This window comes from Hibiscus syriacus, unplaced genomic scaffold, assembly GCF_006381635.1.
Source record: "Hibiscus syriacus cultivar Baekdansim isolate YM2019G1 unplaced genomic scaffold, ASM638163v2 tig00110809_pilon, whole genome shotgun sequence".
Taxonomy (NCBI): Eukaryota; Viridiplantae; Streptophyta; class Magnoliopsida; order Malvales; family Malvaceae; genus Hibiscus; species Hibiscus syriacus.
Genome location: NW_024062869.1, coordinates 849,425 through 921,513, shown reverse-complemented (window position 1 = coordinate 921,513; position 72,089 = coordinate 849,425). Strand labels below are relative to the sequence as shown.

At 34.6% G+C, this 72,089-nt stretch overlaps 5 protein-coding genes across 6 annotated transcripts; 2 read left to right on the top strand and 3 right to left on the bottom strand.

Moving 5' to 3' along the window:
• Positions 1 to 3,966: 3,966 nt before the first annotated feature.
• LOC120141469 (UPF0481 protein At3g47200-like) lies at positions 3,967 to 5,878 on the top strand. Its single transcript, XM_039156326.1, has one exon. It carries the CDS (start codon positions 4,061 to 4,063, stop codon positions 5,330 to 5,332), a length of 1,272 nt encoding a protein of 423 aa, XP_039012257.1. The 5' UTR covers positions 3,967 to 4,060; the 3' UTR covers positions 5,333 to 5,878.
• Positions 5,879 to 14,034: 8,156 nt separating this feature from the next.
• Positions 14,035 to 16,149, bottom strand: LOC120141510 (CBS domain-containing protein CBSX3, mitochondrial-like). 2 transcript variants are annotated; one of them, XM_039156353.1, is made up of 6 exons: positions 16,060 to 16,149; positions 15,341 to 15,597; positions 15,174 to 15,255; positions 14,611 to 14,684; positions 14,414 to 14,474; positions 14,035 to 14,315 (listed from the first exon to the last, which is right to left on the bottom strand). In XM_039156353.1, the coding sequence occupies exons 2-6, from the start codon at positions 15,590 to 15,592 to the stop codon at positions 14,173 to 14,175; spliced, it is 612 nt and encodes a 203-aa protein (XP_039012284.1). In that variant the 5' UTR covers positions 15,593 to 15,597; positions 16,060 to 16,149; the 3' UTR covers positions 14,035 to 14,172. The 2 variants fall into 2 exon arrangements, with proteins under 2 accessions (XP_039012284.1, XP_039012285.1); XM_039156354.1 differs by having other exon boundaries at positions 15,341 to 15,593; positions 16,060 to 16,109.
• Positions 16,150 to 19,459: 3,310 nt separating this feature from the next.
• Positions 19,460 to 35,940, bottom strand: LOC120141511 (ATP-dependent zinc metalloprotease FTSH 12, chloroplastic-like). Its single transcript, XM_039156355.1, is given in 24 exon segments — positions 19,460 to 19,705; positions 20,048 to 20,128; positions 20,451 to 20,558; positions 21,159 to 21,233; positions 21,317 to 21,436; positions 21,740 to 21,808; positions 21,811 to 21,930; positions 22,044 to 22,093; positions 22,096 to 22,159; positions 22,646 to 22,765; positions 23,003 to 23,074; positions 24,460 to 24,676; positions 25,180 to 25,292; positions 26,329 to 26,496; positions 26,582 to 26,722; positions 26,798 to 26,831; positions 31,617 to 31,825; positions 31,917 to 31,994; positions 33,383 to 33,660; positions 33,995 to 34,221; positions 34,984 to 35,168; positions 35,453 to 35,563; positions 35,565 to 35,865; positions 35,897 to 35,940. Coding segments are annotated over 23 exon segments (3,006 nt in total). The 5' UTR covers positions 35,853 to 35,865; positions 35,897 to 35,940; the 3' UTR covers positions 19,460 to 19,627.
• A 2,928-nt stretch (positions 35,941 to 38,868) lies between these two features.
• Positions 38,869 to 39,963, top strand: LOC120141490. The gene is made up of 3 exons (XM_039156342.1): positions 38,869 to 39,097; positions 39,201 to 39,484; positions 39,568 to 39,963. Exons 1-3 carry the CDS (start codon positions 39,020 to 39,022, stop codon positions 39,581 to 39,583), a joined length of 378 nt encoding a protein of 125 aa, XP_039012273.1. The 5' UTR covers positions 38,869 to 39,019; the 3' UTR covers positions 39,584 to 39,963.
• Positions 39,964 to 42,299: 2,336 nt separating this feature from the next.
• LOC120141419 lies at positions 42,300 to 48,819 on the bottom strand. The gene is made up of 3 exons (XM_039156296.1): positions 48,568 to 48,819; positions 48,349 to 48,483; positions 42,300 to 42,366 (listed from the first exon to the last, which is right to left on the bottom strand). The coding sequence occupies exons 1-3, from the start codon at positions 48,693 to 48,695 to the stop codon at positions 42,300 to 42,302; spliced, it is 330 nt and encodes a 109-aa protein (XP_039012227.1). The 5' UTR covers positions 48,696 to 48,819.
• Between the last annotated feature and the right edge of the window lie 23,270 nt (positions 48,820 to 72,089).

The window sequence follows — 72,089 nt, the reverse complement described above, 5'->3', positions numbered from 1 at the left end:
AAATATATTTTCGCCTCCTAAATTTTATCCGCCCTTTAAAATTTTATAAGTTCAAATTTATCTCCTCTAACATAAAATCATGTGTACGTCCCTGATGTAATGTATAATAAGTAATAATTGTATGTTATTTATTATCATATTGTAGTACGAAGAAGTGGTTAGGAGGTTAGTGTGTTCTCAAGACCGTTGTGTACAATTGAAAGTTGTTAGGCAGTTACGTGGTTAACTAAGATAACTGCGTGGACTGTTGTATTTTAAATAGCTAGGTTAGTTGTCTTTGTATGTACGATTTTCTTGATATTTTTAATAATATACCTCAGTATTTCTTTGTATATTCAATATGGTATTAGTCGTTTTTAGATATCTGGCGTTTTCTTTGCTTTTTAAGTGTTGCACAGTCGTGATTAGCTAGGTTGGTTTTCGAGATGCCGCTGCAAGATTTAACCTTCGATGGAGCTGCGAAGACTGAGTTTTATGGCTTCAAGACTGAGAAGATTTTTACAAACAAACGAGTCTGCGTTATTCGAGATGATCGTGCAGTAGGAGAGGAGTTATTAGGGGACTTGGATTTCTTTCTTGGCCTTGAAGTAAAATGTGGTGAACGATCGTTTATTCTTAATAAGAAGAAGTATGCTTACGAGTTGCTTGAAAGGGTGAACATGATTGGTGTCCTTTAATGTCTTAGTCATAATCGTTCATATATTGCCTTTAGTGTTAACTGGATGGCTCAATACATGCATCAATCAAGCGAGCTTCACTTGGTTGCTGTAAAGCACATTATTCGCTATTTAATTGGCACACTGGCCTATGGCCTTGTGTTCGAAGTCTCGTCTGAATCACGTGTGCTGACTGCGTTTGCTGATGTTGATTGGGCTAGTAATATGGATGACAGATAATCTGGCTCAGGGTTTTGCGTTTACTTTGTGGAAACTTGGCTGCATAGAGCTCCAGGCAGCAACGATCAGTTTCTCAGTCCACAACCGAAGTCGAGTATCTGGGAACCGCAGATGTAACATCTGAGGTTGTTCGGTTACAAGCTCTGTTAGTTGACATGGTGGTTACTCTTAGGACTTCACATGTCATTTGGAGTGACAATACGAGTGTGGTATCTATGTGTGCGAACCCAGTTTTTCATTCTCAATCTAAACATATCAAACTAAACATACGTTTCATTTGGGAGAAGGTTGCAGAGGGCAACTTGGTGGTCAATTACATTCCAACGTCACATCAGATTGCAGACAGGTTTATAAAGCCTTTGGCCAAGTCATATTTTCATATGTTTAGGAAGAAGGTCAAAGTTGTGGAAGGAGAAGAGAGAATATTGAGGTACGGGGGAGTGGTTAGGAGTGGTCCGTAGACAATCTTACACAACTGGAAGTTATTAAGTAGTTACGTGGTTAGTTAGGGTAACTGTGTAAACATTTGTATGTTAAATAGCTATATTAGTTGTCTTTGTATGGACGATTTTCTTGATATTCTCTTTAATATTTTTTTTGTATATTCAACGTACCATAATAAATTTAGCCCATATTAAACTGATCTACTGTGATTAAAATTAATCGAAGTTCAATAATTATATAAAGTATGATAAACATTTGCATTTATCCCAAAAAAAATTATGATAAACATATATATATATATATATATATATATATATATATATATATATATATATATATATATATATATATATATATATATATATAGATACTTTAACAATTAATTATTGATGATGAGTTGATTATAAATTAATGTAAATGAGTTAAATTAATTATTAGATTTATGATCCTTAAATTACACATAAGTTAACCTTTTCTTTAACATCACATCTTTAATTTAGATGGTTAAAATCAGGGAGAATACTATGCTTTAACGAGGCATTACTCTCAACTTTGCTATGTATGAATAAATATTTATTTACACCTTTTAATTTCAGATTATTTTAATTTTATTCTCATTTTTGTTATTAATTATATTACATCGTTACTTGAACTCAAGATCTCTAGAGTTCTCATCGTTCTCATTTATCACTAAGCCTACTTAATGGATTCGAAATAGTCGTAACTTAATTAAACTGAATTTATAATATTAAGAGAGTAAGATTCATATTCCTCCTGATTTTTCAAAGATAACTTTTATATTACAAATTATTGAAGTACAAAAACTTCTATATTATAAATTATCGAAGTACAAATTTAGATAAGATCACATCTATTAAGGGATGTACGTAAAAGTTTATGATAGGAGCGGGATTTTAAAATTTTAAAAGGAAACGAACTTCTAAAATTATAAGATACAAAAATAAATTATCAATAAAAAATACAAAAAATTTTAAAACTACATGATAATGTAAAAATTTCAGGGAATGATTGTCCATCGGTATATTCATTGGACCATAAATGGGCTCATTAGAGTATATCCACCATGTCCTTGTCACCCATCATTGGATATGGTTCGGCTAAGCCCAGATTTGCGTCCTTTGAATCTTCACCTAAGCCACTTCCATAGTAAACTACTTGTCTCTAAGCAAAGTATTAAAAGTGCTTTTGGTTATGGAATATAAGATTATCAGTGGGAATAAAAGATTATCAGAGAATAGGATTACTGAGGATGATGTATTTTGTGTTTGGTTGGTTTAATAAGAATATAATATTACCGTGTTTGGTTAAAGGAATAAAATATTATTTGGAATGTATATTTGACCAAATTGTCCTTATTATATATTTATTTTTTAACAAGTTATAAAATATTTATATATATTTTCTTTAAAAAATTTAAATTCATAAAATTTATATAATTTTTTTTACAAAATTGAAAATATAAAAAGGTTTAATAAAAGGGTAAAATTTTATTTTAACCCCTGAACTTCATATAAAATTTTAATTATAGATTTTTTTGTAAATCTAAAATAATTTAAGGATAAATTTGTAATTTAACCTTTGTAAAATTTTTATTATTCAATGACAGAAGAATGATATTTTTGAAAAAAATTTAAGGACATTTTAGTCCAAAACGTCGGTAATCCAACAATACATAAGGGGTTGTTTGGTTCAAGGAATGTGAAATTCCCATGGGAATGGAATCCACATTCTCATGTTTGGTTGGCCGTGAATCTCATTCCCGATAATGTTTTATTACCAATAGTAGATTTTTTGGGGTATATTACTGGGAATGTCATTACTTTCATTTCCTTAGGTATTGTTGGATTACCGGTGTTTTGGACTAAAATTCCCTTAATTTTTTTTTCAAAAATATCATTCTTCTGTCATTGAATAATAAAAATTCTACGAAAGTTAAATTACAAATTTATCCTTAAACTATTTTAGATTTACAAAAAAATTTATAATTAAAATTTTATATGAAGTTCAGGAGTTAAAATAAAATTTTACCCTTTCATTAAACATTTTTATATTTTCAATTTTGTTAAAAAAATATATATAAATTTTATGAATTTAAATTTTTAAAAAAAATATATAAATATTTTTCAACTTGTTAAAAAACAAATATATATAAGGATAATTTGATTAAATATAGATTTCAATAATATTTTATTTATTTAACCAAACACGATAATCTTATATTACTGTTAAACCAACCAAATACAAAATACAACATTATCAGTAATCATATTCCCTGATAATCTTAAATTCTCACTGGTAATTTTATATTCCGTGAATCAAATACATCCTAAGGAAAGAGGATAATGATATTCCTGATAATATATCAAAAAAATTTATTATTAATAATAAAACATTACCAAAAATAAAATTTCCAACCAACTAAAAGAATGTAAATTCAACTCCCATCGAATCCCACGTTCCCGAACCAAACAACCTCTAAGAGAGCATACTTCAGTAAATAGTTTTAGGTGAACTGTTATTTCGCGGAAATAGCCGGTGTTTTTTTATTTTATTATTATTTAGTTGAAAGTGGGAAGACTTTTGAAGTCGTCGTATAACTGTGACAGATCTGTACCAGTTTTCCATTTGTGGACAAAGAGGGAGCTAAAAACACTGAACATCATTTCCATTACCATTAAGCAGCCACCGGCGATTCTACGATGGATCCGCAAAACCCCGATGATAGTCTAGAGCAGCGTGTTGTGGCTTCAATTGAGGAGAAAATGAGGCTCAGACAGCTCACAGTCACATCTGATGTCGGAACTCACACTATCTGTCCTTTTCCCGATTTCCTCGTCGGCATTGATGATGGGATCCGAACGCCGCAATTAGCATCGTTCGGCCCCATTCACTATAGAGAAGACAATCGGTTTGAAGATCACAAGGTAGATCTTCTTAACAAGTTTCTTTCTCGAACACAATATCTGCAAAGAGATTTGCCGTATTACGTTAACAAATTGAAGGATCTGAAAGATGAAATAAAAAGTCGTTACTCTCCAAAGATCGTTTTGCCTCCTGACGATAAGTTACTTAATATGATGTTGTACGATGGTTCTTTTATGGTGGAGCTCTTCCGTATGTACGATGAGGGTACGGATTTTATGATGCCTTCACGATGGCAGATCCCGACTCTGATTTCCGATCTGCTGAAACTTGAGAACCAGCTACCGTTTTGCGTTCTCAAGAAATTGTTCGAGGAGTCTAACGTCGGTCAACACAAGTCGATCCGCACTTTGCCTGATCTTGCCTGGCGATTCTTAAGTCAAACTTTCTGCAGATCCAGATCTTCAGAAATGGTGTACATTCATGTTCAAGAGCCCAAGCATTTACTGGACTTGTTTCGCCGGAGTCTCCTTCCGGCGACTAACTTCGATGCACAACGAAGCAAACGCTATGGTCTGACCCCGATCCAAAGCGTGAAATACCTGCGGAGCGTGGGAATAACGGTGAGACAAAAGACGGCGAAAAGCCTATTGGAGATAGATTTCAGGAAATTCCAAATCCCGCCTTTAGCTCTTAAAATCCCGCCCCTGGCCATTAACGATTTCACAAATGCCGTACTGGCCAACTGCGTTGCTTTGGAGCTATGCTTCCCGGATCAATCCAAACATTTCACTACATACGTGTGCTTCATGAGTTGCCTCGTGAAGCAACCCGAAGATGTGGGGTATCTTCGTTCTGCCGACATTATCGAAGGCAACGCAGAAGACGAGACAAGTTTCATGAACATGCTTAACAGTACCGGCAGAAATGTGAGGTTCACTTTGAGAGAATGCTACCTGTGGAAGCAGTTCCGGGAAATTCACAGCTATTATAATAGCTACTGGGCATCGATTAGGCGCAATTTGTTACAGTATAACCACTTCATGCTGTATTTTACTTTGCTGCAGGTTCTTGTTGGTATCCTCAGCTGGCTTCTCCCTGGAAAGTAAGCTTCTTCCACTGATTCCTAATTTATTTCTATGCTAAGAGTTGCTGGATTTATCCAAATAAATCAAATGTGTGAAACTATAGCATGTAACATGTTTCTGCTTTCCAACTTCCCTCTTTGTACCGAATCAATCCAACTCGAGTATTTATCCCAGCATTGCTTCTTAATCATTGGGGGTCCAGGGAAAGAAACTAAATCATCTTTTCCATAGAAATGAACACTCCCTAAAAACTGAGCTACCAAGTGACTATTTGTCCTTAATAAAAGAAAAATGGAAATCAGATTTTGGTTTAAAAAGCCTACTTTACAAGCAATTAATAAAGCCTGAAATCCGAGGATGCAATTAGACCTTGGCAAGAGGAGCAAGACAATTGGTAGTGCAACAGAAACTATTAGCCGATGAGCACGGTGGCCGGAGAGATATTGTATACATGCAGAAGATGGATGTAACATGGGATAAGACGGCAGAATTGTATTTATGGTTTAGACTAATATTTAAATGATTAATAAAAGTTACCTATGGTTAAGAGATTGTTCCACTATTTTAGATAATTCTAAAAGTTATTCGTAGGTTACTGTCTATCGTATAGTAAGTTCATATATATAGTGGCACTTAAATTTTGTTTGAAATATGATTAGTCAAATTATTGAATTTTTTTATAGCTAGTTTTATTAAAAATATAAAATATCCAAAATTATAATGAAGATTTACAAGTATAACGTAAACGTAAACAAAATTATAATTAGTATATTTTTTTATAATTATTGAAACAAAAACTAGTCATCTAGATCACACAAAGACCAAATAAGGAAAAGGTCTAATAGAAAAGTTCGAACAAAATAAAGACACGAATAAATCTGAACGCATCGGTAAATGAACCACAAAAGGGGATGAAGCTACTGAATGCCACCGATAAATCATAAATCAGCGTCAAGCGACGTGAAAAAACTATCCACGAATGCAAAACGCGTATCCAAATCAATCAAATGGTCCAAAACCAGGGAAGATCATCATGATAACAAATAAGCGTCATCTTGATCAGTCGTGGCGATGTCAAATCCAACCCTGAGAAAAAAGATAAATAAAAACAACGACAAAAAACGTAAACTATCAAAAGACAGAGAAAAACGTACCATAAAGACTGAGATAAACGTGTCATAAAGACAGAGAAACATGTCACAAAGACATAATTATTCTTTTTTCCAACAATCCCCCACATGAATGAAATTAATGATTTTATCAAAATACTTTGACTCGATGTTGTGATAAACCGTACGAACTATAGTTACATAAGATAGTTAGGTGTCATCCTTTGAATATTCTCTCGTGACAGTTATATTTAATTTATTGGCTAACTAGTAGACGTGATGTCCTTGAACTATTCTGTCGTTTGTGTAAATGATGATATATTTCACACAACTATATTTCTGACAAGCATATTAGTTCTCATGGGTATGCCCATATAGCCGTGGACATCGTCTGATTCTCATAAAAAAAGAAAAAAAAAAGATAACCGACGGTCAACAACTAGTATCCAAATCGGTGTCATCGTCGATTAAATTAAATTAAAGAAGAAAAAATAGGATTGATCAATAAAATTGACAAAAAATTTTGTAAAAAAGAGAAAAGATGATTTTTTAATAAATAATATTTTTAAAAATTAATAAGTCATCAAACTTTTTAAAAATATCAATTTAACTCTTAAACTAGACTAAAAAATTAATTTAATATTTCTCATATCATCATCGATTGTGTACCGTCACGTCAACAATATAAACCACAATATAATCGAAAATATTCGATTTCATTAATTAAAATATCAATTTTTTAAACTTAAAGATCAGATTAAGTATAATTTTTAAATTACATTTATATATTCTATTTCTTTTGAAATCCTTAAATACCATCAAATATTATTTTAATAACCTTATTCTAAAAAAACCCAATTATATGCGGCCAAAATATCTCAGTGACGTTAAAATAAGGCTTAATTATAAATTAAGTGCTCAAATTATAATACTTTTCTTAAATAGGTTTCAATTTTTTTTAATCATGCAGGTGTCTAATGTTATAAACGTTATCATTTTAGGTGTTCGGGATATAAAGACCGCTAAAAAACTCCGTTAAATGACACGTGTCATGTTCTGATAATTTTATTTTTTTTATTTAAAATAGGCTTAAATACACCATTACGCCCAAAAGTATGCTATTTGTAATAGGGGTGTATTCGGTTCGGTTCGGTTCGGTTTTTTACCAAAAATTGAACCGAACCGAAATAAACGGTTTTTCAAAATGTAAACCGAAACCGAATGGTTAAATAACCGAAAAAACCGAAACCGGTTTTTTCGGTTCGGTTTTTTTAACGGTTCGGGCTTTTCAATTCGGCTCTGTTTTTCAATAAAAAATCACTTGAAACTATAAATTTTTTTTTAAAAAAAGTGTCTATTCGGTTTAATATGAAACAAATGGGTTCCATATGGAAAACCCGAACCGAACCGAATCAAAATAATTAAGACTTTAAACCGAACCGAAAACCGAACTGTATAATACCAAACCGAACAGAACAGTTCGTGTCAGTTTTTTCGGTTTTCTCGATTTCGTTGCTCAGCGCTAATTTGTACCGAGTTGCCCCCTAAAGTTTAAATCGTTAAATCATTTGCCCCAAAATGTTAACTCCTTTAAAAAAAACAGGGTAAATTACAAATTTAGTAATTCAACTATTTATGCGGTTTCATTTTGGTCACCCAACTATTTTTTTTTCAAAATCATCACTAAACTTAAGTTTTTGTTTTGTTTACTCACCTAATTCCATACAATTTTTATATGAATTTATTTATATCAGAATAAAATTAATATATAAGATTTTAGTTTTATCTTTTTAACACGTAAAATATTATAATATTAAAATACACCAGTTCTTTGCTACCATTCCAATTCCACCAAATTCAATCGTTAATTTTACCTTTTTGAAGTTTAAAATAATCACAATAAAAGTAATAATAGCAAATTCTTGGCCAAGATCCATAACTCATAACATAATCATTATATATATATACCAGCATCATTTTTCTATTCCTGAAGCTGTGATTTCCTTTTACTAAGTTTATATTTTTATTGTTTCAATAAAATTTAAGTCCATTTCTGCAAGTTCTGCAACATTTTGATCTGTCAGTCAATTATGTAAGTTTATTTTGCAACAAGCTCTATTTGATTCATGCATATATATTTATGTATGTATATTCTGAGAATTATAACCTATTATCTTTACATTTACATGTATGTCACCTGAAATGGAGAACAAGAATTCTCATGAACTGTATTTTCATGCTCTTATTTGAATCTTGAAGTCATTTGCTGTCTAATTACAGGCTAATTTATTCCTTGTTTCAGTTTGAACATACAATATATATATGAATGTGGAATGATGATGAGAGGATGATTTCAAGTTCAAGAAAAAGGGGTTGTTTTCAAGCAAAGCAAGAAGGCGAAATCAGCAGTGATGGCAGCAAGGTCTCCAAGGATCCATCGAGTTTGAGGCGGTGGTCGGGGTTTCGTAATCCGAGGATCGTTCGAGTGCGCATTCTTTCAGCGGGAAGGATCGGCATATATATCAAAGTTTGTATGGTGGTAAGGGGATTAATAAGGGACTATCGGATTAGGCTTTCAGTGCCGACCGCAATTCAACTATATGATTGGCAAGATTGGCTAGGCCTTAACCAGCCTAGCAAAGGTGTTGATTGGTTTCTTGAAGCAACCAAAGATGATATTGATAAGTTCTCACCACTTCAGTTTCATCCGCCATTGATGGAAAACAATCCATCTCAATCAATTTTTTTTTGCACCTTTTTGGATCTAAATTTAATGTTCGTGAAAGATTGTGGAGGGGAAGATGATGAAGATCATCAGTGCATGGGATTTGAAGAGAAAAATCATGCAGTTTGAAAGGGAAAATATTACTTACACGAAGGGAAAATGGATCAAAGAGCAAGAAAAATCTAATTTTCCCAATAAACAATCATGCTCCAATTGTTTAACAACGGAACCGCATAAATCTCACCGCAATTTTCCCAACATTTCCATGACAAATAAATCCTGTTGTGACTAAAATGAAATAAAAACTCAAATTTAGTGATGATTTTGAAAAAAATAATTGGGTGACCAAAACGAAACCGCATAAATAGTTAAGTAACTAAATGTGCAATTTACCCCTGTGTCTTTTTATCGGAGTTAACGGTTTGAGACAGATTAAATAACGATTTAAACTTTAAGAGGAAAAAGGTCCCGAAACATATTTTAAGAAACAACTCGGTACAAATAATATACTTTACAGAGCAATGGTGCATTTAAGTCTTTAAAATAAAAAAAAAATTAAAATATAATTTTAGTTAAAAAATCTAAAACTTTTGAAAAACTTAGAAAAACCTTCAAAACATCGAAAATCTTTAATACAAATCTCTATACCTATGCCGGCCACCCCTTTTCATTGTTGTTTCCATCGACAAACCTTCACCCGATCGAATCGTCACTGATGATACAATCACTAGACTACTTGGCCACCTGAAGAACCCTAATCAATGGTTTAAACCCGACAAAAATAATATCAAAATTGCAAAAGTAAAGCTACCGACTACCCAGATGACAACCACAATAATATGGACAAGGATGACTGACAATGGAGAGGATAAGGACAACATCAATTGTGCCCGAAAAGGAAGGTTAGGGTTCGGATTAGAGTTAGGGATTATGATATTTTTAGGAGAGGGTTTTTTCATAATTTTATAAAAAAGGAGTTTTCTTTATAAATATAATAGTTTTTTTTTGTTTTTTTATATTACTAAAATGTGACAGGTGTCCCTTTATGAAATTTATTAATTATCGTTACATCATGGACATCTAAAATAATAATATCTTTAAATATTTAAATAATTGAAAAAAACGTTTGTACAGTTTAGATATAATTTAAATATTTATTTTATAATTAAGAAGGGTCTGACTGAAAGACTCATAGGATCTAAAGAAGAAATCATGAAGCTTTTACGGTAGCGGTATTCTGTCGGCTACTGCTCCAAAATCCTGTTTTGGTCTCAAAATTTTCATCCTTTGCCAGTTCTATTAATTCCCAGGTAAAACCCTCTCCACCTCTTTTCTATCCTTTCAATTATACCCAAAACCATATTTATTGTTTAATGGTTTTCATTCAACTCGCAATTCAGCTTTCTTTTATCTTATGAATGTGCAGTTTAGAACAACCTTTTCTTATTTGAGTTGACGGTAGTTGGGTATGGATTCTCTGCTTCTACCATTTAACCCACCCACCAGTCTTTCTTTTAAACCATTGGTCTCTCCCCATTTTCCTTCTTTCATTCGTCTGTCGTCATTTTCTTTTCCTTCAGCTACAGGTACTTCCTTTTTTCGTAATTTCTTATTTTGTATATGAAAATGATCGCTGTTTGATTTTCCAATCCTCTGGTTAGTTCATTGCATCCGAGCATTTGCCTCATTAGTTTCTATGACTCGAGCTGTGTTTGAATCTAATCTAACCATAAAATAGTTTTTGCTTTGTGCTCGATAAAAAGTGGCTACCTTTTTACTAGCGCATGGACCCAGTTTAGGAAACTTTGAGAAACATGCATCTTTTTCTATCTATCTCCATTACAGGATTGGCTTTAAGAGAATAAGGCGTGCAATGAAGTCTTATAAGTTATCAGAACTTAGTCGTGCTGAGGTAAAAAGCTTGAAGGCTCGTCCTCGGATAGATTTTTCTTCCATATTCGGTGTGGTGGGTCCGTCTCATCTGTTGTTCTTTTTTTATACATATCTCTATTCAACCTCTGCTGGCTTTAAATGTTTATATATGGTATGCTTCTCAGATCCAACCAATAGTTGATGATATCTGCAGTAGAGGCGATGCTGCAGTTAAAGTGTTGGTGCTGCTTACAATCTTTTTACATACTTCTATTTTTTTGTGTGACTATTTCTGTTGTATCATTTATATCATTGAATTTTTAATTTTATTAATTATAGCATTGAATTTTGATTTTTGTTTCAATTATATATCACTAAATTATTAAATCGTTAATGCACGATGACGTGATTGATGACTATTGATGTGACTAATTATCCTCGATATAAACATATAATCAAAACATGTCATTTTGATATGACTGTTAATAATTTAACGGTTCAACGATATAACTAAAACAAAAATTAAAATTTAATATTATAATTAATAAAATTGAAAATTCAATTATACAAACGTACAATACCTAAAATTAAGTGAATTTTGTGACGGTTTTTCTTTGTCGGAAAAAATTCTATATTTTAGGAAATTATCTTTTCCGATAGAAGCTTTCATGTTGGAAGGTAAAAAAATTATGTAAAAAATGAATTTTCACAATACAACAACAACAAAATCATATTCTCATATGCAATGGGGTAAGGGGGAGATAGGGTAGTAGGCTGCCCTCAATGTCAGGTTGAGAGCAGCTTCCGTGGAAGACATCCGACAGTCAGAAAATTAAAAATAAAAATAAAAATAAAATAAAATGCATTGTATAAATAAATATATAACATAATTTGAATAGTCTTCATATATAGTCTTCATATGCGCGTCTGTAATGGGAAGTAATCCCTGCAAATAAATCATTGTGTAAAAATCTCTGCATATAGATAGAAATGTAAGTCCCAGTTAAATTTTAAAAGAGGAAACATTAAGGGAATGATACACAGTAGTCTGCGATAGAGAGCTACTAGAAGGAATAAGTCAAATGGGTTACCACCTAAACTAAGTCAACATTACTTCGCTACCCTAGTTCTAAGCCTTCATAAATTCCAAAGACAGAAACGAATAAAAAGTAGAAGTAATGAAAATTACTACAAAGTCATTTAAAAGAAGACATATTCTACACCCTATGGCTGTGACCCACACTACTCGGCTACCCTGGTCTTAAGTCTCCATATTTTCTTGTTAGAGATCATGTCCTCGGTAAGGGCTAAATCCTTCAAATCATATCTCAAGCAGTCTACCCACTTTCTCCTTGGTCGTCATCTCCTTCTAGCACCGTCAACTGTAATCGACTCTACCCTCCTGACTGCATCCAACGGTTGTCGCCTAAGGGCATGCCCAAACCACCGTAGTCTGCCCTCCCTCAATTTTTCGAATACAGACACCACCCCCAAGGACATCCTAATAGTAGAGTTTGGTGTCATGTCCCACAGAGTCTTACCACATGCCCAACGAAACATTCTCATTTCGGCGGCCTCTATCTTCCTTACGTGATCCTTTTTGATTGCCCAACATTCTGATCTATACAGCAGCGCTGGTCTTATTGTCATTCTATAAAAAATTTTCCTTAAGTTTTAGAGGCACCTTATTGTCACACAAAACTCCAATAGCAGCCCTCCACTTTAGTCATCCCGCCTTTATACGGTGTGTAACATCATCATCTACACCCCCATCTTTATGTATCATAGACTCTAGGTATTTGAAACAATCCTTTGAGGGGAGAACGTGTCATTGAATGCATACTTCTACATCTTCATCTCTTTGGTTCTCACTGAAGTTTGAACATAAATACTCTGTTTCTTCAATATTGATCCTTAGACCTTTTTCTTCCAAAGCAGTCTTCCAGGTAGCCAGTCTACTATTCAACTCATTTTTTGTTTTAACAACTAGGACAATGTCGTTAGCGAAAAGCATACACCATGGAACACCGTCTGTTGTCGCACAATAGATGTCCATAATCAAGGCGAAGATGTAAGGGCTGAGAGCCGACCCCTGATGGAGTCCGATTTCCACCGGGAATGCCTCGGTGTCACCAACTGTAGTCCTGACGTATGTAGTAGATCTACAGTACATATCACGAATCGCCCGGATATAAGCAATTGAAATCCGTCTCGTTTTCAAGGTTTTCCAGATCGTATCACGGGGTACGCTATCATACGCCTTCTTAAGGTCAATGAACGCCATGTGAAGATCTCTATTTTTATCCCTATATTTCTCCATAAGCCGTCGAAGTAGATGAATCGCCTCCGTAGTAGACCTACCTAGCATAAAGCCAAATTGGTTTTCCGAAACCCTGGTAACATGTCTCAATCTAGTCTCTATCACCATTTCCCATAGCTTCATGGTATAACTGAGTAGTTTAATATCTTTGTAGTTACCACAACGTTGGAAATCTCCTTTATTCTTGTAGATTGGTATCACCGTAGACTCTCTCCACTCCTATGACATCTTGACAGTCTCTAAAATAATATTAAAGATGTTGGTCAACCACCTAACTCCCTCTTCTCCTAGGGTCAACCACACAGTGATAGGAATTTGATCTGGACCGACAACTTTGTCCTTCCCCATCTTTCTAAGAACCATTTTGACTTCCTCAATCCCAATCCTACTTGTTGGGCAATCATTGGCCATAGTATGATGGTCGGCTGACCTATCAACGTTACTATCTCTAACGTTAGAGACACCGTTATTAAATAAACCAAAGAAGTAACTACCCCAAACCTTCTTAATATATTATAAAATTAATTTTATTTATGTATATTTATTTATTTGTTAGTTGATACAGTAGCGAAGGGCTGAACTGTAAATACGTTCGCAAAACTGATGGAAAACAAATTAAACACAAATTTTGCCACTGCCACTTTCCTAAACAAATAGGAAGAAGCAACATGAGAGTTTATTCTTGAGAACTTAGTCCACACGTTAATTATTTCAACATCACTTGCATGTTCACAAAAGAACTCTGAAGAAGAGCAAAACAACAGCACATTTGCAAGCTCCCCGCTTGCTTGCTTAAGTCCAGGGGGTGAAACATACAAGATTTCATCATCATCATCTAGTATCCGCCCTGTATGAAAGCGTTCAAGCGGTCCAGCTCTGCACGGTGCTCGCTCACCACAGCACGGACAACATCTCCGATGGAAACCATGCCAATCATTTCCTTGTCATTGATCACCGGAATGTGTCTGATGCGGTTATCTGCCAAACTGCCGTAGGTAAGTACTAGGTAAAAAAAAAAGGAACGGTCTCAATGATCACCGAAAACAGATATAGTAGAAGGCCACAGATCATATTACCTGTCATCAGTTGCATTGCTTGCAGAACTTTGGTCTCAGGTGTGACCGTGATGAGCTTGTTCTACAACCATCATATAATACGATCTTAGAATTGTGAAAACGAGCAAAATGGAATATATGTACATCTAAACGATCAGACATATATGATTGAAGTAAACCTATGAATGTACTTGAATAAAAAGCCAAAAAACCAATACCTCTTCAGTCATGATGTCCCCAACTTTAGTTGACTTGGATGATCTTCCATGTACTATTATCTTCCTAAGATAATCTGCAAGTATAACATCAAACAGCAGAAATAAACTAAGAATCAAAACTGTACCACACCACAAAATCCTTCAAAATCTCTTCTTGATAGTTAAGAAACGCAAAATGAAGCAAATTATAATCTTAGCAGAGCAGAAAGAATTTGATGGGCGCCCTAAATTTGGTATATGCAATGCTCAAGAAAAGGGCAGTATGTGATTGTTTGACATGAAAGCGCTAGAAGAAAAATCCATACCAAAGTTAACAACTGCATTCAATGGCAAAGGTGAAGGGTGACATTGGGATGGGACAACCTAACTATCAAAATGCTTTAGCTTATAGGTTCTAAAATCTAATTCAATCTTACAGAACTTGGTTTTGCTTGATTAAGATCAACTAATACGCGACAAATAACACAAAATTCCTAGCACAAGTATATACTAAATCCATCATTCGTTCAAAATTTAAAATCTTGGTTCCAAATTGATTTTATCAAGGTGTACTAGTTAACTACCTCGCTCTGTGATGATACCGGCAATTGATTTCTGCTCTCCAGGTTTTACCACCACCAGGGCACCAACATTGTGTTGAGTCATCTGAAAAAGATTGAACTCAATAAGCATGAAAATCAAGTATTCTATGAAGAAGCTGAGAATCTACGAAAATTGTGAAGGCGCATACCGACTTCACGGCATCGTAAACAGTGTCATCTATAGTGCACCAAAGCCAGGAGCCATCTGCAGCTTTACCTTTGGCTTTCAAAACGTCTGAAATAGTTGTGCTTTCAAAGCCATGTTCTTCCATACCAGCAGATGAAACCGATCTGGAAAACATAACGGGTCGCATAACCGGATTGACAACCCGAATGCGATGCAAGACCGCATTTTTCACGGTGTTTCCATGCACCGAAAAAGCTTGAACCGCTCGCTGCATTCTACCTATTACAAGTGATCAGTTAAAAATCAAGCAGAGAAACAGTTCTAGACTTGTAGTTGCAGATGCTACATATAAAAAATAATTCAAATCTTCTCATCAACAGGTACAACACAAATGAAAGCACATAACTTGATACCACATCTTACATGCTAGGAAGTTAAAAAAAAATCCATTCCATTATTCTAAAAATAAGATTCATTGAATCTCAGTTCAAAGAGTCAAGTAGATTCAAGTAACTTGGATTCTTCTTCTAAGTTGTAAATGAAAAGCAAGGATATATCCCAGCTTAAACAAAGAAGATCCACCATGGAAACAATAGGAAACATATCTTAAGAGTATCAAAACTAAATCAAAAGGCAAAACCACCCCAAAAGAGAAGTCAAAATTTCAATGGATCAAACTGAAATCTAAAGCCAAAACATAAAGGGAAATGATAGAGTAGAAGAGAGGAGGGAAGAACAGACCTGGATTGAAGCGAAAACAAAGTAGGGTAAAGCAAGAAAGGAAGGAGAAAGATAAAGAACCCTAGAAAATCGGCTATTTAACTGCCACAATGAACGGATAAACCCAACTACACCAGATTCCGCAAGCACACTGACTTGTCATATTTTTCAGACACCTAGGATTGCGCTACGGACAATACAAATGATTCTAAAATGCATTAAACTAATGGTTAAAGTATACCATTGCTCACTTTCATTTTATTTATGATTTTGACCACTCAATTTTTTAAAATTAAATTTATCATAAAATGATAACCTATCTATCACAAAAAATAAATTATTGATTTATAATATAAATGGTTACTTAAATATCAAGTCTCGTTAAATTAATGACGTAATATATTACTAATTGGTATTATTTTTAATTTAATCTATAAACTTTTGTCATATAATTTTTATTTTTTCTTCTTCTTTCTTTTCCTCTCCTATTTTTTTTTTAAATATTAAAAACTTTTGTCATCCTCGCCTTTATGTTATCTCCCAAATGTCGTTCTACTTCTGTTTAAATAGTAAAATTGGACAGACGTCTCTTCTTCTTTTTTGGGTTCTTCGATTAACTTCTTTGAAAAACTTATCAAAAGTTCTATAAACTTTTGTAACATTTCAAGATTTGATTTTCAAGTTTGACTGTATATCATATCATATCAATTATTTATACCATTTGCATGAGTTGCCCCTGAAATATTTTTCGGGACGTTTTGCTCCCTAAAATTTAAATTGTTATCTCATTTGTTAACTCCGTTAAAAACTACATGTATAAATTACATATTTAGTCACTCAACTATTTATGCAGTTTTATTTTAGTCAGTCAACTATTTTTGTTTTCGAAATCATCACTTAAACTCAAGTTTTTAGTTCGTGTCGGTCACCCAATTTGATTAGATTTAATTTTTAAATTTACAATATAAAAATTCATTTATATCACGTATTTTTTTAAACCGCATTGACTCAAGAAGTGATGAAAACATCTCCCTGCTCTAACAACAAAATATTCACCCACCCATTCACACATCTCATCTTAAGTGAAAAACTATGCCATTGATTCACATCACACTAACACATATAATTGCATTGTAACCTGCGGGTCTTCCACTAGTACAGGTACACCTTAAAGTTTGCAGAGAAGATTCACAAAATAACATAAAAACCATGCCGTGCAACTGAGAGGTGCATCATCGTAGAAAACATCACTCTTATGAACATACACATGCTTTCATCACTTCTCGAGTTAATGCGGTTGTAAAAAATATGTGATATAAATGAATTCTTATATATTGTAAATTTAAAAAATAAAACTAATCAAATTGGGTGACCAAAACGAAACAAAAACTTAAGTTAAGTAATGATTTCAAAAACAGAAATAGTTGACTGACCAAAATAGAACTGCATGAATACTTGAGTGACTAAGTATGTAATTTACCCACATGTTTTTTAACTGACTTAACTATTGAGACAAATGAGGTGACGATTTAAAATTTAGGGAGTAAAATGTCCCGAAAAATATTTTAGAGGACATCTCGATACAAATAGTATAGTTTAGGGGGGTAATGGTACATTTAAGGCTATAAAAAAATACTATTTCATCTTTTGGACCCATCTTGTTTCATGAAATTCAAGGTTATTCTAGCTAGATTTTAATAGTGAGAAGAGAAGGAAGCTCGCTGCAAAGAACAAACTCCAATCGTAGCTAGGTCCAGCAACGACATATTGAGATCTGATAATTTGTTGGAAGTCTTTGATTATGTGATATATGAGGTCCTTACTGACAGAATAACAGATAAGAACAAAAATATTATTGTTTGATATGACTATATCAATAATGATTACGGAGAAAAAAGAGTCGTAGATTCTTTTTATTTTGTTTTTAATTTTATTAAGTTAATGAGTAAAAAATTAAAAATATATATTACATTCATATTTTAACTAAAGTTCATATGTTGAACTAAAAATTAATCTTCTTTTGTTATATAATTAATTTAATGAGAGTTAACATTTGAATGACCATAATAAAACAATAATATAGGTGATCATTTTGTGATTGGTTGACAATATAAATGATCAAAATATAACTTTTAGAAATTGAATAATCCAAATAAAATATGAAAGCACTAATGTAATTTACCCTAAAATAATTCCCCCCCTCACTTACTAAAAAAACAAAATAATACGTAAAACAACTGATTTTTCCACCGCCCATCTTATCCGAAATTGTGTCCACTTTTCAAGATTTTAGAAATTGGGGAAGACGTGGATTCATGTTAGGGCTCTCAATTGGATCGTTAAGGTTTCTAAATCTGTTACCGGCCCCATTATATACAAATAGCCACTCATATTTAAATAATTTTTATTTATATTTTTTAGTCTTTGAATTATGATGTTAATATTATTAATTTATTATATTACAACCACTCTACCATTCTAATTTCAGAATTTAAGTTAAAAATGTCAGTATTAATTTACAATACATTTATATTTTCAATAAATCTAAATAATTTAATTTATAATATGAACTTCTATCATCAAAATAATTGAGATATACAAAACAAAGAAACTGAAAAATTGAAACAACTCAAACCATGGCGTGTGAGGATCTATAATTTGCACGTTTGAAACCCATAATTACTCAAATCAAATTTTATTTAATTTAATTATAATTAACTTTTATTTTTATAATGTAAAAATAGGTATTTTATGTTTCAGACAATAAAAATCATATTTATGAAAATTTCACCAAACAGCATAAAAACAAAAAAAAAATATTTTTTGTACAAACTGGTCTTATCCCTCATTCCAACTGTATTTATTATTTTGAACAACGTAACTTTACGTAAGTTACATGACGTAGTAATATATTATTTAATAAACTAAAATATTTAATCACGTTGAATCTGGCATCAGAAATTTGGCAATATAATATGCTCACAAAATAATGGAATAAGGGATCAAACAACAAACAACTTTCCATATTTCCATTTTCTGCGTATAAATTGCATTAAAGAATAAGAATCACAAGTAAACCTGAATGGAAATAGACAAGAACTTCTCAGAAAAATAAAATAAAATACCATTACACTTCAGGAAGACAATTATGATGCTTTGCTACATTGAAGACCACACAGCTGAACTCTCATGGATTTCCTCCTTCCTTTGCTGAAACAAACTGCTTTATGAAAACTTCAACGCAGCCGAATTATGACGCCATTGCCGGCAAGCCGGTGAGTTTAGCAACACAGATTCTAATGTGTCAAAAAATTTAACTGCACCTCATCTTAGCAGTTATGAAAGCTCCAATGGAATCGAGGAAAATTATTGAATCATGACCATGAAAATCCTAATAAGCAGCTTTCACAAGGGGCAGAGGCCTTTATGCATGTGTAATAACTCAAGCGACCATCAAAATTCCAAGGTTAGGGAATATGACTATTGGAACTTGGGAGGTGGGCTGGATATCTACTAGCTTCTAGGTATCCCGACAACGAAAAACAACCATAAAAGTTGCATCCCGGGATTTTTCTAAATCTAGGAACCATTAGCATCTGTGAAGGGGAGCAGGATATATGTCCAGAGGTTGATATCGTAAGCGATCATTATGAGGCAAAGGTCCCTCCTGTGTATTTTAACAAGAAAGTACATCAAGCAAAAGGTAAAGAATAACTATTTCACTATACAACTTAGTTGTTAGACAAAGGGACCGAAAGCAGTTTCGACAAAATGAGGAAAAAAATGCATAAACAACTCGGACAGACTATATCCTAAATGATAAATCCAGCAAGGGTTGGACAGTTTTTTCCACCACATAAGTAGATGGGTTAAGGAATGGTGTCCGTATAAAGCCTTCATTAGATATGCTAAAAGAATTGAACAAAATTTCGGTTGCTAAAATTTTCTGTCCTTACATTCTCAAAGCTGTAATGAAATATAATAGTTGATAAAACGCAAATAAAAATACCTCATCCAAGTTGATCTGGAATGGTTTGACAAAGTCCTCGAACCTCACTGGAGAGAGCCCCTTAATTTTCTCCTCAACTTCCTACAAGAAAAAACAATTCAAGATTAGCAGGGAGTATGACACAAACCCCAAGCCAAGTTGTAGGAGCTCCATGGGTGATACAATAGGCAATAATGGATGCCAAAAACTAAAGAACTGCTAAGGGGTGGATGTATTTTCTCAACCTTAATTCTGTACTATTGAGATAAACGACATTTATAAAAATGATGATCCAAAACTTGAAAGGTTTCAACTGAATATGATCTATCCTAAGAGTTTATCTTAAACACTTATCATTGACAACACATTAGCAAAACTGATATTAATTAAACTAATATATGGAATAGGAGTATTTTTAGCATACCAATCCTGTTATCCTTGACTTTTCCAACAGTTCATTTGCAATCATATCCAGTATGTGCCTGTTGTCTTTCAAAGCATTTATTGTAAGCTCTTCAGTCTCTTCGATGTACTGCATGAACACCAAGCATCATAATTTCAGTTGAAGTTAAAATGCTGGGAAATTAAACAGTCTTTCATCTCTATACTTAAGAAAAGAGAAAAAGAAGGGGGGGGGGGGTTGGAATCAGCTTCTGCTTAACAAACAAAATCACAAACTCACAAACAACTTAAAGGCATGCACATCTTTTGTTGAGATTTATTGAAGGTGCTGAATATCTATTATGAAGTGAAACCAACTTGTTGGTAAAACTAGACTATGTCCATAGTATGGTAATAGAATGCAATTTTACGTGTTAAGAATTCCACAATAAGATATAAGAGTGAGATTTCCCCCCAAATGCCAAAATTCCTACTTCCAGATAAATTTCAGACAGTTCATCAGGTAATCAAATCATTAAGCTCCAACAGAGGTTCATATTTGGTCCTACGTGAATATCACAACAGGAAAAATATATTTGCAATTAAACCTCTCTTCTTTGTAACAGATAAAAAGATATTCACTATATTTTGTTACTACTATGCAGACTGTAGAACCATTACTAATAGACTAATGGTAGGTTATCACAGTAGCAAACAACAGTTATAAAAAGACAGAGCAAGCTAAAATTACCCTTGTCAACTCTCGAGTAAACAGTTCAGAGACTTCAGGCGTCATATTGGCAGGAATTACATGAGGATCATCCCACTAGCACAACAGAGGAATAGGTAAATATTAGTAGTTAAAAAGAAATAGGATGTTCGTAAAAATTTTAAACTTGAGAGTTATACCCTATATTTTATTAATTCACCATCTGAGCTATCCGCTCGATCTAACAGCCCCACTCTTTTGGTTAGTTGAGTTAGCCCTAACCTTGCATTTTGTGGACTGATCACCATTTCCCTTGCAATCTGAAGAGATACATTGAGTAAGAAAAACAAGATTTGAAGGTAAGGTGCTTCTAAAAATAAAATATACTCTCATTGAAAGCTCAGCTAGTATTTCAGACATGATTTCTTGGAGAAGAGAACTAAGTCAAAATTGCCTTCTTAATGCCTGAAAGGTGAGTTGTGAAAATGTAAAATGCCATGAGGCTAAACATGTTCAATAGCAAAAGTTAGAGACTAAAAGTAGAACAAGAATAATATTTGTTAAATGAGCAATGCATGTAAATAAACTGCGATATCAAAAAGCAAATGCATTAAGGTGATAACCTTTGTTATCTTTTCCAAATCATCCCTTCCACCATCAGTTATGTCATCACCAAACACAACAAGTTCAGAACAAGAAGTTCAGAACAACGTCCACCGTAAGCTACCACCATTTGCATTTTCATGTAGCCAAATGTTGTATAACCTTGGTCTACCATGTCCTCACGGGGGTAGAATACAGATATTGCAGTTTCCTACTCATGTTGGGAAAGGGTAAAAGAAGGATAAAACAACAAGAAAGGGAAATACAAATGAAAAAATCCATAACAAGCCATCAAATAGAAACCAATTGTTGAAACATTTGTACCTTGCCACCAGGCAGGAGCTGAGAAAATGCATGCCAATCAAATCGAGGAACAAGTGAGCTAAAACTATGTGACCAGCTTCATGAACAGCCAATAGTCTCTTCTTTTCAAAAGATACCTACATTACGTCAACTCAAAATCAGAAAAATAAACTACAACGTCCTTTTTTACATGATAATCAACTTCCTTTCATTGTCAAATTCCCAATAATCAATGGGATGTAACTTAAAAAGGCAATACTATTTCTTCCACGCTCTTCTACTACTCTCCACCAAATGGTTGCGCTAGGAGATTCTCATAAAACTTGAAAATCATTTTTTCTATTCTTTTGTTAAAGGCTTTTAGTACTAGCCAGTCTCAGGCTTCTAGGAAGAGATTTTTCCTGAAATTTTTTAACCACTGACCATATCTCTGCATGTAAAATATGTACGTTTGGAACCAAAAATATGAAAATCAATCTTCTTAAAGTTTGTGGCATATTTCAATTTATAGTACTATTTCAGTTGCAAATTTCAATTTATAGTACTATTTCAGTTACAAAACAAAAACAGTTGCAAATTTCAATTTATAGTACTATTTCAGAATAGAATATTTCAGCACTTACACTTGCTTCACATTTCTGTTGCTCTTCCTCTGTAAGGAGTACACCCATACCTTCAAGCAACTGTTTATCTAACACATCAATAATATCTTGCTGGAAGATATTGGAATGCCCTTTTCTCACCTGCAATAAGATTTAAAGGTAACAGAAACCCAAGGCCTAAGGAAACAACAAAAAAACTACTTTTGCTCAGATCGCCTTAGAGATCACCACAGTAGTCCAAAGATTTTCAGCCTAGCTTCAGTGCTAGGGAGCATGAACACAAACAGAGACATGGGGAAGTGGTACGTTGCAACAGAAATGTAGTTTGTAAATGTGTCAAAGCATTTTTTTTGGATTAATGATAAAATGAATACTTACTGACATTATTGCTGCTTCATTAACAAGATTTCGGATATCTGCTCCAGAAAAAACAACCGTGCGAAATACAAGCTGTGGCATGGGACAAGATGAGACACAATTAGCCCAAAACCAGATTAGTCCTTCATTTTCAAACTCAAAAAACTTAGTGTGTCTAATTGAAAACTGATTACCATATTGTACACATTACTGCACCAAAAATGCAACACTCTATTTCTCTAAGGAAGAACTCTAATCCTTCACATGAAACTAATTCTTCTCTCCTTTTTTTTCATTTTTCCTGAAATATTATTATCACTCTAACGACACATATTTTCTCTCCTCATTCTTATATTTATTTTAAAATTTTATTAATTCAAATTATTTGTCTATTTCCCTATAAGCAGAGTGTGGATTGTCCAACGGTCCAGCCATATACCAATGGGTCCTTTTAAAAACTACAAAAATATAAGTAGCAGAAAAAATTTTGCTCAATCAAATTATATGGCTAACTTTTATTTCTCAAGAACGATCACATAAACATATGCTTGTTTGCTTTCCCCTTTCACTAAAGTGAAGCAACACGGCCACCCAAATAAGTTTACCGATATAAATTGGTAAAAACAGCTGCCTAACTTATAAGAACTTAAAAAATATTTACATAATAGGCATTTTTCAAAGATCTTCTTAGTGGAGTAGATGCAGAATATAGAACTCTATAAAATACAGCAGAACCTTTCCAACTGAAAGAAAAAAATGGTGATTATGTATTAGTTATTGGCAGGTTCGGTAAAGGAAAAGGAGTAATTTCATAAAGTTGCCAACTACTAATGCTTGACCCATTGAAATTTTTAGAAGGCAGCTGTCATTGCCCTCTCAACTAATTTCACAAAGGAAAAAAAAAGCATGTTAGAGAATCTTGTAACCTAACCAAACATGAAGATTCTAGGTATAGGTTGACCAATCTCAGCAGCTTTTGAGCCCATTCATGAGCATGTCAAGAGTTGTGACTTGTTATGAAGATTGATCCATGTTTAAGGAAGGCAGAACTGGGTTTATTGGTGATGAACAAGGTTAAGAAAATGACATCAAGTGCATAATTGTTGGATAATAGAGCTTGTTGGTGGATTAATTTAAGAGGTATTATATTTAACATCGATTAGCTTTAGATATTGCCTTGTCATTGTATGGAATTGGATCTCTCTGGTTAATGCCAGCTGTTCTCAAGTTTGTGGGTTGGGTACTTTAACACAGAATGAGACTTTATAAAAACATCAGATAAGTCTTACATTACATGCAATGATGACGACGATAAGCAAATGGTATTTATTTGCCAACGACAGACATTTTATCTCTTTAATCTATAGATGCATGACATGAAAATAGAGTTAATATGAAAGTTTAAAATAAACACATGAATATGAACAGACCAATCACTATACCTAGACACACGCTTAAATTACATTGAATTAACTTACCTGTTCAAAGTTCACATCTTCAGCAAGCAGCTTTCCTGCACTATGCACACCAAATATTTGCACTCGTTGCTTTGCATCTGGCAAACCAATGTATAGACGGCGATCAATGCGTCCAGCGCGAACAAATTCGAGGTCCAGTTCATCTGGTCTATTGGTGGCACAGATAAATATAACTGCTTGTCTGAGTGAAAACCGATCAACACCAGTTTTCTCCTTCCTATATGATGTAGAGCTTAATAAGAAAACAAATTTGCAAGTATGAAAAGGTCTAAGAAGAGAAGTTTAGTCTGCAAAGTGAACATAACAACAAAATATGGATCTCCTTTCAATAACTAAAGATATCACCATTTTAGGATTCAACCTGAGTTAATCTCGGCCAGGTGCTACAGTAAAACATCAAAAGAGAGTAGCGAGCCTTGTTCATGGAGTAACAAGAAAAATGCTGGGAGAAGTTCAAATGAGAGAATTTTGAACTAGAAGGTAAAATAAGAACATCAGCTGAACAAACTCTACCAAGTCAGTCCACCAACCTAGAAGGCCCATAATAAATTGATCTTAGCTAAAATGGTTTGACTGTTTATTTGGAATGAACAAAGAATGAATATTACTAAATATTGTTTTAGAATTCTAGTTATTCTCCAATAAATCCAAAGGAAAACAAAACAAATAGCTACAGGAACAAATGCTGGCATATGCATTGAGGTAAACTAGTGCACTTACTCCCCATCAAGCTGTGCGATGAGTGCTTCAAATGTTGCCCTTCTGCGTGGATCCTTTCTTGCATGCCTTCCAGCAATGGCATCAATTTCATCAACAAACACAAATGCAGGTGCCTAGAACAAAAGAGATTTTTTTTTGATAGAAATGTGAGGTCTCATTAAAACGAGAATGCAGGTGTCTAGAACCAAAGAGATATATAAGAGATTCTAGTAAGTGGAAAACAAATAGACCCAGAGTACGAAAATCAATAGTTATTACAAGGAAATAGAACGAGAATGCCAGCATATTGCAACTGCTACTTGAAAGCTGGAACGACAACACGTAAAAACCCAGCAAGCAAAATTATGAATACAGAGGATAAATTTCTCTGCAGCATTTGGTTTCATTTATCCATAGAATTCAACTGAAGTCATAGGAAATTAGGAATGCCAACAATGGGAGAATTAGATTCTCCTAAAAGTTTTCCAACAGAACCTTTGGAATTGAAAGTGCTCATGGACCTTAAAATATCAGGAAACGACTGTCTGAAAATTTAAAGAGAAAAAGTAAGGTCAACTTTCTGACATTGCTAATTGCGCCAATAATTCAGGGAAAAGCAACCTTGTAACCTTTTAAGGAAGGATGGTCAGTTGACAATGATCGATGTCCCTACTTCCTACCATGAAAGCTGCTCTCATTGGTATTATAGCAGCCCTCTCCTTTTCATTAATGAAATACATTCTTCCATGGCCAAGGGGGAGATGAGTGTAGAAAGTCATATAGGCATTAAAAGAAGAAAAAAGTACATTCAATTTCCAACAACAAGCTTTCGAACTAATCTTAGGAGGTTTTACTGTCAAAATGCTCAATGAATTATTACCAAATTTAAGAAACCTTCTTATCTCTTATCCAAAGACTTATAAAGGGCAAAACACATTTTTTCATTATCAATCAACAATAATCGATTATATGCTGCAATTCCCTTTTTCTTTTAGTAACTGAGAATACTAAGTGCTTATTTTTTTGAAAAGTACTACTAAGTGATTATGATGCTACGAAATGTCAAAATGTAAACAAATAAACGAGGCACACCAAACTCTAAATCTACCACTGGAAAACAACAAATTTTCAAAAAAAAAATGAAAAGGGGGAGTAATGAAGAAGACTTACATTTCTCCTTGCTATAGAGAACATCTCATTGATCCTAGCTGCACCACTTTTTTCACTATCTGTAAACTCTGCACCAGAAGCAAAAACAAAAGGCAACCCACTTTCTTTTGCTAGCGTTCTAGCAAAAAGTGTTTTGCCAGTCCCAGGAGGTCCAGAGAGAAGAACACCCTGTCATGACATACCAATGACATGCTTACCTTATAGTCCAATCAATAGAAGACTGAGAAAACATCTATTGAGTATAAAAGTTTACCCTAACAAACTGAACGCCTTTTTCATAGTATTGCATAGGATTCCCCATATAAATCATCAGTTCATCAAGAAGATCCCAAACATCACCGCCCAATACCACTTCTTTATACATGGATTTTGTTTCACCAACATTGCCAACTGGCTGAATAAGTGCGGAAGGCAATCAGAATTTAAGAATGTGAAGGGGAGAAACAAAATAGAAATTTGAAAAATTTACCAGGATGAAGTTTTCCGCATAAGCCATATTTTTTTTTTGATAAGAATAGGAGGCCTCATTAAAAACCTCTCTCATAGTTGCCTCTTGAACAGAGGCAGCTACTGAAGGAGGAAAAGAGTACCCCAATTTATTAATAATCCAACTTACATAAGATTACAAAATACAGAACACCACCAGAAAAAACAACAAAGTAAAAAACTACTAAAACCTATCATCCAATCCCCTCCTTGGCTAATTTGTCAGCCTCCCAATTACAAGACCTAGGAATATGCCTAACCAAAATATCTCTAACAGAAACTAAAGCACCAATCTCCCCAACTAGAGACGAAAAGAACGAAGGGGCAGCGTCAATCCTCGAAATCCAATCCACCGCTTTTTTGCAATCAGTCTCTATAATTAGTCTTCCTTTCAGGACCCATTCAGAAGAAAGGAATAAATCAATGCCTTGTTTAATCGCTTTCAATTCAGCATACACAGGAGGGCCTGGTCCCGTAGCATTAGAAAAGGAAATTAGAGTAGAGCCATGAGAATCTTTCAACAATCCACCAATTCCTCCCTGCAGACCATCTCTTCTAACTGCCCCATCTACATTGAATTTAAAAAAGTCAGGAGGAGGTGGAACCCAACGCTGATCCATCTGCCTGTAAAGAGGCTTAACTGAAACCCTATCCGCCAACACATGATCCCCAATTAAAAGATCCACCTGAAACTTTGCCTTCGGAAATTTGGCTAAGAACCATTTGGCCAGCCTGAACCTGCAAATGAAGAACAACAAAGAACTATCCACAGTCCCATTATCAAACACCACTGAGTTTCTCACCTTCCATAACGACCATAACAACACTCCCGGGATAAAATTCCATATAGTAGAAGACGGTCGTAGAGAGGACCAAGAGGCTAGTAAAGACCTTGGATCATTAGGCAAAACTAAAGACAGCTCCCAAATCCTAACGAACCTATTCCACAAATCCCAAGCAACAGGACAAAGTAAAAAAAGATGTTGGATTGTTTCATCCTCTTTGAGACAAAGAGGGCATAGAACACCGTCCAATGAAATGCCTCTCTTCTTCAACTCCACTCTAACAACTAATTTTAGGTGAGATACCTGCCATAGGAATGTTTCGACTTTTGGAGGTGCCAAACCAGACCAAACCCACTTGTTCGATTGAAAGGTCCCCCCTGAACTACACGCTAAAGCTTCTCTACATGATTTAACCGAGAAAATGCCATCACCCTTCCCTGACCAAGACAGAAAATCATCAACAGAATCGTTCAGATCAATGCTATCAATCAGCGACATTAAGGAAATCCATTGGTCCAATTCCCAGTCACATAAATACCTCCTAAGATGAATATTCCAAACCCAACGACCGCTAACGTAACTGCCAAACTCCACGACTCTACCCCGTTTAATGGTCGATAAAGCAAAGATCCTAGGGAACTGATCTTTTAGGGTAGTATTATTTGCCCAGATATCATTCCAGAAGTCGATGGATCTTCCATTCCCCACTTGTATCTTAGAATTAGACCTCAAACCGACCCCTATATCATCATTTTTCTCATAATTCTTCACAATTCCTCTCCACATCCACGAATCTTGCGAATTAACAGCCTCATTAACCGATAAAGATAAACTGGAGGTGCTATGTTTAGCACAAATCATCTTCTTCCACTGTGAGTCTTTTTCATTCGCAAACTTCCAAACCCATTTCCCAAGTAACGCTCTATTTACCAAAGTCAAATCCAAAACTCCCAAACCGCCATTCTCATAAGGTTGACACACCGTTTTCCAATTAACCCAATGAATCCGTCTCTTAATGAAACTATCTCCCCAAAGGAAATTAGCCATCAAAGAGTTTAGTTTGTTACGAACCTTAATCGGAATTTTGAACAAAGATAAGTAAAAAGTCGACAATGAAGACAGAACTGCCTTAACTAGCACCAGCCTTCCTGCCATCGATAAAGTAGAAACTTTCCAGCCAGCTAATTTGGAGTTAAACTTCTGGATTACTGGTTCCCACAAAAGTTCAAAATTTTTGCTCGAGCCTATCAGTAAGCCGAGGTACGTCAATGGGAGAGACCCCACCCCACAACCTGCAGCAAAGGCCCAATCCTTGAGAATATTCTCCTCCAAATTGACACCAAACAGTTTGCTCTTGGATAAATTAAGATGCAACCCTGACATAAGATTAAAAACTCTCAAGACTCTTCTAATATTAAGGATCTGAGTAGGAGAGTCCCTGTAGAATAAAATTAAATCATCTGCAAACTGCAAGTGAGATAAACGAAAGGGATTTGCCTCCCTACCAACACTAAACCCTTCAAACAGTCCACAATCCACAACCTTAACAAGCATTAAATTCAGTAACTCCCCTACTAAATTAAACAGCAGAGGAGACAAACTACATCATTGTCTCAGCCCTTTGCCCAACTTAAATTCTGCTAAGGGAGAGCCATTCACAAGAACCGAGATAGAGGCAGAAGAGATGCACAAATTAATCCAAGAAATCCACTTATCTCCAAACCCCATCATTTTCAACAATCTCAATAGAATCGGCCATTCCACCGAGTCATAAGCTCTACGAAAGTCAACCTTGAAAACAACACCTTTCCTCTTCATTTTCCTCCAAAAATCTATGGCCTCATTAGCTAAAAAAACACTATCAATTAGCTGCCTTCCAGGAACAAAGGCAAACTGTGAAGGACTAACAATATCTTTAATAACTAAGCTCAACCTTCTAGAAAGCACCTTGGAAATTATTTTGTACAAACTGCCTACATGGCTAATAGGTCTATAATCTTCGATAACTTCCGGATTAACAACCTTGGGAATCAGCGTAATGAACGCGTGATTGACCCCATGTTCCCAATTCCTTCCCTTGTGAAAGTCGTCAACAAAATTCATAATATGCTCTTTCAAAATTGGCCAGAACTTTTTGAAAAAACCCATCGTAAATCCGTCTGGACCCGGAGCTTTGGCGCTGTCCGAATGAAAAATTGCCTCCCACACTTCCTGTTCTACAAAATTCCTTTCAAGAAACTTCCCTTGGTCATCAGTCAATTTAGCAAAATTGAGATTAATTTCGTCCACCTCTAACGTAGATAAAGAGTTGTAATTGACCTTGAAATATTCAAAAATAATGCGTTTCAACTGCTCTGGGTCTGTAACAACATCATCATCCACCTTCAGAGCTGAAATGGAGTTGAATCTATTTCTATTAAGCGCACACAAATGAAAAAACTTTGTATTCCTATCCCCATCATTAATCCACTTCACTCTTGACTTCTGAAACCAAACACTCTCCTCCTTCCTATGTAACTCCCACAGTTCCTTCCTCGACAAAACTAGAAGATCCCTATCTTGACTAGTGAGGCCCCCTCCTTGAGACTTTAACTCCAGGATATTTATTTTGGCTTCCAGATCAACAATAGCATCCGAAAACCCCCTCTGGTTGCTGCTTGGCCATGACCGAATAGCCTTCTTAGTTCCTTTAAGAATGGAGAACAAACCCCTACAACCACTACCATTCCTAATATCTAATAATGAATTCTCAACCACCCCAGAGAACCCTTCCTCCTCAAGCAAATAGTTAAAAAAACGAAACGGCTTAGGACCCCAGTTATTGCAATCTTCTATCAACATCACAGGATTGTGATCCGAGAGAGATTTGGGAAGCATATTTTGAAGCACCTTAGGGAATTTGCTAACAAAGGAACTACTTAACAAAAATCTGTCCAGCCTAACCCAAGTGGAAGCCTCTCTATTATTACACCAAGTGAATCTCCCCCCTACTAACGGCAAATCCATCAAATTAAGGGACTGTAAAAAAGACCAAAACAACTCCATGGAGTGCCAGTTTTGAGAAAAACTAATCTTCTCCTCGGTAACCAAATAAGCATTGAAATTCCCCCTATACATGCAGGAACATTCAGACTTTGCACAAAACTCAACAAATCCCTGAAAAAACTCCTCTTTCTCAGCCTCTACTGAAGGACCATACACATTAATCAGAACACAATCAAAATTGTTCCTCGTGAACCTCCCAGTTAAAGCCAAAAATCTCCTATTAACAAATTTTGTGGTAACCACAAACAAATCTTCATTCCACAAACACAACAGACCACCTGCAGAACCATCAGCTGGAGAAAAACTACCACAACGCATCAAATTGCCCCCGAGCTTCCTCCTTAAACCACTTCGACAAACAATCATTTTCGTTTCCTGTAGAAACAGTATGACCGGCTTTTCTCTGTTCACAAGTCTAGCCACAGCTCTACTCTTCTCTCGTTTCCCAAGCCCCCTAACATTCCAAGATATAATTTTTAAATTTGACATTAAAAAAAAAAGGACCCAAAAAAGCACCAGACCAGCCAAAGGGGACCGTCAAAAACCAACTCCAGACCCCTTCATCTGCATCCTGAAAATCTCTTCTTCAAAAGACTTATGCCCCTCTTTGAAGGAAATACCCAACATGTCACAAACCTCCCTCGTAGCGGCTGCTTCGATCCTAGCTTGAACTGACTCTTGTGACATCTGAGAGGCCACCCTTTCATGATCCAAAGAGTCCCTGACCAAGCTCTGAATCACCCTACTATAAACTCTATCAAAAAAGCTAATCTCCACTTCACCCTCCGAGCAGTCACTGCCCGAATTACAAGAGGCAATTCTGAGCCTTCTCCTATTAGAATTAATAATCGACCTGGAGCGAACCTGACCTGAAAACCCTGAAGACGCCATCATGCTCTCCTCTGCACCCTTAGAACACTTCCTAGAGGAACCGGAAAAAGAACCATCACCTACTGCCAAAACCTTCTTCATAGTTGGTTATACTTTTTGTAAAGAAAGCGCTTAGAGGTGACATGAAGAAGCATTGCAGACTCCCTAATAAGCCATAAAATTAATAACCCAGGAACTAGCGCAATCACAACTTTCATAAAATAATGGATCTGTCGCTTCTGAAGGAGGTCTACTTCAACTCCAAAATTTGAGATAACCTCAAATAAGTGAGGATCAAGGGGAATATCAACCTGCAAAATGGTGACAGCAACAAGATATTTTATGAAAAAGGATATATATGACCCTGGTTCCTAAGCAACATGAACGAAAAATTTTACTTACAATATATTCTAATGGAAAGCCTTCTTTCATTGTAACATACAATATTTTCAAGTCCTCTGTGAACACAACAGCAGCAACCTGTTTTTAAAAAGAATGCACTATCAAAACTTCCTCCATTGCTATTCTAGTACCCCACAAAACCATACAGAGAATTGTTTCAACAACAGAATATGTTAGTGCCATGTACTTAAACCCCTAAATTTCGCTTCACAGTGTATCTAATCCCTTTCTTTTATGTTGGATTTTCACCATTTCTAAAATTTAGAGGAATCCTATACAACCATCTAAATCCTCTGACCTAAAGAGTAAATAAGGTGCTTATAAAGTTTTGTGTGCAAAGTGCAGGCATATTTGTGATAGTCATGCCTATATGCATACATGACAGAGGCACACACGTGCCTGTATACAAATATATATGTGCACAGATACCACATATATAAAGGTTGCAAGTACCATACTGATAAGCATTCCATTTTTCTCAGAAAAGTGGTCCATACTAGTACACTGTATTTCAATATACCATTTTAGTTTTATTATAATGAAAATATTCCAAACACATTTGCTTATATGCATCAAAATGAAAACATGAAATTTAACTCAAGTTGCCTAATTCAAAAAAGTTTGAAACAATATTAATAACTGAGAGAATATAAACGATAATGTTCTTTGATTATAACAATATCAAAAAAGTACTTTCACACGAATCATAGTCCTCTAAACAATTCAAAAAGTACTTATAATTGTTCAAAAGTGAAAAATTATGCCACCAAATAATATCATAGCACCTAGAGGATAAAATTGGAAGTGAAATGCAGAAGCTGTTAATTTCTAGAAGAAGAAACCCATAAAATGCTCCTTTTTAAGACAGAACACCAAGCTCAGTTGGAAGTAAGCACAAAAGGTCTATGTTTTGTTATGTATAACCAGTTAATCAGTGGCATTTATTGACCCATTCTGACTATGTTTCTGCAGTATCAGTTTTAATGTTGGTACTCTTTCCTTCCTCGTGAGCTTTAATTTTGCAAATCTTTCAATAGTTCCTTAGCTTTCTGAGAAGAAAATTGAAATAATTTTACCGCTCTACAACACAAATCTCTAACCATATATTTCCTGGTGTTTGTGGCTTTTGGTACTGTAAAATAGCTGCTCTTAAGTGATTTTATGAGATTTATAGCAACAAATTTTGAAAAAGGAAAAACATTATAATAGAACACAAGAGATTTGTGCCCATTGAAACATGCAAATACAATGAAAAAAAATGAGACCGAGGGGTACCTAAAGCAAATGGAATGTACCAGAATATACTCTTATCTAGACAACTATGATATTTAGGTGTGTGCATGTATTTGAGGGAAACAATACCTAGTGCAGGAGGACAACAATAAAAAATATTCAAAGCAATGAAATACAAGAAGTATATTAGTTATTTCCCCAAAAGTGCAAGAATAGATGGTACACCAGCTTACCTCAGAGGAATCAAGTTTTTGAAGAAAATAAGTGTAAGGTAACTTGGGACGATATCGCCACCATCTCTTAGATATCCAAAGAGCTCTAGTTCCTTGTGTTTCTGTTACCTTTTCAACTACATCCTTGCGGAGGCTATTCTCCACCTCTTTCATGTCAAATTCAACTACATACTTGGCATTTATAGAATCTAATTGCTCAGATAACTTTTCCTTTTTGAGGATCTCTTTCCATGCTTGTAGCCTGTCACGCCATGTTCCCATACTATTCGGAACTTCACCTGCTGGGGCAAGCATGAATAAAACAGGGTGTCAATAAACACAAGGAGAGAATAGACAGGTAAAATTCAAGCCAAATCCCCCACAAACCCACGTGAACTAAAAAAAATCTGTTATAAATTAACCACAAAGTATACCTCACAAGCAGAAAATAAAGCAGGAAGCAAGTTATTGCTCATACAGGAGATGAACTAAAGTAATATACTAGAGTGCAAAATCTCCGGTGAAAAAATAGAAGACTCAAAATACAAGGTACGGAAACTTTCTTGTATAAAAGCAAATAAAAGCCTTGCTTTAATGATTGATGGCTATGTACATGCATACACTTTAACTGACCCGAAATGCCCAAGTCTTTTCTCAGCTCCTCCTTTTCTTCAGCATTCAATCTTGCATCACTGTCAATAATTTGTTTCACGTTCTCCTTAGAAGGCTCTGGATCATCGTCCCATGCATTTTCTCCTACATAAGAACTGTCGTGAATAAGCATTCCATTTGGTCCTTCGATAAATTTCTTCAATTTCAGGCCTTTGGGTGTTGTCTTCCACCATAATCCCTTCTTAAACCTGTAATTACATGAAAGCTAGAGAATATAAGAATTAAAGTTTGAAAGGCCCCTATGATGCCAAATCTGTGCGTTGGTTTACCATTTTCAATGTATGTATCACACGAAAGAACTCAAGTTAAAAAAGCTTGGTGGACAATAGAAACAGGAAATAAACATAGATTATAGGCACATGTGAGTATATAGGCCAAACAAATAATTGATAATAAACCAGCAGTAAACTAACCAAGAGATTCAGGGGCCAGGGCTACTTGTTACTCAAAAACATTAGCTATAAACAAAATAGTTGTGAATCATCTTATGAGCAGAATATATCACTTGCAAAACCTTCAAGAATTTAGAAGTTAAAGAACAACGCATTCCTTTTAACACAACGAATCACATTATTCCACAATTTCATACTGTGTATATAGACCTTTACTGAGAATGATACTGCGTTGTCTGAAATTCAATACATAGACAGACACTGAACAACATTTGTATAACACGAAGATTGATATTTATGAAAAGCCCGGCAAACACATGAAAGTAACCAACTTGCTCCAAAAACAAGAAAATAAATAAGCAATAAGCAGCAAAATCTAAATGGCCTACTATTATGAAAATTAAATAGGAGGCAATCAAATCTTCCATTAAAACATGAACTTAGAAGTTGGTTGATAAATCATGCAGCCAACCACAACTAGATAGTCATGCCTGGTATATCATTAGAATGAAGAAATTAATAAACTGCATTTGCAAGTAATAAAAGAAATGCATTTACTTTCTTATATTACTTGGAGAGGGCTCAGGAATCAATGCTTCCATATAAGCCTCTGTTAATTGTTTTCTTTCTCGATCTTGAAGAGGAGCTCGCACGACAGCATACAATTTTTGACAAGAAATTATTGCAACAAAAATATAGAGGAACAAGGCAGTAATCCGCTTGAGATCCCAATTTTTAAAATCCTGCAAAACAATTAACCAACTATCAGCTTTAAAACAATGAAATGGTTGATACAAAAATAGAAAAGCAGAAAGCTACAATGAACTGGTGCACGATGAGCTATATCCTGAAACTAAATTTCCATGAGCAGACAATAGGGTAGCAATTAAGCAGAAAGGCATTCTGGTGCAAATCCCAACCTCTATTAAAGATTCTTACACTATTTTTAATTTAATTCGTTATACATACATGCACACATTTAGAAAAATGCAATAGTCAAACGGTAAAAAGAAACAAAATAGTTAACCTTCCAACGCTCCCACTGATTCCAGCTAACAAACTCGGGAAGCAACTCGGTCCTGAACCGACTGAATTCACCCTCGCCCTTCCTGAAACCTTGGTTAACTCGTCCCACCAAACTCACCAATCCTCACATACGCCTCATCCAAATCGAACCCAGTTTCCTTCTTAACCGACTCCCCAAATTTGGACCAAAACTTCTCAGAGTCGAAGCGGAGCCAGGAGAAGCCATTGGAGCCAGGCCCACCAGGATTGACAGACGAAGAAGAAGCTCTGATTATGAGCCTGCGCCTTGTGGAGAGCTGAGAGAAAGTGAGGGCTTGAGGGGTTTTAGTGATTGATATGGGAGAAAAGAGAGGAGGGGTTTGGGCGCAGGGGATCGGAACCTCCATTTTTGTTGGTAGCATGACACGAGTGAGGAACTTAAAAATGAGGTTTATCGGATGGGATGGGGCTTTGAGGGGTTTATCTATACGTGAGAGAGAAAATGCCACTCTATGCCCATTTTGGATGGACCGTTGTCCGTTCCGATGACACGTGACTCGCAGGCCAGCATGTTAAATTTAGTTTCTCAAACAAAACATCAAAAATCTTTTAAAAACTCGAAAAACTATTTAGCTTTTTTTTCCTGAACTAAAATTACTTTTGTTTTGGGGGAGGATAGGTCTGTAAACAAACCGAACGCACACGAACAGAGGTATGTTCATGTTCGTTCATTTAATAAATAAACGAACACGAGCATAAACGAACAAATATTTTTTTGTTCATGTTCGTTTATTAAGGAATATAATTTGTTCATGTTCGTTCATTTAATAAATAAACGAACATAAACGAACACGAACATAAACGAACACGAACATAAATGAACACGAACATAAACGTTGGAGACCCTACCCTACCTTCCATTGTTCTTTCATGAAAAATAGTCGACAATGCAAATCAACCAAATCTACAGTGATAAATAACGTAAGAGCTGATTAGCAGTGATGAAATGTTTGAAGATATCAAATATTTCGATCGATCTTTTAAAGATATTAAATAATTCACACGACTTTAATTTAACGATATAACATTTATCTTAGTGGTCCATAATTACATATGAACAATCATTTTTCACTACGTTATTCTAACAAATTCGCCGGCTAAAAGTTTTGTGACATCAATGTCAGACTTTAGTGAGGTTTGTTAATAATGGTCATTTCTGTTGGCAGAGTAGAAAATTTAACAGCATGAAGATTTCGAACGGTACAAATTGGACTACAAGGCAATAACATAGATCTGAAATCTCTTCGATGCTACATATCGTAACTGATATTATTGCTAAACCCACCATTCAAAATTTTAACGTACCTAAAGTCTACTCCACAACTAAAGATCACACAAGAACTATGAAAATAAAAGTTCATTGTCAAAGTGTATTTTCTACTTATTAATGAGTTCTTCCTGGAAAACTCTTTACTTCCGCTATTACACTCTTTTGCAGAAATTGCATAGAAACTTTTGACTTATTTTTTGGCAAATTCTATATATTTTTTTCTTTACTGATGCTCATATACTTCCGATTGTTACATTTATCTTCTCATCTATTTCTAGAAAGAAATATGATGTTTTCTTGAGTTTTAGATGTGAAGATACCTGCAATAACTTTACATATCAACTATTAAGCCAAATAAAACAGAGAAAGAAATGAAAGCATACCTGTAAAACTTCAGATTGCACTATAATATAACTTGTTTTGAAGCTTTCAACGATCGTCTTCACTCTCTAGTGAACACTAGGGTTTGGGAAAAAAGGGAGAAAATGAATATAGGTGTGAGGTGCCTCACGGGTTAACATATTAGATTTAATCTCCAAATAAAATTGGGTTAATTATGGAATTGGTCATCAGAATATCAGATTAATTAATATTTTTAAGATACTTACAAATTGGTCACCAAAATTGATTTAAGAAGATTGAGTTAAACATAAATGAATGAACATAAACGAACATAACCGAACGAACATAAACGAACATAACCGAACGAACATAACCGAACGTAAATGAACGAACGAAACCTATGTTCATGTTCGTTCATTTAATTAAACGAGCACAAAATCTTGTTCATGTTCGTTCATTTAATAAATAAACGCACATAAGCGAACTTCCCGCCGTACTGTTCATGTACGGTTCGCTGAACGTTCAGTTCATTTACAGGCCTAGGGAGGGATATATATAAAGACCAAATTTGACATTTATGGTTAATTTTTTAAAATAAATATTTTAATTTATCAATTCGATTTGATTTAATTTTAAATATAATTAAAATTTATATAAATATTATACATTAAAAATTATAAATATTATCAATACTTAGTTGATTTAGTGAATGATGCATTAGATCTTTTATGCATCTAAACCATGACATATGTGAATAGAACAAACTGAATTAGAAGAATCTGACATAATAATAAATCTTTCAAAATTCAATTTAAAATAGTTAATTAATAAATCGAATACATACTACTAAAAAAATAGAATATATCTTATTATAATTTAAGATGCTTAAATTTAGTGTGTATATTAGTATATCATATTATAATTTATGATGCTTAAATTTAGTGTGTATATTAGTTTCATCTGAGAGAAAATGATTAAAAGAAATGCGGAAGTTTCAATTATATTGCGCTTTGTATTTCATTCGGTGTTTCCATTCTCCACTGGTCTATCACTCTCTTCCTATTGGCATCGCCTAACGGTCTGGTTTCTTTCTCAGATATATATATTCGCTTTACCGATCTTTTTGCCTTGTCTTTTTTCTTCTAAGTTGTTCCTCTGTTTCTTATTGGATGCCGTTTGCCTTATCTCTGTTTTTTTTTAATTGCCGTAGACACCAGATCATCGAGTAAGTTTTCGTCAAACCTACGTTCATGTTTCTATCAAAAACGGTCGGCGCTTATGGATGAATCCAGGTTTCCTCAATCCTTGTGATCTTTGTTTATTGTTATGACTTCTGCTAGATAGTTTAACTTTGCGGGAATTGTATGTAGATTTCATCTTTGCATTTATTCAGTCAAACTCCTGTAGGTTCTTTGGGGAAAAAGAAAAAGAATTCCAGGTAAACTAAACGAGAATAATCTGGAAGCGTACTTGTATTTTATTTTGAGAAAAATAATCATCAGCTTTTTCTCCCATCTCGTGTTCAAACTCAAAGAAAATTTTGGTTTTGTTACTGCGTATGTTTCGGCTTAAACGATTAAAGAATATACTATTCTTTTTCCTTTTGTTACTTTAGAAAAAGAATTATATATAATAGCAAAAATAATAATAGTAAATTATTTATCAAAATCTTGATTGGTCAGATGTGGTTGATTCATTGCATTAAATAACAAATTTTGTTTAATCGATAAGATTGGCGCGCGATTGTGAACAAGCCACGCCCGGCTTTAATCTGAAAGCGTCGGGTGATCGCGCGATTTCCTCCGCGGCTACGGAAGCCAATTTTGCCGCCTTAGTCCCCAAACAAATTGTTTCTATAAATAGGTAAGCTGGAGCATACATTATACCCTTGGCAGTCCTTTGCAAAGCTAGTACAAGATGCGCCCTTTCCTGTTGTCCCGTTTCCGGTATTCAAAGCAGCCGTCAAAACGACATTTAATTTTGCGTAAGAAGTCGGTACGTTGCTAAAACCATCCATTTCATATATTTCCTACATGCGAGTGTTTCCTTGTTGTAAGTATTTTACTAACGTGGGTATGTTTAATTACGAGGGAAACAGGGAGAGAGAAATTCAGCAAAATACATGAGGAGGAGGCTTGGAAGGTTGAAGGTGGAGATGGAAGACATCAGCAAAGAGCAGCAAAGCATCAAGGACGAGCAGAGTCAAGTTCGAGCAAAATTCAATGCGGTCGAAGAAGAATACGAACAGCTTCGTAGCGAAACTAATCAAATTATTCAACAAACGGCCAACACTCAAATCCGACTCGGTCTGATGTTTGGTATCCTCGAGGCAAGAGATCAAGGCGATCTTGGCAAGGCTGCTCAATTAACTGGACTACTCCGGTAATCCATCCTGTTTCCTTTCTCTTCCCAACTGATGACTTTTAATTACAATTTTGCTTATATTATTTTCATTTTTTTTTCAGTGAAATTGTTGGCTGAGATAATCACTGCAAAGGTGGAGCACCACTGCGGCAGTACTTCAAAACTTAAACATCAAATTCCAGGCTCTCTTTCAAGGCAGAGTGAATCCAGTGGTGGATCCATGTGACTCCCTAGAGGAACACTTGCACACCTATTATTTTGAGGAAAAAATTAAATTTAGTTTAATTTGTTAGTAGAAATAGAAAAAGGTTAAGGAAATTTACATACCCAATTTTTTTTAAAAATAGAATATTATAATTTTAGACCTCCTGGGTGAATCCATTTCATCCAAAAGGCAATTCAGTCCGTACTGATCTGAAGGGCAAACATGTCGTCTACAGCAATGTTTGTTATTTTGATCAGATCTTAAATCTATTCATTCATGTACTAAACGTGTGGCGGTGTTAATCGTATTTAAATGTTATGAGTTGTGATTGTAACTTTTGAAATTTCTTATATTCAAGGGTTGTTCCAGTGTATTCATATTGTGACACTGTATGATATATTAATAATCAAAATCACAAAATTTTATTGGTAATCTATCCGTATTCACCAATTATACAATATAATATATAAGATATGTGGTGCAAAAAGGGATGCTTAGTGTACAAACTTATAAAAGATTGGTGACGATGACTTCGAATAAAATTTGATTAGATATTATAATTTTGTCTTATGTTCTTGTGTTTTTGTCATCTGTGTAAGGATGAAGAGTATTTTCTAGAAAGGTAAATAAAACATGTTTATATGTTTAATTTAAATATCTTAGCTAAATTTAGTAGAATAAATTGTTATAACAACATACCTGTAGATTATTTTTAAATGAAAAATACAAGTCTATTGAGCGATCACAGTGGTAAAAAGAAGTGTTGCTCTTCCTAAAGATTGCGAACTCAAACAGTTGTGTCTGTAGAGCATGTGTATCAACTGTCAACGACTAAGAAAATTCAATAGAGAAAATATTACATGAAAATTAAATGATTAACACTCATGATACATTCTTTCGGTGCATTCATTGTCTTGTAAGGAGATATTGATTCCCTTCAATTGTGTTTTCACTACAGCAAAACATGTTTTTAGTGGCGTTATTTTTAGTCCTTACGGCGTTTTTAAGCACCGCTAAAAAGACTATCGGTACTAGGAAGAGTGCCGCTAAAACGAACGCTGGCGTTTGTGAACCTAAAACGTCGCAAAAGGTTGAGTTGTATAGCGTCATTTGTTCTTTCAAACGCCGCTATATGTTGTGATTTATAGTGACATTTTTGTTCACAAACGCTGCTAATTTTTCTGTCTTTAGTGTCTTTTTTGCCACAAACGCCACTAATTTTCTTATCTTTAGTGGCATTTTTTGCCACAAACACCGCTAATTCTCTTGTCTTTAGTGGTATTTTTTCCAAATATGACGTTACTTCTCTCGTCTTTAGTAGCCTTTTTTTGCCACAAACGACACTAATTATATTGTTTTTAGTGGTGTTTTTAATACAAAACGGCGCTATATATTATGATTTGTAGTGACATTTTTACCACAAACGTAACTATTTGCAAAAGGTTGGCATAGGCAGGTTTGATTGGATTGCTCTTCATAAGCCTTAAACTTCCATTAATGCTAATATAATATTATTTTACTGATGAGTTTAAACCTTGGGTCTGATGGCATTTAAAGAGCTGGTAATGACAACTGTTATTTTGCAATAACCAAAAGCAATGGTCTAGACAGTATGAACAAATGAGTAACTATTATAAATAATGAGTCTTCTCAGAAGAGAGTAGCTTTCCCCTTTTCCAAGCAATGTTTCAACTTTTTTTCATCAAATAGTAAACTTATAGAAGAATCAACTCAGTTCATTTCATTAAAAACAATAACAAGTGTCGGTGAAAATGGAAAATAAAGAAAAAAAGTTTTTAACTTGAACCTAGAACGAAACAAATTAACAAAACCTTGCTGTATAATATAAAACAAAAGAAGTTTGTAACTTGAACCTAGAAACATAAACAAACTATGAAGGGCACTTAAATTATTCATTTCCATTAAAAATTTCAAAACCTGGAATCATAAACAAACCAATCATGACAAGCATTAAAAATTTCAAAATTGAGAAAGATACTACCCTACCAGCTAAAGATATATGTGAACTGTTAAATAGTAAAAGGATTTAGCATCCAAGTTCTCAGTCAACAACGCGGTTCATAGAGGTTTACCATTACTGTAGAAGACATAGACAAGAATGCACCAACAAAACCCCTTTTGAAGGTTTACCTCCAAATAACTGCAAAAAGCATGTAGCTGCATCCATAAAAAAAACTCATAGCTAATAATCTGAGTAAAGGGGAAGAAAAACACTGTAATACTAGTGAAAAAAATGAAAAAGAATGTAAAATTGCATATATTCTCCAATAAAAAACACCACTTATGTCCACATGCCTAATTGAACAAACTAATGAACTAGTCATGTCACAACCGCAGGAAAATAAATGAATCTATGGGTGCCATTAAATTATACAGAAAAACATATGAAATATTAACAACACACAATAATATTCTTAAAAAGATCACTGAATCAAAGCCAGTAATAATAAATGTGTATGTGTTAAAGGAAAGAAAAGACAAGAAAAAAAGAAACAAAAAACATTTAACATCTAAGTTTACTAGCTTGTAGAGTCTACAGGTAGATATAATAGCACACAAACCTGAATGAATCCACGCGCGCCTTCAAGAAAGAGGAGGTTATACCACTCAAATATGGCAAAATGAGGGAGTACAAGCATGGAATTCAAGGATATGAATTTTGGCTCCTAATGACCTGCAAGAAGAAATAACTCAGCAAGAAAAAGAAATCAGAAATAACTTCTCCAGGGAATGAATAAACTCATCAAGACAACTATCGAGAAGAGATGCTGGTATACTTGTATTTATATAAATGATAGAGAAACAAGCATGCTTGAGATTATTAAAAGGAATTCATGGATGAAAATAAATGTTAAGTGTTGCGGAATACGACTATCGGATAAAGCAAAATCACAACTGATAATTTGAGAAAATAAAAATGAAGATAAAGAAGACATAAATTTTACGTGTAAAACCCCTAAATAATATAGGGTAAAAACCATAGGCAACGGTAGAAGAATTTCACTATGAGAAAATAGGAATTACAACTTCTCTCGATCTACCAAGGAGAAAACAATGATAATTCTCTCTTGATAAAAAAAGGAGAAAACAACTCTCAAGAAACTCTCTAAATTCTCTAGTATTGGGAGAAAGCTAGAATGATTTGGGATGATTTTAAAGCTAAATGGGTTAGGGTATTTATAGTTGAAGCTTAAGGACTAATCTTGTAAATATCCTAAAGTCCAATGACTAAAAACAATTTTCCCATGCAAAATATTCAACACCTAATTCGGTGCCTACAATTCCTTTTTTTCAAAGTTTTAGGTGGAATTGATTTTTTCAATTCCAACTTTCGGTGGAATGCATCAATTTTCAACAATCTCCCACTTGAAGATTTGATTGAAACAATCATATCTTCACACCATTCTTTCTACCTTGTACCTTCATGTTGCTTACATTTCTAACAGGCCACAAGAGGATCGACACCGAGTAAATTTATCAACATTGATCGCCTTCGCCATGAAATCTGCTATGTTGTCTTTGGTATAGATATTCTGCATATCTACCGTCCATTCTTCCACCTTTTCACGAATGAAATGGTACTGAACTCATATATGCTTTTTCCTTGAATGAAATGTTGGATTCCTTGCTAGATGCAAGGCACTTTGGCTGTCACAAAACAAAGAGACATACTCTTGATTGTGCCCAAGCTCCTCCAATAGCATCTTCAACCAAATTGCTTCTTTACTGGCTTGTGTAGCTGCTACATATTCTGCCTCTGTTGTGGATATAGCCATAACTGACTGCAATTTTAAAACCCAGCTTTAAACACATATCCTATCGTAGATTTGCTTTTATCCAAACCCCCTGCATAGTCAGAATCTACATACCCATTGATTAGTAAGTTTGATCCTCCGTAACATAATGCAACATTTGAGGTCCCTTTGATGTATCTCAGGATCCTCTTTACTGTATTTCAATGATCTTTGCCTGGATTCACCATGTACCGACTAACAACTCCCACAGCTTGTACAATGTCTGGTCTTGTGTATATTATATCGAACATTAAACTTCCCACTGCCGATGCATACGGCACTCGAGACATCTCCATCATCTCTTCTTCACTGCTAGGACTCATACTGGAGGATAATTTGAAGTTAATAGGAAGAGGGGTAGAAATTGGCTTACAATCTTGCATGTTGAATCATGACAAGATCTTCTTCAAGTAATTCTTTTGTGAAAGCCAAATCTTCATATTACTTTCGTCTCGGTGAATTTGCATCTCTAAAATCTTGTTTGCTGATCTCAAGTCCTTTATTTCAAATTTCCTAGCCATATGTGCCTTTAATTCTTCAATATGATCTTTGTTGGGTCATGCAACCAACATGTCATCCACATACAACAACAATATAACAAAATCGTTATCACCAAACCTCTTGAAACAAACACAAGGGTCTGCGTTAAGTCTGTTGTATCCAAGGCATATAATGAAGGAATCAAATCTCTTATACCAACACATTGGCACATGCTTTAGACCGTACAGAGATTTGTTCAACCTGCAAACCAAGTTCTTCTTTTCTTTTTCTTCAAAACCTTCAGGCTGGAGCATATAAATCTCTTCTTTAAGATTTCCATGAAGAAAAGCTGTTTTAACATCTAGTTGCTCTAGATGTAAATTCAATGTAGCACACATTGCCAAAACTACTCGAATTGTTGTTAGTTGAACCATAGGAGAAAAGATTTCATTGAAATCAATACCTTCTTTTTGAGCATATCCTTTGACCACCAGTCTTGCACGATACCTCTCAACTTGATCGTCACAATTTCGCTTGATTTTGAAGACCCATTTGTTACCAATTAGCTTCCTTCCATGTGGTAGTGGCACAAGGTCTCATGTATTATTTTTATGAAGGGCTTCGATTTCTTCTTGCATCGCCATCATCCATAGTGAAGCATCTGAGTTGTTTATTACCTCCTGGTATGTTGATGGCTCATCGTCCTTTGTTAAAAGACAGTATGGAATTTTTCCTTCTATAACATAATCTGAGTACCAATTGGGACGTCTTCTCAGACGATCTGATTGACGAGTTGTTGGAGCTTCAGAACTCTCTGGTTCTTGTTCATCATGTGCTGGTTCTGCTTCAGAAAAATCTCCTTGTTCAAACTCCTTTTCCACATGCATCTGTGTAGTCTCTGAATTTTCAGTGCTACCATCTTCTTCTTCTCTTTGTAGCTTATCTTCTACAAAGATAACATCTCTGCTAATGATCACTTTGCGGGCAGTGGGATCCCACAAACAATACCCCTTTACACCATCAGCATACCCCAAGAATTTGCATTTTCTGGATTTTGGATCCAACTTTGAAATTTCTTGGGAGTTGTACATCATGTACATAATACTTCCAAATACATGGAGGTTTGAATAATCAGCTGGTTTACCAGTCCATATCTTCATTGGTGTCTTCAGATCTATTCAATTGATGTAGCTCGATTCACCAAATAACAGGCGGAATTGACTGCTTCTGCCCATAATGATTTTTCTAGGCCTGCATCCCTCAACATTGCTCTTGTTCTTTCTAACAAGGTTCTGTTCATATGCTCTGCCACTCCATTTTTTTGAGGAATGTTCGCCACTGCGAACTGTCTTTTGATGCCTTTTTTCCTGTAAAGGTCATCAAATTCTTCACTTGTGTATTCTCCTTCATTATCTGTTCTGAAACACTTGATCTTATTTCTAGAATCAAGTTCCACCAGCACTTTGAAGTTTTTGAAAGTTGAAAAACGTCTGACTTCTTCTTAATAGGATACACCCAACATCTCTTGGAGTAGTCATCAATAAATGAGACAAAGTATTTTGCTCCGCCTAAGGATGTAACTGGTGTTTGTCATACGTCAGAGTGAACATATTCTAGAACACTTTTTCCTCTAGAATTTGATGTGTTGAATTTCAACCGGTGCTGCTTACTTGTTATGCAGTGCTCACACAAAGTAAGTGATACATTTGTTAAGCTTAGAAGTAGCTTTTGCTCCACAAGGACTTTCATTCCTTGTTCTGACATGTGTCAAAGTTTCTGATGCCATAACATTGCAGAATCTGAACTACATGAGGAAACAAAGGCTTCTGCTTCTAGCAAAGTCTCTCCGTTTAGCATGTACAAGTTTGTTGTTATCTTTTCACCTTTCATCACCACAAGCGCTCTACGAAACACCTTTATGATTCTTTTCTGTGTTTCAATTGTGCTTACATTATTATCCAACAATATTAATTTTTTATATTTAAGAATATAATAAAATATATAATTATTTAGAAATAACAAAAATGGCTAACATCGATTAACTATATATAATTATGAACGGACTTGCATAATTTAAGGTACTATTGAAAAAGTCTAACCATATCAAGATAAGAACACCGATAAATATAATTAACGTTAATATCAATTCTAAAAATAAATCCCTAAAAGCTCGCTTAATATATTATGATCCTTTATCCTCAGATCCGACTGGCCTCTTTATATAACGATGCTGGTTCCTTGTTTTCCCAATATCAGTCACAGGGCTAAAATTAAATATTGAGGGAACTCCAGAAGGCTTAGGGACCAAAGAAGCGTATTTTCCATTTGGACTCGGTCCCTTTGCATTTTGTTTTTCGCTCCTCCAAATTCCATAAACAATTTTGCTTACAAATCTCAGTCTATTTTAGTTTTTTTTAATCCAAGTCGTTAACTATGGTGGCACACGACACTATCAAGGAGAAGAAGAATGGTTTGAAACCAAGAGTGAAGAGTTTCAAAGTGAGAGTCACACGAGTAAAAACAGATTTGAAAAAGATGATAATGGAGTACCAAAGATGCGTAAAAGAGAAGCAAAGAATTATCAGAGATATTGTTAAATGTCAATGCTATGGCAAATTTATTCTAATCTAGGATAATAAATTTTTCTTCAGGCCTTTTACGTGCCGCACATCTCGAACAACTTTAATTGTTCCATCATACATCTTCAATTTGATGGTTCACACGCCAACGATCTCTAAGGCATGATCATTGTAATTATACACATATCCTCCTGAAACAGGTTCATAATGATGAAACCATTCTCTTCTTGAGATCATATGATATGTTGCTCCCGAATCAATGAGCCATATATTTACAAATCTTTTTCTGCCTTCCACGGTGGTTGACGCTTCACAGCATAGAGTATCTCCATCATTTGAAGTGTTTGCGGTATTGCCTTGTGGATTGAAGTTTTTATTTAGACTCCAACAATCCTTCTTCAAGTGACCCTTCTTTCCACAATTGTAGCACTTTAAATTCTTTTTACTTCTCGACTTCGATCTACCATGTTTGTGACTGCTGTTTTGGCCACGTTCTGTTAATCTCCCTCTCATCGTTGTCAACACTTCTGCTTGTTGCAGATTTACTTGTCTGTCTTCCTTGTTCTTGCACCGATTTTCTTCTTATAGAACAGCAGATGCAACGTCATCGAAGACTAGACTGGTGACATTACTGTTTGTCAAGTTGATGATGAGTTGATCATACGAATCTGGTAGACTTTGAAGTAGAAGTTCAGAACATTCTTGTTCTCCTATTGAACATCTTAAATATGTAAGCTGAGAAAATAAAGTGTTCAGTGTGTTTAAGTGCTCCATTACTAAAATAGATTCTGGCATACAAAGAGTGTACAATTTCCTCTTAAGGAAAATTTTATTGTGCAACGATGTGGCATCGTACAATTTGGTGAGATGATCCTATATCTCCTTAGTTGTCTTCTTCTCCTCGATGCTTGACAATACTTCATCTGCTAATGCTAGATGAAAGTTGACCATATCATTCCGGTCCATTTCAATCAATTTGTTGTCATCTGTGAAATATACATGCATTTTACTGATAGCTACTAGACAACCGTCTTTCCTCATGATGTCATTCATCTTCAATTTCCACAATGAGAAATTTCTCTCATTGAATTTTTCAATATTAAATTCCGTTGTCATAGCTTCTATTACTGATAGCTCCCACTATTTCACTATCGTGAATAGTTCTCTGGAACCTTCAAAGAATGGGTAATACCTTCTTACTTTCTTATGTTGGAGGATCCACCTTTTGGTGGTAACCACAAAGATAATAAGCAGATATTACACACTCAAATCTGGCTCTGATACCAATTGTTGCGGAATACGGCTATCAGATAGAGTAAAATCGTAACTGATAATTTGAGAAAATAAAAATGAAGATAAATAAGACACAAATTTTACGTGGAAAACCCCTAAATAATATAGGGTAAAAACCACGGGCAACGGTAGAAGAATTTCACTATGAGAAAATAGGAATTACAACTTATCTCGATCTACCTAGGAGAAAACAATGATAATTCTCTCTTGATAAAAAAGAGAAAACAACTCTCAAGAAACTCTCTAAATTCTCTAGTATTGGGAGAAAGCTAGAATGATTTGGAATGATTTTGAAGCTAAATGTGTTAGATTATTTATAGTTGAAGCTTAAAGACTAATTTTGTAAATACCCTAAAGTCCAGAAACTAAAAACAATTTTCCCATGCAAAATATTCAACACCTAATTCGATGCCTACAATTCCCTTTTTCAAAGTTTTAGGTGGAATTGATTTTTTCAATTACTGTCGGTGGAATGCATCAATTTTCAACATTAAGGGATCATGTGCATACCGGCATATTTCTGATTTAGGTCTAGACTTGCGGTCAAGAGCAAAATGGTTGCCAAAGTGAATCTCCTGGAAAAGTCCAGGATAGTGCTTCTCTAACCACTCAATTGTATGGTCCTTAATCACATTCTGCCGAGACCTACTCATAAATTTAAGAAAGACCAGCTTCTGCGCAGAGGTCAAAGACAAATGCATTATTAAAGAAGATGGTATGCATACATACGTTACAACCGAAAGGCTACAGAATCTTGATAACTTGTGAAGGGTCATCTTGATACCTTTCTTGAAATACGGTGTATTGAAGAACTCGTGGACACGGATATCGGCTGTCAAAACAAGAAAACAGGGCATGTTCTGAAATAGTCCTTAGACAAAGCAAACTCAACAAAAGTTAAGGATTGAATGTTTTTTCAGAAAAGTTTATTAAAAAAAATACACGCAAAATGCAGAAACATTAGCAAGTTCGCAAAAGTTTACAACTGATACGTATTGAGCTTAATCAGATACTATTCCTTTTTTTTTTCCGGATGAAAAAATAAATTCCTCAAATCTCTTCCTAACATGGATCTACTTGGCCTGTTTACTTAAAGTTGCAACAAACCCACAAAGGACTACACCTAGGTTGAGAACCTTTAACTTTCATCCAAAATTAAAGGCTAAAATCAGCGCAATTTATACATGGAATTTGAGGAATTTCATATAGTAGTAGCAGCAGCATCTTACTGCATGCCTTTTTGTCACATTAATTTAAATAGACATATGCATCAACATCAACAGAGGAGTTAACAAGTATGTTTGCCGATACCTTCATCACGAGAACAATTCCATATCTGTAATAAAATAAACAACGAATTACAAAATTTATTGAACAAACATAAATCAATATCAAAATTGATTTTGTCTGTCATTTATCGGTTGGCAGGTTGCTATTTTTGGCAAACAAATTGATGGATAATTCAAGGGCGACTTTCGGACGGTTCAACGGCATGACTCGGGCAACGGTGACCATAATAAACATCTCTGATGACGGTGGCGGTTCAGCCTCCAACTCCAAGTACATATTCGGGGGAAGATTGGGAGTAGCTATACTTGTGGTGGCGGCTATAATATTCATGATATTAAAGAGCAAAAGATCGGGTCCTGGATGCAGCTTTTCTTGCCAGGGTAGCTGCCAGATCACCTCCTCTAACTCCTGTGTTGTTCATTCTAAAAATAATGTTGAGAACGTGTGAGATGCATAATATATAAAGGGCGTGCGTGCATGTATACATAGTTACATACATGCCAATAAGTTCATTTTTTTACGTTGATGTAAAATAAGCCCCGAAGGCATCTATACAAAGTTCACACCTAACTTCAAAGATAGGGGGGGGAAAAACTCCCAAGAATTATCCAAATTATTACCCCTAAATTTGTAGCCACTGATTCTCAACATGAATCTAAAATATTACAACTAATATTACAATACACCTCACCTTATTACTAGTGAAATATATATAAAACTAAAATTTATTTTTATTTTTTTACAAGGCTGGGATCATTCTAGAGCTATTTTGATAATGCAAATTTAATATGATAATTTTGAATGCAATATATATATATATATTTATTGTGCCATGTTTTTAGAGTTTCACAACTTCTTTTATTAGGAGAAATTTGAGTGGAATAACATCTTTATGTTTGAAAATTTCAGAGATCAAATTGAAGAAGAAAAATAATTAAATACTAGTTGATAATGAAATACATCTTTAGAGAGAAAAATACTGTTTAATCTAAAATTAATCAAACTTTGCTAAAATATTAAATTTTTATATTTAAGAATATAATGAAACATATAATTATTTAAAAATAACAAAAATGGCCAACGTCGATTAACTATATATAATTATGAACGGACTTGCATAATTTAAGGTACTATTGAAAAAGTCTAACCATATCAAGATAAGAACACCGATAAATCTAATTAACGTTAATATCAATTCTAAAAATAAATCCCTAAAAGCTCGCTTAATATATTGTGATCCTTTAGCCTCGGATCCGACTGGCCTCTTTATATAACGATGCTGGTTCCTTGTTTTTCCAATATCAGTCACAGGGCTAAAATTAAATATTGAGGGAACTCCAAAAGGCTTAGGGACCAAAGAAGCCTATTTTCCATTTGGACTCGGTCCCTCTGCATTTTGGTTGTCGCTCCTCCAAATTCCATAAACAATTTTGCTTACAAATCTCAGTCTGTTTTAGTATTTTTTTTGAATCCAAGCCGTTAACTATGGTGGCACACGGCACGATCAAGGAGAAGAAGAATGGTTTGAAACCAAGAGTGAAGAGTTTCAAAGTGAGAGTCACACGAGTAAAAACAGATTTGAAAAAGATGATAATGGAGGACCAAAGATGCGTAAAAGAGGAGCAAAGAATTATCGGAGATATTGTTAAATGTCAGTGCGATGAAGCGGGTTTGGAAACTCAAGTGATTGTGAAGCAATCGAGTTCCAATAAGGTTCGGCTTGATATTGTGTTCAATATCGTAGGAGCTCATAGAGACGATGACATTGAAATCTTATAGCTTCATTAGCTCCGCTTCTGATAAAACGAAGCTACAGCTTTTTGTTTTCTTTTAAATGTAAATATTAACGTCCTCTCATCAGCAATATAAAGAGAGAATGCAACATTGCATTCTGTTTTGCTTCATAAACAAACATCTTTTATAATGCTTTTTCTGCGTTTGCAGCATTAAAATAGAATCCTAAATTGATTTTCTCTTATATTTATATTATTAATTTTCTTGTTTAATTCATCATCTGATCTCTTCCCTCTCAAAGAACCATTGAATGCATGCACACTTCAAGCAAAAAAACATGTCTCTTCCCAAAGCTTTCAATGTTTATAGATCAAATAATTTTAAATTTTAAATCCTTAAAAAATAATCGTCTTAAAACGACGTTGCTTCCAGGAAATGCTCGACATTCTTCTTCTGGTTTCCAAGTTACATACGCTGTTCATGCGACCATTAATCAAGCCATCATATGTAGATGCATGGTTGGTCTATAGGCGTCTTCTGGGGTTCATTTAACGCACGTTATCGAGAAGAAAATGAAGATAGTAGCACCATCATTGCCCGTTTTACTTGTCCATTTGGTCTTTTATAAAGCTTTACCATCTGCTATGCCTGATTGTTCCTTTCTAAAGGACGTATTCTGGGAACAAACATTTACCTTTTGGTTTAGCTGTTTTTTTTAATAACCCGATTTATTAATCGACTAATCCGGATCAAGTACCGTAGAGGTGTTTTAACGTTTTTAAATGAATGAAAAAGAAAAAGGAAATATAAATAAACAATAAACCATTAGGACAAATACTCATTTGATATTAACAACCAAATTATTTCATGAAACATGTACTTCTAACGCTTGTTGTATTTTTTATTTTTTTGGGTAAACTAAGCGTTTAATATATAAATTATCAGTTGTGATCCATTTTAGTAATTAAACTTTTAATTTTTTTAAAATCATATTTAACATTTAATTTTTTCATTTTAGTACTCAATCGTTAAAAACTTAACACATTTTGTACATAAACTTTCAATTTTGTTCTATTTTAGTACCTAAACTTTAAAAAAAAAAATTCAAAACTTAAGCATGATTTAAGTACTAAACTTGTTTTGGCACCCAAACTTTCAATTTTTTCAAAACTTAAGTTTTTGGTATTAAAATGAAACAAAAACTAAATTTTAGATATGATTTTAAAAGATTTAAAATTTAGATACTAAAATGGATTAAAACTGAAATTTTATATACTAAATGTGTAGTGTAATTTTTTTTTTATAAATACTCATTCAATAAAGGGGACAAACCCATCTCGTCATGCAATAATAGTGTAGACACTCATTTTCGTCCGAGTTTCTTTTTATACAATATAGTATTATGGTATATTATATATTATATTTCATATAGCATATATTATATAGTATGGTATTATATAGCATATATAATATTTATATAGTATATAGTATTATATATTATGTTTATATTATATATTATAATATTTATATAGTATATTATTATATATATTATAGTATTATATTATATATTATATGTTATATATTATTAGTATATATATATTTATTATATATTATAGTATAGTATATTTAAATTATATTATATTTATATATATTATATTATTTATTTATTTAATCATTTTAGGTCTAAAGGCAAAGTTAAAGTCCAAGTCCAACTGGTCCAAAAATAGAGTCAAACAGGGTAGTCTGACCCAACAAGCCCGGTGGAAGTCCAATAACACCCAAGCCCGTTTGCTTAACCCAGCAGGAGCTAAGGTTTCATCCTTAAGCATTAGCGTCGTAATCAACCAGGGTCGTTGGATCTGACCTCTTGATCGAACGGCCGAAAATGCATCAGATCACCCATCAACGGCGCGTGGAGGCCACGCGCCAACAAGGTCTCAAATTTGTCGAGATTCTCGGCGCCCGAATATGAAAAAATCACAAAAAATCGGAGCAAATCGGGACTGAACCATCCCTAGATTTCCGGCCAACAACGAGGAGTAACAAATCAAAGCAAAATCGGAATGGAATCAAAACCACAACATCCTCAAGCCTGAATAAATCAAAAAATGGGACTGAACCATCCCGAGATACTCGAAAACAACCATCGATGGGGGGTTATATAAACCCTGAAAACCATCGAAGCAAAACAGGAAGAAAACCAAGGGAAAACGAAGCAACATATACCAAAAAATCAACATAAAAACATAAAAAATCACAGCAAAAAACGAAGCAACCAACAAACCATAAAAAATCACAAAAACCAAAAATAGCTTTCGGTTTTGGCTCGAGAAAGGGGTAATCGTCGGGAAAGCAAAGAGATTTCATCAAATAAAATGTAAAAACCACATATTTTCTTTCAGATCTACATAAGTGGAGTGGTTTTTAGGGCGTTTGGGTTTAGGTTTCGAGTTCACGGGGACAAGGAGGATTTTTTCTAGGTAAGTTTAAATTTTTTAGCCACCAAAGACGGCAGTCGGAGCGGTCAACGCTGGTTTGAGGCGGCGGGGCCTCGCCGACGGGTGGCCAACTATAGGTCGGCTTGGAGAGTGTTGGAAGAATTCGGGGAGAAGGAGAGAGTTTGATTTTGAGGAAAAATGTCAAAATGAATGAAATAGGTGATTTTAGGGGTGTTTATAGGAGGGGTCGGAGTGTAATTATAATATTTTTAAATTATTTCCGCATTCCCTGTAGTTTTGATGCGTAATTCATTTTGGTCAGTTATTGTAATTTAGTCCTTGAATTTTGAATTAATTTGAAATCATGTTTATATTTTTCATATTTTATAATTTGACCCCTAACCTTTTCATTTTTCTTACAGCTCGTATTTAACATCAATTTGACTCCCAAATTCTTTAAGTCTTTTAAATATAATTCTTTTTAATATTTGTTTTTTTTCTTCTGAATCTTTTATTTTATTTTAATGGTTTAACACTAATTTCATTTTTTTAGACAATTTTAAATTTGTCAAAGGTAAATACTTCGGATCGAATTGTTAAATTTTAATTTTTGCAATTAAGACATTGGGAAATCGAATTGGTACAGAAAGGGCAGTGCAAGGGTGCTAATCCTTCATTGTCTGCAATCGACTTCCGAATCTGACTAATGTCTGGTAAATCGTAGATCAGATAAATGATAAATTAAGGTGTCCGATCAACCTAATTTAAAAATGATCGGTTATGACTCCAACACATAAATTTAATTCGAAATCCGATTTCAGACCTCCTCCAGAAGGAGGATTACGACAAAACTTTAAAAAACCATTAACAATTTCTCTACTCCCAAGAATATCCAGAAGGGAAAAAAAAGAAGAGTTAAATTGCCACTAGTGACAAGACCCGTTAGAGGTAACGGCTTACCCATCTAAGTTTGATGACCTATATGTTAGTTGGAAAGATTTAGATAAAATAAAAATCTCAAAAGATTTTTAATAAAATTATATTTTGAGTTTCAAAAGATTTCTTTTATTTAAATTTTTTATAGTTTAATATATATTTAATACCATATTTTTAGTGTCAAAATGAATTTTATTTAAAAAAAGTTGAGTAGAATAAAATATTTTACTTTTGGAAAAATTCTATGGCGCATGTTGCATACTACAACATACCACTAAAACGGTGAATCGAATGTAAATATTAAAAAATATAAAGATTATCTAAAATTAACTATTAATTAAAATTTAGTTTTAATTTTAATATATTATATTTAAATTATGATTTTTTATTAAAATTAATTTATGTAATTTAATTTGTTTAGAATTAATATTTGTGTTCTGGAAATTTCCGACCAGCCTTCAACTGGCCCTTCCTTTCCAGCCGGATAATCTTCCCCCTCATGTACTCCATCAGCTGTTCCTTGTTCCCATTCGAATTGGCGAAGCTTGCCATCCAGTCATCCTTCAACTTATCCACATGTGTAACCCCCACAGACCGATAAGGGTAATCAGATCCGATCCGAGATGTCACATTTGAGCCACCAGAGCGACCCACTGTAAAAATAGCGGAAAATTTAAAACTTTTTATCAGAACATGTAAACTAATAAAAATCATTTGTTACTATTTAAAAATAAAACAGATTTTCAGACTCGTATATAAAACAAAATACAATTACATGCCCCCTAATCACATGTACCATACTCTGCAACAACGCCGGAAGAACTCCCTTACTGAAGTCGATAGATGCACTGGTACAATTCTTTTAACCTGAAAAGGTGAGTAATAGAGTGAGCTTTGGAAAGCTCAGTAATACAGAACTACCAGATGATGCTGATGAACGTGCAGATACATATAAATATATATTTCCTTCTTGTTTTCGAACATTTACAAATTTTTATGTTGAGTAGAGATCCTACTGATATTTCAGATGGTAACGGACAATGAGCTTTCAGTTCAGAGAAATATTTTTGGATGACCGAGTTCAGGAGATCAGAATAGGTTATCTAGTGTGTTCCCGTAAAACTAGTAAAAAGATACAGATCTTTTAAAACATATTTATATATATATATATATATACCCCCATCCGTCACGTACAAAATGTGTAGGTTCCCTAGAACCATACAACCCCGTCACGTACAACAAGGTCCTGAGCACACAGCCGAGGAACCGGTAAGTAAGGCCCTTAGCACACAACCGAGGAGCCTCCATGTATTCTTCCTCCAACATTACCCCCCAAATAAAACATGTTCCGTCCGTAAACGGATATATAAAAAAATCAAATCATAATTCACGTCAAGTATCATATCAAAATCCAGGTCAAGTATCATATCAGAATCCAAGTCAAGTATCATATCATAATCCATGTCAGATATCAGATCAGAATCCATGTCAAGTATCAGATCAGAATTCAAATCGAAAATCAGATAAAATTTTCATGTGAGTGTGGAACACACCTGAATTTACAGATATTATTCAAAGATATTAGATAATCTTAACAGGTAGATGAACACAGATCTTCAGTATACCGATAGAATATCGAAATTCAGAATCACTATTGGAAGAGTTCAATAACTGACAAAATCATTAATTATTCAGAATATGACTTGAGCTGGTAAGGAAGAAATGAAGGTTCAGGACATTTATAATCTATATCGATTAATCAATTTATCGAACAACTCCAAATGAATAGCTCCCGGATACAATACTTATCAACTTGTCAATTCATGAACCTTCCATTGTATTTACTCTTTAATACCAAATATTATTATCCATAGATCAACTTCTGAGTCATTACTGAACAGATCTTAAAGAGACTAACAAATATTCCAATGCTCTTAATTTCATTTCCACGCTTCCACAATATCATGTAATGCTGACGTACTTGATTAATTTGTTCATAACCCATTTTAATTATACACTATGTAAACTCATCAGAGTTTCCAGACTTATCAAAATCACTTACTAAATCCTCAATCATTGAGGTTACCTAGTTCATTTAGCAGTCATGTCCATTCCAGTTACTTTGGGATTTTCCAGAGTAATTCAAACGTTCCTGAATTTCAGATACATATTGTATTTCCGTTCCATTCAATTTGGTCTTCGTGGTTGATTTGTCGAACAAATGTCTAATTCTTAGTACTGAATGCGATCTAGAATTGAGCTGAATACTTCCAAAATTTATCATCGAGCCAAACTTGAGAAGATGAATACACATTCCAGTAATATTTATGCCATTCAGGTATTGACATAGCTTTAGGGTTGATCTACTCACTTAAATTGTTTTCCATTACTTTTAAAGGTAGTCCAATACCTATGCTTATTTGGATTCCTTAATTAATCCAAGACATTTACTTAGTTTAGACCATAAGGTTATTTTGATAATTTTGGTGTTCAGTTTTATTCCATTCATTTCAGAGCTCGAGGATATCCAATCATTCCTGAGCTTGGTAATATTCTTGGGTCATTTTCATTACAGGGGTATTTTGGTCATTTTACAGATCTACGGTATTTCAATCCTTTCCTTCCATCCGGTCTTATTATTTAATTTAATCTTATCATTTTACTGATCTTAGGATTCACTTCAAAGACGAAAATGGCAAAACGATAACTGAAATTGGAGACTATTACTGACGAATTCAAGAAACAGACAAATGGACTTCACATAGTTCCTATCAATTAAGGGCTCCAATGACGTATTCGTTGGGAACATGCTCAACAAAAGATAAATGCCGGAGGTGCATACCTTCGAGATTTTTTTGGGGGAAACAACTCGTCATTTGCACGGTTCATCCAGAGAAGCCAGAGCGGTTCGACAGGTTATTCAACCGGTGACGGATGAAGGCGGAAGACTAGTCAACATGTCAGAAGCTGTCAGAATATTTTTTGTCTCTTAAAAGATAAAACACTTTTGTCCCCAATAAGGATTATTTCTAATAACATATACATTTTTTGGATTAATGCCTCGAACATTGCATGCATTATGCATCTAGACATATTTTGCATTTTATTATTTTTTACATTCACATTAACTAACATATACATGTCTCATCAAAAGGAGCAAATATTGGATACACCGCCTCAAGCGTTGGACACACCCCACCTGCATAACACCTGTTTGAAGAAGAAGAGGATGTAAGCTAGAATTACACAAATCGAGGAGAATATGTTGAAACTACAGAAAGAGCTAGAAGTTAAGATAAACCAGAACAGTCGAAATACTCTGGAAACAATCACAAAGAACCAAGAGTCCTTGGTTGATCAGATCGTTGCCAAGTTAGTTGGCCTACAACAGACCAGTGCGCCTGGGGCAGGTTCACAGGAAGGGGTAACTATACAACCTACCCCGCAAGTGGTTATCTCACCTGAAATCTTACCAGAACTTCGAGGGGACTCATATGCTGCAAAAACGAAGCCCTTGTCCTCTGTATTTAACCCTAGAAACAATCCATGTTATTACCATATACTGGATTTGGACGAAGATGACAAAACGAAGAAGATGGAGGAAAAAATCAAACAGTTGGAGAACCAAATAAAGGTAGTCAAAGGAGACCACGACTACCATGAAATTGATGCAGCAGAACTTTGTCTAGTCCCGGACTTGGTTATTCCTCCGAAATTTAAGTCCCTAGAGTTCGAGAAGTTTGACGGAAACAATTGTCCATCCGCTCACATCACCATGTTCTGCCGAAAGATGAAAGGATATGGAGGAAATGACCAACTCCTGATCCACTGCTTCCAGGAGAGTCTGTCGGGCTCAGCCATTCAGCGGTACAACCAGCTGTGCCGATCAAATATCAAGACCTGGAAGGACCTGGCCAAGTCATTTCTAGAACAATACAAGCATGTCAATGACATAAGGCCATATCGAGTTATGCTACAAAGCATGGAAAAGAAGCATAACGAGAATTTCAGGCAATACACATAAAAATGGAGGGACTTGGCTATGCAAGTTCATCCACCGTTGGATGAAATGGAAACCCGAAAACTTTTCGTACAAACCCTGAAAACCCCATACTTTAGACACCTGGTTGCGATCACGTCAGGGAGCTTTTCAGAATTGGTTATGGCTGGAGAAATGGTCGAGTCGGCTATAAAGAAATGCAAAATTAAGGATGGGGAGGCCAGTAGGAAACCTCCTATGCGAGAGCGGGATGAAGAGATTAACAACATCAACCATGCCAGTAAAGGTGTTACGATCTCCAAACCGAAATCAACTGCATTTGTACCGTCAGGTACTTCTAAACAAGATTCCAAAGAACCAAGGAGGGAAATAGAACATTTCGACCCTATTCTCATGACCTACAAAGAGCTTTACCATCAACTTCTTGAGACCCATGTAGTGTCACCATACCCGGTGGAACCCATGAAGCCCCCATACCCCAAGTGGTATGATGAGAATGCGCATTGTGAATATCACGGCGGTGTCCCAGGGCACACAATTGAGAACTGTTACGCATTCAAAAGAGTCATACAGAAGATGCGTAACCAGAACTGGATTGAATTCAACAACTTGGGGGCATCCAAGTGAGGAATATCATTTCATCATTTGAGGCATTCTGTTTGAACTTGTGTTTTTCCACTTTTTCAAGTTTTTGTAAGAACATTTATGTTACTTTAATGATGACGAGCAATGAATCACATTTGTAAACTTGTAATTATTTGAATATCATTTGAATTAAGAAACTCTATGAATGGTTCAAAGTTACGGATATTTGACAAAGTAACATGTTTTAAAACAAGGACCTTGACCTTACCCAGAATATATCCTCAAACACCGTACCTTGCTCTTACAATTAACCAATACAACCTTTTCCTTTCATAAGGTGCGGACAACACGGGGCATCATTTGCATATGACAATTACTATGTTTTTTTATTTAAGACGTTCAATGACGATGATGATCTTTACAAATGAAAGAGTCGAGTAGGTGAATCCAGTTTAGGTCAGTTGCTTGAAAATTGAACTCTAAAGATGAAATTTTTGACTTTCAACAAACACCTAGGCCATAACAGTTTCTTCTTGACAATCTTAAGAAATTAAATCCGTAAAAACTGAGCTATTTCGCTAAGGCATTTGGTTATAGAGGAAACTTGAAAGCCCGTGCCTTATGAATAGGTTACGTTCAAACCATGACATTGCTCGAACACTTGGCAATTCGGTGTTTGCTCCACTGCTATTGTCCGGTCGAAGACTTTGTGATGAGATGAACCCTTCAGTGAACTTGATAAAACTGACTATAATGTTAAGTTGTCCCTCTAAAGCAATTGGTTAAACGCCCCGGCTTTATGGATTTAGCTAGCCAGATAACGGCAAATTAAATCAAATTTATCTAAGCAGGAAATTTTCGGTAATGATGGACTAAGGGAGTTAAGGAACACCTGTTATAGTCAAAATCACACGAGCACTCAAGAATTTCATTTTAGACCGATATTTTTGCACTGCCTTTGTTAGAGGAGCCTACAAAACTTGAACAAATGGAAGATTTCAGAGGACCGAAATAAAAGGTCTAGTATTTGATCATGCTAGTTGTGTCATTTTGTCCACACCCAATTGAAATGCCAAAGCATGTTGCGATATTTAAAAAAAATGACATTTTGGGTTACCAAAACCTTAGAAAGGAGGCCAACCTAAAGCCAAGTCATCCATTTGAACATTTGACAAAGATTTGTAACTCTGAAAGCATTAAAAGAGCTCTTGATTCCTTTGATATTCTTTGAACTCGCGTTTACAATTTGATTCAATTGTGAACAATATTTTATAACATTTTTATCATTTTCCCTCCTAAAACAAGAAAAAGGAAAAAACATTTTCAAACAGAACAGTCTCAGATATGAAAGGTCTGTAAAGCCTAAGCTTGAAAAAGGATGGGGCACGATCGATTCCATAGACCAAGTTGGAAGACAAAAACACGGGACTCCATCCAAGAGAGAAGACATAATTCATTCATGTTACATGCATATTAGACATACTTAGGTGCATCACATTCATCATTTTAGCATTATATGATTTTTTGTAGCTTGTGGAGTCAAGTTTCGACTTCAGGATGAAGGATACTCGATTCACAAGCGTCTTTAAAGAACGATGGTGTTTGCTTAACTCAGTGGTGACCCACTTGACATATCTCAAAGTCAACTTCAGATGAGTTCTAGAACCAGTTCAGAACAAATCTAGTTCGGTTCAACTCAACAATGAACAACATATTTCAAGTTAATGTCTTCAAGCCAGATTTTAATTCCACGACGGATGATATACGACTGACGAAATTTATCAGCGAACTTTCCTGTGATGGGAAGTCATCCAAAAATCATATTACTTGGTTCAGACCCGCTCAGAGGAACCACCTGAAGAACTATGATGGCTTAGACCTATGAAGGGGAGCCATTTTTTAAGACAACATTTGCAGCATAACTCAAGGCTAGAAGGGTTATCTGCCAACAAAGACCTTCGAGTTCGACTACGTTAAGCTCCAAGGCACATCATTTGCAGCATAACTTAAGTTGAGAAGGGCTATCTGCCAAAGACCCCCGAGTTCGATTACACTCAGCTTCGAGGGCATATCATTTACAGCATAACTCAAGGCTAGAAGGGTTATCTGTCACCAAAGACCTTCGAGTTCGACTACGCTCAGCTCCAAGGCTTATTATTTGTAGCACAACTTAAGTCTAGAAGGGTTGTCTGCCAACACAAGACCTTTGAGTTCGACTACGTTCAGCTCCAAGGCACATCATTTGCAGCATAGCTTAAGTCGATAAGGGCTATCTACCAAAGACCCCCGAGTTCGATTACACTCAGCTTTGAGGGCATATCATTTACAGCATAACTCAAGGCTAGAAGGGTTATCTGTCACCAAAGACCTTCGAGTTCGACTACGCTCAGCTCTAAGGCATATCATTTGAAGCACAACTTAAGTCTAGAAGGGTTGTCTGCCAACACAAGACCTTTGAGTTTAACTACTCTCAGCTCAACGTCACACCATTTGCAGCATAGCTTAAGTCGAGAAGGGCTATCTGCCAAAGACCCCCGACAAAAACCCCCGAGTTCGATTACACTCAGCTTCGAGGGCACATCATTTGCAACATAACTTAAGTCGAGAAGGGTTATCTGCCAGCCAAAGACCTTCGAGTTCGACTACGCTCAGCTCCAAGGCACATCATTTGCAACATAGCTCAAGGCAAGAAGGGCTATTTGTCAGCTAAAGACCTTCGAGCTCGACTATGCTCAGCTCCAAGGCATATCATTTACAGCACAACTTAAGTCTAGAAGGTTTGTCTGCCAACAAAAGACCTTCGAGTTCGACTACGTTCAACTCCAAGGCACATCATTTGCAGCATAGCTTAAGTCGAGAAGGGCTATCTGCCAAAGACCCCCGAGTTCGATTACACTCAGCTTCGAGGGCATATCATTTACAGCGTAACTCAAGGCTAGAAGGGTTATCTGTCACCAAAGACCTTCGAGTTCGACTACGCTCAGCTCCAAGGCACATCATTTACAACATAGCCCAAAGCAAGAAGCGTTATTTGTCAATAAAATTATCGAGTTCGATTCCATTCAGCTCGATGACACATCATTCACTACTGTCCAGCTGCAATCGAGGCTTTCAAGTCGAGAATAAGACTCGGGTTAGCCGTGCCTTAGTGGAAAGAAACCGCTTTCCGACAGCATAGCTTAATTCGAGAAAAGCTATCTATCAACGAATACCTTTCAAGTTCGATTTCATTCAACTCGAGGGCTTATCAACCACATGGTGGAGTCGAGGAACACTTTTCAGTCAAAATTTTAACCGAGGTCTTTAAACCGAGAAGAAGACCGAAGTTGACTACAATTTGGCAACGAGAAGCCACATTCCAATTCAAAATTATAAACTACGGCTTCAGTTTCATTTCAAGATAGACTCGACTTCGCGATGAAGGAGCCATCTGCAACAAAACTCGATAGGGAGTTATTCTTAATTGAAATATCATAGTCAATTTTCAACTCCACCAGACGAAAATTTGTGCCCTTTTATCTTTGTCATATTTTTCGTTCCACGAAAAAAGACAAAGAGGGGCAGCTGTAGACACTAATTTTCGTCCGACATTATACGTTATTTTTATATTGTATAGTACATATATTACATTATTATATTATTATTGATATTAAACTAATGTTTTTTCCATTTGTTTGTTCGGTACAACCCAATTGCAAACACACCCAATTGACCCAGTCATTAACCTGAACCGGATCCAGTTGAGCTGCCCCCGAAGACTCCTCGCGTTCAACCACGTTCCTGCAACCTCACCCCAAATTCCTCGGCAACAACCACAACCAACAAGCATTTCAGTCCTGTTAACGTTCTAAAACTACACGGAGATAGGTTTTTGCTACTATAAATAAAATACATTCGAGAAGAGTGGGGAACACATTTTCCTTTTTTGCCTTTCTCTCAAACGAAATGAGATTTGTAACAAAGCAAGGCTCTGATTTTTTTTATTCGAAACGAACAAGACATTATCAATAAACTGAGTCTTTTTCTCTAGTTTTCTTTAGGTTTATTTTACATGCAATGTTGGAATCTTAGAAATAAAGTAAGTGAGTGAAAAGATGTCGGTTTGGTTACCTTAGTGGTCTTATCTTCACGTCGGGGAAGAGATCGTCGGAGTAAATTCGGCCACCAAGGTGCGGTGGCCGGTCGTGTTTTGGGTGTGGAGTAGATTCGGCAAGTTAAGAAGAAGATGAAATTGAAAGGAAATAGTGAGAAATGGAAAAAGGAAAACAAAAAAGAGATAAGAGAGCACTGGTGAAGCATTACACGCGTGGGCCTTAGGGGTAATATCCCAAACTTTTTGGTCTAAGTGAGAAACAGGTCATCCAAGAATCACATATTTTTATATTTGTCTATAATCTTTACCTTATTTCAATTTGATATCATGTACATTGATTGTTTCTCTGTATTTTCAATTCATTCAATTTAGTCCCCATTTATACTTTTTATATTTTGCGAATTAACTCTCTCATTTTGTTTTTTCTTGCAGTTCGTTTTAGCATTAATTTCAGTCCATAAAGTCCAATTTATTTCAATTTGGTCCTTTTATTTTTTTAACTATTCATTTTTTAATTTATTTATTATTACTTTTTAATTTTTTTAATTCTTATATATACATTTTTTTGTGTTTTGTTACGTTTTTTCTTTTATTTATTTATTTATTTATTTATTTTCCTTTTTTCTTATTTTTTATTTATTCTTTATTTTTTACTTTTGATTTATTCTTTTTATTTTTACTTTTACATTTTGTCATTTCTTTTGATTTATGTAATATGTTTTTATTTTATTTTCCCTTTTGATTTATTTTTTTGTTACTTTATTTTTTTATGTTTTTCTTTAATTTATTTAATATTTAATATTATTGTTATTATTATTATTATTATTCTAACATTTTTAACTTTTTAGAGAAATTTTAACCAATCAAAGTTAAGTAACTCGAATCGGATTTATAAATTTTGATTTAAATTATTGATTTTCGCAATTAAAGACAACCGATAATTTAATTGGTACCGAAAGGGCGGTTCAAGGGTGCTAATTCTTCCTTGACCGTAATCGACTCCCGAACCCGACACGTTTCTGGTACAACGTAGATCAGGTAAGATGGTGTCCGACCCACCTAAATTTATTTTAAAATGGTCGGTGGCGACTCTAACCCGTTTAATCCAAGTCGAAGCCCAATTCCGGGCCCAACTGAAAGACGGTTCCGACATGGAGTTGAATAGATTCATGGCACCCAGGCCCAACTGTCATGGAATGAGCACGAAGCCTGGAACAAGTCGGCAGATGAAGCAGAAGATCCGATGGTTGAAACGAAACATGGGGAAGATAAGAATGGATCAACGGCGCATAAGAGAGGAACAAACAAGAGTGAAACAAAGGTTTGTCATCGTTAAACAACAATGTGAAGGGTTCAGGGAGGAGATTAATCTTATTTCCAGGGAAACAACTATAAATCAACTTAGGGTTGGTCTCATCTTCCAGATCATAACAGCACGCAGAGATGGAAACTTTTCCAAAGCCGATAAACTCACTCGCTTTCTTCGATTTATTGTCTAACATCTATATAATATAGTTTACTCTACAAATGTAGCTCAACTCATCTCGTACTTTAACCAATCTATTTATAATTAAGCTCATACATGAAGCTGGGAGTGTGATTTGTGCTATTAAATTAAATCAGCGAGGATATTGACATTTATTTAGGGATCAATTGGGGAACTATATCTATTAGTATTTTAATAAATTATATTATTATATCTTACCAATATAGAGTATAAATATAAGAAATATATTACAAAAGTAAGAATTTATGCAATCATAACTCATAAATTTTATTGATTTAGTATTTAATTAATATTTTTTTCTTTTTCTTTTTATTCTTCGCACTAAACAAAATCTAAGTGACCTCTTTTTTGATGTTAACAACTAACTCATAAATTTTATTGATTTAGTATTTAATTAATATTTTTTTCTTTTTCTTTTTATTCTTCGCACTAAACAAAATCTAAGTGACCTCTTTTTTGATGTTAACAACTAAATCATAAAAGTAAAGTGAATTGTTGACAACTATAAATTATAAACTTTAAAATATAAACCTAAATCCTAAATAAATTATGTGATATTTAGATAGATACCATTGTTTACTCTTAATTTTATACAATATGTATATTAAATAATAGTTTATATTTTTTTAAAAAATTATTAACTTATTAACCCTGGTTAAATATATAATAATATTTTTTTGTACATAAAAGTTTAAGTCAGGGATGGCTCCCCCAGTCCAGGGTTAGGACATACCTAAGACCCAATTGGGATTTACATAGGAATTTACAGATTATCCATCAAGAGTGACGGTTGTAGGATTCGAACTTGGCCTTACAAGCCCAAGTTCTTGAATCCCAACCACTTATGCCAACACTCGTTGACAAATATATAATAATAATAATAATAATAAACAATCTCTAGAGGATGTTAAAAACTCTTAGTTAACACATCATCTCTCCTTTAAATTGTAGAATCAAAATTTATTAGAAACAAAATTCTATTTCTCCTTTCCTCCTCTGTATAGAAATTGTTCAATCATAAAAGTAAAGTGAATTGTTGATAACTATAATTAGATAAACCTGTTAATTTAATAAAAAAATATTAGGATTTACGGTATGATGACAATAATATTGTTGACAACAATATTTGATAATATATATATACTTCCGATTTGAGATGATTAATTTTAGTGTAACACCTTAATCCTGTCTGACTTGAAGATCGAAGGATTTAAGTATCACACAGGATCACCAGAGTGGCTAGTTCAAAAATTTTCCTTTAAAACATTTGTAATTTCGACATTAAAACATATTGAATAACCATAAGTGCAATATCATCCATTTCAAAATAAGAAAGAGTAAAGGAGTTCAAATTCATAACGGGGAACTCTCGAATAACATTACAACGTTTGAAATCAAAACAGAGTTACGAGTGATTACACGAATGTTTATGAAGAATACATACCCTCTAAAATATAAATAGAGATGTAATCCTCGGCTGGTCTAGAATATAATGACGATGATACGCTCCTCGATTGATCACCTAAGAACTTGCACATAGAAACACATTCCGAACGCTGAGCTTACAAGCTCAATGTCACACTAGTAATTGTATTGTAAACCATGCATTCACTACATGAGCATGCTAGCTGCAAAGGTATGATCAAATGCGAATGCTAACATGCAAGACTCAGGTAGGCATTATGGTGTGGTAAAGGGTTCAGCGTCTCGGAACGCACACCATTCTAGACTTCTTAAAATACCCTCAGGTATTTGGGGTGGGATCTGGAACTACATCAGAAATGTACATCCGATCAACTTACTCCGTCGAGTCTTGGGGCATCTGCACTCTACTGGCAGTTGAAGTGTCTTGGCACTAGCTGGGACGTATCCGAATATTTCTGACAACAAGACGATCATCATCTGCTAAAGTAACTTGGTGTACTTGTTGTTTCTCAAACATCAAACAAGGCTAGTTTTATGTTTTCCTAGATGTTATCGTTTCTAGATGTACTATATTTATTACTGATCTCACTTGTAGTTTTATTTAATGGTATTTTGGTATTATTGGGTCCCTCAAGTCTAACCCCTTAATAATATCAGTTTCTTACCCAATCATGTATGTTTCCATTAATACTAAGCCCTTTAATATAGGTATATAACCTCTGAGTACCGATACTCACTCAATGGTATCGATACTAAATGGCTATTGGAAACTGGGATGAAGAGGTAGTATCGATACCCCTAGTTAGAGTATCGGTACTTCTGAATTGGGGCATCAATACTATCCTGAGTTTCGATACCAAATTTTACTTCGATATTTTAAAATTTATCTTAGTATCGATACCCCTACTGAGGGTGTCGATACTCTACCCTTAGTACATATACTCTCATGAGTATCAATACAAAAAATGTCTACTGGAATCTATAATTTATACATGGTATCGATACTTCACCCCTGAGTATCGATACTCTACGAATAGTATCGATAAACGTTAAACGAGTATCTACACTCCCATTCTAAAAACTTTACTATTTTTTTTAGGTCATCTGATGAACAATATTGACACTATTCTTCCAACATCGATACTCAAGCCTAGAAATACCCTGTTTGAGCACGAAAATGACTCCCCATTTCATTCAAAAGCCCTACTAAGGTTACCAAACTTAAAGTCTTATGTATGATAAAAAGGGGTCATAATAGGTTCATAAACATGTTGAAAAACACCAAATTCTAAAATCTACCATGAACATTATATGCTTCATAAATCATGTAAGCTACCAAACACACCTAATGATCAATATGTGCTAGAGTTGAGTTACAAGTACGTGACCTTGACTTCCTAAGCTGCTTGAACACCTTTAATTCAACCAAGGACTAGTTTTTCTTTCCCTTTACCTTTTAAGATTTCCCCAAATTCTCTCACTAAATAAAGATCATAAAATGATTTATTAACTTGCTTAGGAGTTTAGGAAGAGGTTAAGAACATTTCTTAAGGCTTAAATCCATAAAAAATGGACTGGGACAATTGGCAACCATGGTCAAAACTTGATGTTAAGGGCTTAAAAGGAATCTTGAGAAGAGAAAATTAAGGTTCTTACTTGGAGGTTGTTGAACAAGGTTTGGAATGATATAAAGTTTTCACCTTTTTCTTGAGATGCTAAGGGAGGCAATGAGTTTGAAATGAGGAGGAAGAAGAAGAAGACAAAAGTACGATGAAAATGAGATATGAGAAGGAGATAAATCAAACTTGATATTATCCAACCTTAATGGTTTTCACCTTTTAAACTAAAATTAGTATAATTATTTCCTTGGTCCTTCAAGCTTTGGTCAAAATTTAAAAATCCCCCTTTTAACAATAATTAGACTCAATCCAAGCTCAATTCAACTCAAACTTGGGATCAAGGTTTCCTCCAAGCTAATAGGTTCATCCAAGGCCCTCTCGGGTTAGCCTGAAACTCCTAACTCGAGATTTGGGACATTATATTTAGTATTAAACGCAAATGATTAACGTTTATGATATTATCAATTTAAATTTAAAATTAGGCTTATATAATATATAAGTGACTAAAGTATATTATTATTTTTTGTTTAAGTACTTAATTTTTTTTTATCAAAATAAGTACCTAAAGTTATCTTTTTGGTCAAAATAGATACCTAATGTATTCATTTTTTTCATTCAAGTATTTAAAGTATTCTTTAATTATTTAATTATTGTCACGTGTCAACTTATTTAAAATTTAGATGAAAAAACTTGAATAGGTTAGGTACCTATTTTGACATAAAATACTTTAAGTACTTATTTTGACCAAAAATATAACTTTATATATTTATTTTGACCAAAATATATTTTAAGTATTTAAATGAAAAATAAAATATATTTTAAATACTTATTTGTTATTTGTGATATAAACCTTAAAATTATTTTGACAAATTCAAATGTCCTATAAAAACTATCGAGACTAGGGTTGTAAATGAGACGAGACAGATCGTGAGCTACTCGAGATCGACTCGATCAAGGCTCGATAAATACTCAAATCGAATTGACTCGGCTCGAGCTCGAGCTCGACTCGAGTTCTTAACGAGCCTAAACGAGCTACTCGATACTCGACTCGAAAAGCTCGTGAGCAGCTCGAAAAAATGTTATATTATAATTTTAGATTTTTAAAAAATACATTTTAAAAAATATATTAAAAATACACTATTTATAATTATAAAATTTTAAAAATATATTAAAAATTTTATAATACAACTACCCTCAAATTTTAATTAATGTACTTGTAATTAACCCTAAACCCTAACCCATAAATCCTAAACCCTAAATTATACTTACCTCATAAATCACTATCAAGTAGATTAATTAATGTCTTTGTAATAAATTCTAAACCCTAAACCCTAAACTATAAACCCTAAACCCTAAAACCTAAATATGATTATGTGATAGAGGTTAAGTTATGCACATGAAGGTAACATACAAATTATGCAAAATGATGTTATGTAACTCCTAAATAAATCAATCGCATACTTATACATAAACATATCAACATGCAAAATAAATATGCACAACTAATTAAAGAAAACAATCTTAAACAGGGACTAAATTAAGAGAAATCTAAATTTGAGGACTATTTTAAGCTAAATATACTAACTTTAGAATGATGATTAAATTCACGTAAATGTAAAATTAATCTTACAAAATTGGAATTAAACCAATGACTTAAATACAAAATGTGCATAAACTATAGGGTCTTATATGCAATTGATCCTATTCAATTTAAGCTAAAATAATATGGAAAATAACATAAATGACACCTGAACATTTAAAACAAATTTATGCAATTTCATTTGATTCAACCTAAATTTATTAGATTAAAGTATACAAATTATCATTAAACTATGTCGGAAGGGTCTTTTAGATATGAAAGTTTAGATAGTTACAAAATAGTTATTAAATTTATTAAAATATTATAAATTAGTGATAATTCTTGATAAATTTGAATATTATTTTTATAACAATTAGGTAGGTTTTTAGAATCATTTTAAAATAGTTTAATAAGTTTAATGATCATTTTATAATAATTTGAATTTTTTAATATTATTTATGTTGTTTAATGATTATTTTATAACTTAAAAAAACGATGATTAAAAAGATATTTCAACATAATTTATTAGATTATCAAATTAAAGTAGATGATTAAATCTCAAAAGTAATAATAACAGAGGGACTAAATTATAATTTGACGAAATTTTTTAAAACTTTCAGGTTTCATCTTCGTCACTTGAAGTAGGAACAGTTCCAACCATGACTGATCCAAACGTTGCCGGAATCAACAACCAAGCTTCCCAAGTAGGCGGACTCGACCGAGAGGCTCGAGTTTTACGGTACAAAGAGAATAGAAAGAACCGAAGATTCGAGAAGACAATCTGATACGCTTCCCGAAAGGCCTACACCGAATCAAGGCCAAGAATCATAGGCCGGTTCGTCAAAAGAACGGAAACCGACATTGATGTCATTGAGGACCACATGTTTAACTCCATGCCTTCTGCTTTTGCAACGGCTTTCATGGCAGAAACAAAGTACAACATCGTCACGTCGTACGAGTCAGATTAAGAGGAAGAAGAAGATTATGATTGTGTATTATAGTTATTGAGTTCCGGAAAGTAGAATAATCCAATCCAGAGGCAATTGAAATTAATGGGAAGAACTGTGTATTAATGGAGTTTGTGTTAGCCATTTTTGTTTTGCAAGAAGATATTAGTTTCGTCTGAAGTTGATTTCAATCTCTGAATAAAAGAAAGGGTTGATTACGTATAAAAGGGGATGGGTTTCAAAAGTTGTTAGCCATTGTTCCAAAAACTTGACCATTGTTGTTGCTGAGCTGTTTTGAAAGTAGATCATATCCCACATCGGTGGTTTTTGGGGAATAAGGGGTAAAAAGAGTGTATAATAGGGGGATGGTTTCAACAATTGAAAATTAATTTGTCTTTGAGCTTGAATCGAGTTCAAAATCAAGCTCAAAATCGAGCTCAAAATCGAGCTCAAAATCGGGCTTGAATCGAGCTCAAAATTGAGTTTTAATCAAGCTCGAGTCTTGAGTTTTAGTTAAGCTCTTGATTTTTTTGAGTTCGAGTCTTTTCGAGTTCGAGTCGAGCTTGAAAATTTTAGGCTCGTGAGTTTTCGAGTCGAGTAGAGCTTACATTTAAAGTTTTCGAGTTCGAGTCGAGCTCGGCAATACTCGAGCTCGACTCGGCTCGTTTACACCCCTAATCGAGACATAAAATCTGTGTGGGGACATTGAGACATAAAATTGATATTTAAAGCCAACCAATCAGTAGGCTCATAATCAGTCATACCAACCCTAAAATAAACTCCCAAAAATGATCGTTCGATCCAACTTGAAAAACTGATGCAGGGGGGATCCGAGACAGATGATGCTGAGCTGTCAGATTGCACGTTGATGGCGCTGAGATACCATGAGTTGGCAGATCAGCGCAAAGGCGGGAATTGATTGTGACATGTTCCTCATTGGTGTCGTTTTGAGTATGTTTCAGTCTTTTGGCCATAACTTTGGCTACAGGTGTCAGAATCGCGCATAAGACCCCAATCCAGAAAGCTCTTTTCGACGCGCACGCTCTCCACATTGAGCTACGCTCCATGTGACCTTTTTTTCAACCTCAAATTCTACCGTTTTCCCCTCCGGATCACTAGATTTAGTTATTTTTTACTATTTATGGTAATATTTCGATTGTTAATGGATTTTTGGGAGATTGCTTATTTTATTTCGAATTTCAATTTAGAGTGATTTTCGGGATTTTGCTATTTTTGGAAAAATTCGAATAAAGACGATTTTTGGCTATAACAGTCCGGCTTGTGGACTGCTTTTTGGCATTGTTTGATTTTATAATATTTTATTAAACCCTAGAGACTTTTTTTCTCTGGTTTTTGGGCGAATTTTCTCTTGTGAATCGTCTGTCGGAGCTAGCCTACAGGATAATCACTATTCTGTCTGGCGTCAAAAACCCTGCGATTCCTTCACCTCACGCCCGAATGCCCTCACTATAAAACCGATACTTCTTCATCCTTTCCCGCCGGTTTCTCCACTTGTTCGTTAATTGTTTCCTCCAAATCCCATACGCGGTTTTACTAATATTAACTTGTTATATAAATCCATTGGATTCATGGCATTGCAATCAAAGTTTATATCTCAATCAGTTTCGGTTTTAACTTTAGTTGAGCATCTGAGCTTCAAATTCAAGTCGATAACAATGGCGGTGCATTGCATTATCAGGAGGAGGAGGAGGAAGAAGAAGAAGATGGATTTGGAACTGAAAACGAAGAGTTTGAAAAGTAGGGTCCAACGAATAAAAGCGGATATGGGAAGGATAGGGGAAGATCAAAGATGCATACGAGAGGAGCAAAGGAGTATAGCAGAAAGGTTTGGAGATGTTAAACGCCAATGCGATGAACTCAGAAACGATTATGAAGCAATCGGCTTTGAATTGGATTCGTCTTAGTATTATGTTCAGCATCTTACGAGCTCACCAAGATGGTGACTTTGATCAAACTGCCACCTTCAATTACTTCCTTTGTTCCATTTCTAATAGAAGAAAGTTATAGTTTCTTTATGTCAGTGTCGACTATCTGGAATCTCAAAGGATACAATATCACGATTGCTTTGCAAATTTGA

Excerpts from the sequence above, each read along its gene's own strand:
- LOC120141469 (XM_039156326.1), top strand. The coding sequence starts at position 4,061 with ATGGATCCGCAAAACCCCGATGATAGTCTAGAGCAGCGTGTTGTGGCT.
- LOC120141510 (XM_039156353.1), bottom strand. The coding sequence starts at position 15,592 with ATGCAGCGAGCGGTTCAAGCTTTTTCGGTGCATGGAAACACCGTGAAA. Across the intron at positions 14,685-15,173 it reads CGGTATCATCACAGAGCGAG|ATTATCTTAGGAAGATAATA; the intron begins GTAGTTAACTAG and ends TTATACTTGCAG. Across the intron at positions 14,475-14,610 it reads GGGACATCATGACTGAAGAG|AACAAGCTCATCACGGTCAC; the intron begins GTATTGGTTTTT and ends TGATGGTTGTAG.
- LOC120141490 (XM_039156342.1), top strand. The coding sequence starts at position 39,020 with ATGCGCCCTTTCCTGTTGTCCCGTTTCCGGTATTCAAAGCAGCCGTCA. Across the intron at positions 39,098-39,200 it reads TAATTTTGCGTAAGAAGTCG|GGAGAGAGAAATTCAGCAAA; the intron begins GTACGTTGCTAA and ends CGAGGGAAACAG.
- LOC120141419 (XM_039156296.1), bottom strand. The coding sequence starts at position 48,695 with ATGCCCTGTTTTCTTGTTTTGACAGCCGATATCCGTGTCCACGAGTTC. Across the intron at positions 48,484-48,567 it reads TGTAGCCTTTCGGTTGTAAC|GTCTCGGCAGAATGTGATTA; the intron begins GTATGTATGCAT and ends ATTTATGAGTAG. Across the intron at positions 42,367-48,348 it reads CCTAAATCAGAAATATGCCG|GTCATTAGGAGCCAAAATTC; the intron begins GTATGCACATGA and ends TTCTTCTTGCAG.